The 71,532-nt window shown below is 42.3% G+C and overlaps 4 protein-coding genes across 6 annotated transcripts; 2 read left to right on the top strand and 2 right to left on the bottom strand.

Moving 5' to 3' along the window:
• The first annotated feature begins 19,086 nt into the window (after positions 1 to 19,086).
• SFRP2 (secreted frizzled related protein 2) lies at positions 19,087 to 22,980 on the top strand. Its single transcript, XM_057419151.1, has 3 exons — positions 19,087 to 19,775; positions 20,388 to 20,468; positions 21,915 to 22,980. Exons 1-3 carry the CDS (start codon positions 19,283 to 19,285, stop codon positions 22,217 to 22,219), a joined length of 879 nt encoding a protein of 292 aa, XP_057275134.1. The 5' UTR covers positions 19,087 to 19,282; the 3' UTR covers positions 22,220 to 22,980.
• An 18,743-nt stretch (positions 22,981 to 41,723) lies between these two features.
• RNF175 (ring finger protein 175) lies at positions 41,724 to 54,015 on the top strand. Its single transcript, XM_057419117.1, is given in 7 exon segments — positions 41,724 to 41,849; positions 48,697 to 48,851; positions 49,691 to 49,784; positions 51,383 to 51,437; positions 51,440 to 51,507; positions 52,152 to 52,285; positions 53,127 to 54,015. Coding segments are annotated over 7 exon segments (762 nt in total). The 3' UTR covers positions 53,257 to 54,015.
• Positions 54,016 to 56,873: 2,858 nt separating this feature from the next.
• Positions 56,874 to 63,924, bottom strand: LOC130604533 (toll-like receptor 2 type-2). Of its 3 annotated transcripts, none has more exons than XM_057419115.1 (3): positions 63,788 to 63,924; positions 62,793 to 62,974; positions 56,874 to 59,303 (listed from the first exon to the last, which is right to left on the bottom strand). In XM_057419115.1, the coding sequence occupies exons 2-3, from the start codon at positions 62,869 to 62,871 to the stop codon at positions 56,944 to 56,946; spliced, it is 2,439 nt and encodes an 812-aa protein (XP_057275098.1). In that variant the 5' UTR covers positions 62,872 to 62,974; positions 63,788 to 63,924; the 3' UTR covers positions 56,874 to 56,943. The 3 variants fall into 3 exon arrangements, with proteins under 3 accessions (XP_057275098.1, XP_057275097.1, XP_057275099.1); XM_057419114.1 differs by lacking the exon at positions 63,788 to 63,924 and adding an exon at positions 63,212 to 63,349; XM_057419116.1 differs by lacking the exon at positions 63,788 to 63,924 and adding an exon at positions 61,253 to 61,320 and having other exon boundaries at positions 62,793 to 62,933.
• Positions 63,925 to 64,483: 559 nt separating this feature from the next.
• On the bottom strand, positions 64,484 to 69,604 carry LOC130604549 (toll-like receptor 2 type-2). The gene is given in 4 exon segments (XM_057419138.1): positions 64,484 to 65,207; positions 65,210 to 67,245; positions 69,005 to 69,081; positions 69,231 to 69,604. Coding segments are annotated over 4 exon segments (2,535 nt in total). The 5' UTR covers positions 69,309 to 69,604; the 3' UTR covers positions 64,484 to 64,863.
• Between the last annotated feature and the right edge of the window lie 1,928 nt (positions 69,605 to 71,532).

The following is a 71,532-nucleotide window of genomic DNA, read 5'->3' as shown; positions in this document are numbered from 1 at the left end:
AATGAATTTGAACTTTATCATAGGAGCACTGATGCCTGATCTTGATATCTACTGGCATCTAAAAACATCTGAGTTCTATGTAAGCTGTGTTTTTGTGCATTGCTGGGGCTCCATTTTTCATTTTCATCAGGTTAAGGTTTTCCTCAGTTAAAATGCTGAGTCCTGGTATTTGTGGCTGCAGAAACATATCCTTAAAGGCATACAATAAGTAAATGATGGAGTTCTGCCATTGTAAACACGCAGCTTAAAATGGTGGCTGAAATGGAAATCTGCTTTTTCAACTAGGCTGACATCTCTGCACTCCATAAATGGGCAAGGAACAAAGAGAAGGTGTGTTATTTTATGCTCAGAAATAGCTAAGGTGCATAACCGTAACCAGCAATTGCCTGAGTAATTAATACTAGAAAAGGTCCAGGGAACAGGTACACCTACACTACCACATCTGCTGTTCAGATGTTTATTAGTCACAACTTGACATTAAAAGGCCTTCTAATTGGCAAGGATTTATTCCCTTTGATCTCAGGAAGTTTGTAATTGTGAGGGTCATAGACACAACACAATGTTGTGATGTCTAAGTCTCCCACCCTTCCTTATGCATTGCAGAAATCATGAACTGCAGTGCAGAAAGCAGGGTGGCAGCAAACAAAAAGCAGGTGAGCTCCCATCTCTGGTCTATAGGGAGAAAAGGACACATACCTCCCCACGTGCCCAGATCAGAGGTGAAAACCTGATTTCTCACATATAGCTTTGATTACCTCTCCAACTTTATGATTCTCTCCAGTGACTGGCAGCCGAGTCCAGAAAGCACAGCTTTCTGCAGCATCACCTTACACACTCCTGCTAGTCACCCCATGTGGGAGCCAGCCAGCACCCTGGTGGTCCTCTTTACACAGTGCAGGGGCCACCACACTGCTAGTGGACAGGGTTAGGGCACAAGTGCCCCAGTAGCATAGTGCTGGGAAGCACACATATAGTGCTGCCCACACACAGAGCTGTGATGGGGACGGCATGGTGGCAAGTTTAGCACTGCCGCTCCATCATGTCCCGTGCTCACCCCAGCATACCAGGTCTGGCCACTGCTGCCCGGGAAGGAAGCACTGTTGCAATGCCAGGGATGTTCTGGCAAGAAACATTTCCAGAGAGCTGCACATTTGAGAAGGCACTTAAAAAGCTCAGACCGCTTTGTTTAAATTCCATTTGAAGACAGACCCATAAGCTCTGTGTATTATTTATTGGTTATTGTCTTATTTAATCCCCTTTGGAAATGCAACAATAGAGGAGTTAGCTCTCCATTATTTTTTTCCAAGCTAGCGATGTTATTCCTTTACTTAGGAACAGAAAGCAGAGCTTACCATGCATTTAACTACCAGCATAGATGGGTTATGTGACCACACTTTCCCAGTTCCTGACTCACCATCAGCCACCATAAGTGATGCATTGGTCACTGGTACACCACTTGGGAACACAGACCTTTGACTAGCTACCTCAGCAGGTGCATCTCTGCCCCCAAGCCAAAGTGCACCTTTCCTGATGACTCCTGAAGAACACCAGAGGTTTGGCCATAGGAAACAAGCTTCCAGGAGACTGTAGGTGTCTTGTCCCACACGCACCACTACACTAGTTTGAAATTCTCACCTCCAGGCTAACCTACAAGGGAAAACCAGGAGTAGAAAAGGGCACTTGCAAAAAGAAGGGAGATTGTCATCACCTAAGAGTGGTCTGCTCACGCTCTCATTGAGGAGCACCGATACTCCCACAGGAGGATCTCTGGTTTTCTCTATAAGCTTTCTTTAAAAAAGCCCAACGCAAAAAACACACGCAAAAGCCCCACATCACCACTGCTCTCTCATGCTACGTAAAAGCCAGTTAAAAAAGCAGGAAGATCCTCAGACTTCCACCTTCACTTTCACACTGAAGCAAGCTGCCCTCAGACACAAATTTCATTTATACACATCTGTTGAGCTTTTTTGCTTTGAAGAGGCATTTGTTTACAGGGAAGACATGCATAAGAGTCAGACTTCACCCTGAAATCAGATTTTACTCCTGTAATGGTGGGCTTGGGCATCTGGAGTGTATATGCACAGCAGCTAGTCTCCAGTTCAGCTTGTAAAATCTTTTTGTGGGGGGTAGTGACTTTCCTAGTATTTTTCATGTTAGAATAAATTAACTTAAGTGTGCATGGAAGGTAGGAATACATATGACTGAAATGAAAAGTTGGGCTAAAAATAGCACTAAACCAATTGCATTGTTCACACTGAGGGAAAGGAAACCTTGGGGGGGGGGGGAGAAATATATTTAACAGCTGTCTCAACATAACGTCAGATTTATTCAAGATTTCTAAAATGGTCTTTGACAAGCATTGACTCATTGTGTAGGGCTGGAAAGGGTATTGAGGGTGGACTATTTCTTGGGATTTATAAGAGACCACTGTGACTAGTCTGAAAAACCTGCATACAAGTGCCGTAAATTAAAACAGAAGCCTACATAAGACATGTACCTTACAGACAAAAGGCTTAAAGCATTCTTCAGTCTGACTCACCAGAGTGTGGTTTGCAAAGGGAAATGGGTTTCAAGAATTTCTGCTAGCCAAAGATGTATTCTCCAAACTCTAGAAGAACTGAATTCTTCCATTAACGCATTTTGGAAATTAAAACCTAAACTCAAGCAGCTATATCATGCTTCCAAAGGCACTGCACTTGGATTCTGGATCAAAAATTCAGTGGCTCATTAACACTGAATCACGTACTAGCCTCATTTGTTGAAAAGCTTGCATGGCACATACAGGAACTTCTACATGAGTACAGCTTCAAAAGCACTAAAATTTGCATGTGTGGAAGAGTGGAAAATAATGAAACCATGTGCATTTGATCAAAGATGGACGTGTTGGACTCCCCCTTAGCTCTGAGACATAATTGCACAAATTTTCACATAAAATTTGAACATTACCCAAATTATCAACAGAACCTTGCACAGGGTGTACTATAAAGAAAACACTCCAGACATCTTCACAGCAAGCAAGGAGGAAGTAAAAACCCCACAGCTAGAGGTGCCCTGCATAAGAAGTGTATTAGTTTCACAGACTGAAGAGAAGTCAGATTGTGATCTTCCTTAAAACCCTGGATTTCCCTTTCCCTCCAGGCTAATACTCGCATTCCCCTGCAGAGTCCAAGAAATTACTAAGCAGAGGTTAAGTCTGACTCCCACAGCTCTCTCCAAGCCCCATGAGTAGCTCCATACGGGCAGCCCCTTTGACTTCTACCAAATGTTTCAGAGGTATGTGATCGACTCCTAATATTGTGGGAAAGGCCTAATACTTCTCCTGTGCAGCTCTGGCATAGATTTGGATGGCCAGCACCACTGTACACTAAGAAAGGTCACTTTTCCTTGGAAGTATGACACAGAACTTGAGATTAGGCCTGAAATCCTTAACTTTACATCATTTAAAAATGTTAGAGTAATAGCTAGTGGTATCCCACTGGAGAACAGATTGGGGGAAAATGGCATCTTATGAATATGTTTTGCTTCCCATTGACTTTTCATGATGCCAGCTGGTGATTTGTATAACAGCCACCTCAAATCACATATGGCAACTCATGAGCCAAAACCTTCCCACCCAGACTACATGATGACCCTACAACTTCTGTGTCACCATGCATATATGGGGAATCAAAACCAAGCGAACCTCCCAGAACCTTCTACACAGAGTCATAATACCCCTTTTCAGGGGTGGGGCTTTGGAGGAATAGTGCTTACAGAGGAATGACTGGAAACAGACCAGCTAATAGTCTTAATGAAGGCTTGACAGCTCTCCTTTTATAACAGTGTTCCTATACTTTATGTAATACAGCCAGGAAGGTATAGGCAAAGGCAGAGGGCTGGAGAACGTAAAAGTCACTCCAAAAGAAAAAAGAAAGTCACAAACAAGAGGAGATGAGACTTCCAGCTCCTTCATAACCTCCATAATAATTACACAACTCAGAACACCATGTCTGGGACATTTCTTGCCCAATGTGAAGGATGCTATAAGGAATCAAGTATTTTTTTGAGTGCATCTACTCCCGTTTGCCTCATACAACCACAGTGAAAAAAAATATTTCTACATGAAACCTTGGGGGAAAAGGTTCCTATCCAATATTAAATAATCCTCCCTTATTCCACAGAAGTTATCCAAGATATCATTCCCAAACTTGAGGAGTTACGAGTGTCTATAGCAACATATTTTGCGTCAGCTAAAATAAAGGATCCAGATTCTGAATTCCCACACATACACATGTAAACCCAAATTCAAGTCAGCACAGCTCTACCAGAGAAGAGCCGCTGTAAGATGCAAATGTCTTTTATCTGCCGGACTTCCTACATGTTGCTCTGAAATGATGGCTCAGTCATCACAGTGCTGTGTTCTGCCTGGGATGAACGAGGATAGTAAGTTGAGATCTCTTTAATCACTCCAGCTCCTATTGCTCCTGCAGAGAGAACTGTTATGGCAACAGAGGCCTGAAACCCAGGTTTACAGTAACTGAACAGATGCATTCCAAAAGTCTGGGATGTTCTTGCAATGGAAAAGCTGATGAATTACAGAACAAAAACATATGCCACTTACTTAACTTTCTGATTTTCTTTGATTCATTGCTAGGACAAGGAAACAAAAAAGGAAACAATGAAAACCTGAGGTAAACTGTAATGAGACTATCACTTCTATATTTCATGCAGTAGTGATTCCTTCCATGCCAGCACAATGGCTGCTCCTTGACTTTCCCCAGCTCAGGGACTCCATATCTATATGAATACTGGCAGCTAAGCAGGGGACAGAAACCCAAAACTGATCCCACAGCTAACAGCAGCTGTGGGAACATCCACACGCAGCCTTACTCCCTGGGCAGAGGGAGGGAAGGGAAGACTAGAAGTGATGTGCAATCTAAGGACCTGAGATTTCTGCAGGGGATGTAGGATTCTTGGTAGGAAAGCTGGTTACACTGCTCAGGAGCAGATCTCTGTGCATCTTTGAACTAAAAATTGAAACGTTTCCCCCCTGAAATAGAAGAGAAATGGTTGTAGAGATGCACTGCGATGAATATGAGTATTCATGACCTGTGGCTGTGTAAAATGGGAAGAAAACAACTTCTGCATTCAACCTTTCCTCTGTGTGCACACAACCAGAATACATACACACACACACAACCAGAGTATACGCACACACAGAGCACACACATATGTGCACACACACACCGGGGTACAGTTAAACACTGGAATTATTGCAAGTATATCTATGCACATGCACACAGACAAAACCTGGGATTTCTAGCAAAGCTCGAGCAATTCAATGTAATAAAAAAGGACTCCTTGCAACAAAACACTTAATGAATGGCAGATTGTGTCCAAAGGGTGTCATTACAAAAGGGAGCCAGGGGGTTTGGCTGCAGTGTGCAGTATGAACAAATGGCCTAAAGATTTGTTAGGGTGAGGACTGAATTCAGCACAATCAGAAGGCTTCATCTCCTCTGAAGCCTTATATATTTCATCCCCAGAGAAGATTAAGCTGCAGTATTTTTCCACACTTTAAAAGTAAATTTTTTGTAAGAGAAATTCAATTTCTGAAAACTGCTGAACCCTCCCAGTATTTTTAGAGTCAAGTTCTCCTCTCAGGCCCACTAGCAAAGAAACATGAAGTAATACATTTCATTATCATTTAATTTCATTATTATCTTCTTGTATACTGACTGGGAAAATTGAAAAATCTAGCAAGAGACAAAAACTTGCTGTTCTAAATGGCCAGTAGAGATAAATGGTGGCTCTAACACTGGATACGTTCTAGAAATCATGTTTTCACTTTCACCTATAACCCATAATTTGAAGTATTTGTAACTCCTCTTGCCCTGAGGAAAATGTATTATTTACAGCATGTTTTCTATTTTAGGAGATCAGAATTCCTCCTTGACTCCAGCTCATACATCACTTTGGTGTCAAACTCTGACCTCATCCCTATTTGCATTTTCTACTCTGATGGAGCAGCTATTTCTGATTACAGACTGGCAAGATAAATCATAGAAAATTGGAATTCCAAGGAAAAAAAACATTTCATGGTTCGTCATGTTGTTGTTATGAGACAGGCAGGCTTTCAGCTTGATTGTTTTATTTTTATCAGGGGATGCTCAGCACTATGTTTTATGTGCTCTCAGAATACAAGCCCATGTAGTCAAAACCCACTGTCGATTATACTCCTAAAGAATTCTGACTCTAGATTCCTGACAATCAGTTTCTCCTGAGGTACTGCTGGCTCCATCTGTCCCACGAAGCCATACTCATCACAGCTTTAAAAATGCACTGACTCACAGGATGGTTGAGGTTTAAAGAGATGCCTGGAGGTTATCTTGTCCAACGCAACCCCTCAAGCAGGGACACTTACTGCCAGTTGCCCAGGACCATGTTCAATCAAGTTTTGAATACCTCCAGAGATGGAGACTTCACCACCTCTTTGGAAAACCTCTGCCAATAGGTTTTCCAAGCTCACCCTCACAGTAAAAGAGATTATTTTTATGTTATCTGAACAGGCTCCTCCTGTGTTCCAGTTTGTGCCCATTGCCTCTTATCCTGTCACTGGGCACCACTGTAAAAAGCCTGTCTTCATCCTCTTTACACCCTCCCTTCAGGTGTTTATAAGCACTGATGAGATACCCCTGAGCCTTTTCTTCACCAGGATGACCAGTCCCAGCTCTCTCAGCCTTTCCTTATAGGAGAGATGCTCAAATCCCTTCATCTTCACTGGATTCTGTCAGGTACACCCACATCTCTCTTGTACTTGGGATTCAAAACTGGACCCAGCACTCTGGGAGTGACCTCACCAGTGCTGAGTAAAGGGGAAGGGTCACCTCCCTCAACCTGCCAGCAACACTCCTAACGCAGCCCAGGGTACTTGTTAGCTTTTCTTGCCACAAGGGTGCAATTGCTGGCTCATAGCCAGCTTGGTCTCTGCCAGGACCGCCAGGTCCTTCTCTGCCAAGCTGCTTTTGAGACAGTCAGCCCCCAGCACGCACTGGTGCTTAGGGTTACTTGTCCTGAGATGCTGGACCTTGCGTTTTTCTTTCCTGAACTTCATGAGAATCCTAGGGCCCATTCCTCCAGCTTATCAGGGACCCTTTGAATGGCAATACAACTGCTTGGTCTATCAGCCACCCCTCTGAGTCTTGTATCGTCTGATGTGATGATACATTTTATTTCAAACTTGCTGAGGGTGCACTCTGTCTTAGTGTGATGAGGTCATTAAGGAACAGGTTAAACAAAATCGGCCCCCAGTGAAAACTGAGATGAAGAAGGCATTTCTGTTTCTACCAGCCTACATCTTCCCAGCCAGCTCTTCCTTCTTTACAAATATGAGGTCCAGCAGAGCACCTCCCCTCATTACCTCCTCAATCACCTGCATCAGGATATTACCATCAATGAACTCCAGAAACTTCCTACATTGCTTGTGTCCCGCTGTGTTGTCCATTCAGAAGCTAACTAGGGTGGTCGAAGCCTCCTATGGGGCCTGTGAACACAAGGCTGTCTGAAAGCCTCACCTTTTTCTTCTTGATCAGTAGGCCACAGTTAAAAATATTATTAAATTCATACTAGTTTGTAGTTTGTGACATTTCCACAGGTGTTTCTGTGCAGTGGTTCTTCACCAGAATATGAGAGAAATAAAATCTAATGCAGGAAATACATCTCTGCGTAGTCAAGCTCATCGCCTTTCTTCCTGTCACTTCATCTGTGGGACTAGCAACTTGCAAATGATAGCCAATAATTAAGAACACACTGTGTTGAAATCAATATGTAGTAAGCCACAGTTTGGGATATCCAGACTTATACTTTCAATACTGCTTAATTTACAGATTCCCAACTTGAAGATGTTTCATGCTTAAGCTCCCAGCTACCGTGTGAAGACTGTAAGGCATAAGGTCCCCTTCTCCAAAGGAATATGTTTGTAAATACTGAATGGCATCACTCACAACGAACCACCAATTTAGGGAAGGGAATAACTTTCAAAAGACAATCCTGATTTGCTACCCACAGATGGGAAAAAGCTGTACCTTGTTAAAGCCATCAAAAGTAGTCAGGCCTTTTTTCTATTTACATAAATTTAAGCCAAAATGTAACACACAGATACACATTTTTATCACCTGCAATTTAAGCATGAACAGAATTGTTAAGTAACTGATGAGTGTCAAGGAAGTAACAGATAGTTTCTTCTCACCATGTGCAATACCAACAGCATGATGTTACCAGTGAGTGACCTTGGTTCAAATATACATTATGGTGTAAATGCTCCTAAAATATTCTTAAAACTAGAGCTGTGTAAAGTTGTTTGTTAGAATTTTTCCCCTCCTTATGAAACATGTTCTTCCTATGAAAAAATATCAGTATGTTTAAAAATAATGAATTGCAAGCAGCAAGGTGCCAATTTTCCCCTTAAGCAGAAGACATATTGTCCTAAAAAGGCACAATGGAGGGGTTTTGCTTTATGTAAGAACACTTCTACAGTCAAATCCAAGCCTTCCTTAGATTGGTAGCAGGGCTGTGCATCCCCATGTGCTAGGCTAAATAATAAGCTAAGTTCCAGAGCTCAGTGCTGAGGCCTTTGTGTGCCATAGGGGGTATTAGTGAATTGACTCTAATAATGTCACTTGACTAGAAAAGAAAACATATACAGAGGGTTGCAATGATTTGTTCAAAATCACACAGAATTAAGCAAAGTTGAGAATAGAAGCCAGGTTTTTCCCAGCCCTTTTCCTCTTTCATAGAGCCACCCCTCTGCTTTCCCAGAACGAAAAAAGTTCAAGAGGGGGCATACGCATACATTGCTGTAAAGGATAGAAAAGTAGCTGCAAACTGACACCATTAAATCAGTGCAATCTCATTTGCTTAATGTATTAGGCAACATAAGAAGGGAAACCTCAAGACACTGCTCAATAGTCATCATTCTCAACAATCAAACAGCCAAAGGAAAATTTTCTGCTCAAGCACAAGTATTCATGGACATATTGCAGATACATTTAAAAATGCTAATAGGTCTCCTACATCTCTAAATAGGCTGGAAATGCCAGATGCTTTTCTCTCTTCTTCACAAAATCAAGAGGTGAGGAAAAAAAAAGACAAAAAACAAATTCAGAAACATATCCCAAAAATAATAGCAGGCATTTCAAGTATATGGCCAGGTCTTATGGCTATAGGCACAGCTGCACATTGCATAGCATTACAGAATTAAAGCTGTTACCTGCACACATTCTAAATGCACAGCCAGCATTAATGACACAGGCCATCTAGGAAGGATTAAGGATTAGTTATCATTTCAGCTCAATGAAAGAAGACCTATATTTCTCTTTTAGACACGTAATTCACAGGAGAATCGTTCTTGCCAACACTCTGAAAAAATAATCTTTCAGAATTCTTGCAAACCCACTGTGTTATGATTTCATCTCATGAAATACAACACCTTTACATTAAACCTCATAAAACTAAATCCTGCTGGATCTCTTCCAGGCTCAGAGAATAAACAGCTATATCAGTGATGCTTAGAACAGTAAAATCTGGCCCACTGTCATATGGCATGCTCCCATTTACAGAGGGGAGCAGGTCTGCAAACAGCTAATTCACATTGCTATTACAAAATCTTCACATATAATGAATTTCTCACATAATTGGTCTAAGAAATACTTCAGGGGGGAAAAGAATGCTTTGAACACCATAATACATATTTATTTCTACTTTTTTTTTTTCTTTTTAACCTATTCCCTGCCTTCCCCTTAATGAAATATGTGCTGCAGAGATGCTCTGTTTTTTAGCAAGCAGGAGTGAGTTTAGTTGCATCTGCAACTCTGGCAGATAGCAAAGGGGGGAAAATTGTTGTCAAAACAGTTCAAAAGTGCAGACGAATATATCCAATGAGATTACTTTGTAAAGCCAGATTATTTTCCCTTTGCAGTCAGAAGGCCTACAGATTCCTTTTAGTCTTGCCGATCCCACCCAAAGCATGAGTAAGAAGGACGTTAAAATAACCAAGTACAATTACACCGTAGATATGGAGACCAGCGTATGGCCAAAGAACAAAAGTGATTTCCTGTGTGAATTAGACTCTTCCTTGAACCCTGTGTAGAGCTACGCCTTAATCCCCAGATCTGGGCAGAGGCTGGCAAGTCTTCATGCAGAAACTGCAATCACAGACCCAGATACACACATGTCACACATTCCTTCCTATCACTTAGCAGGCTAATTACATCTCAGGCAGACTGCACCCAGGTCATCCTCAGTACCAAAGCTCACTTGGTGCAAGCACAGCAGCCAAGGCTGACACTAACTGTTACCACACCTCACCAGGGCCTGAATTCCCCTAAGGCTCCCCTCCTCATTTTTAACATTTTGACCATGGCACTCTGGATTTTAGTAGCCACTGCTAGAAGATGGTATTGCTATAGCAAAAAGGGGAGGTTAACTGTACTGCAAACCGCCAGTGACAGAAAGCAGAGGGAGTAACCCTAAAGTGTACAGGGAGGCAAGCTACTGAGGCTTCAGCGGGAGGGATCTGATGGAGAAGGGGCAAAGGTTCCCAGAGAACTGTCAATGTCCCTTTTGAACTAGGCAGAAGAGAAACGTCCCTGTTAAGATGGTTGGTAACGGCAGGGCAAGGTCACTGACCCTGCACTGGAAACAATTAGGACAGGATGTGCACTTGGAAAGCAGTAGATTGAGCCTGCAAGAGGATGGTGCAGGACACCTTCACTACCCTGGGGTCATCGTGCCCATCCTTTTCCTGCGAGTGGGGAAGGCTGATGCGCTAGGATGGCTCTCTGTGGATTTGGGGCTATCCCAAACAGTGAGTGACTTCTGTCAGAAAACTGTAGACATAGGTTCTCAGCGTGTACAAACACCTGAGGCTGGGATGAGGGAGTGGCAATTGTTTGCACAACTTGTCCACATAAGATGCTCTAACTCTCAAACTGGCTAATGATCCTACCCCAGAATTAGCTGCTCTTATTCAGGGCATGCCCGAGCTGACTGCAACACATCACCAGGTGAAATCCCAGTATCCACAGAGGCCTATAATCCTTAGGGAAAGAAAGTTAAAAAAGAGCAAGAGAGAGGTGATAGAATACCAAGCTAAAGTGAAACTGATCTGACCTAGTATTAACATTCTTAAGGCTTTATTCTGATATTTCAAGCATTGTTTTCAACGCAGTTTTTGCCAAAGCAGGTGAAGATAACAGAACTTGGTTTCAGCTTTGTTTGTCTTTTTCAGTGTGAACACTTTCAAGATTCAAATGTTTAACTCTACACATTATTAAGTAGCAAAGGACACGTGTCTGTAAACCATGGTACCTTTACTTTCAGTGTTTATAGAACTACTCAAAACAACATAATTTCACCATTTACTCACAGATGTAAATATTAATTCTAAGTTGACCCTAACACACTTTCTGCCACAACTTTGCTTACAGGGACTAAACAAACCTTCTTCACCCTGAAACCTTACGGGGAAAAAAAAAATATTATGCAAGTAAACCATTCTCACCTTTTTTTCCAGACATGAATTTAAGTTTTCCCTGCAGGGGGTCAATCCAGCCAGCTACATGTCAGTTGGGAACATGGCTTGCAGGACACTGTCATCCCTTAAAACTAGCAGCTTCAACCAGACCAGAAGGCCAAGCATTGACTTGGATCCCAAGGTCAGATCTGTTGGCTACGTTTAATTCACTGTCAATTTCAGCCTGCAGCATTTCCATATCACATACAAACAGTGCAAGAGTATGTGAATAAAGGGGCACAATAAAAGTGACAAGCAAGCATTCCGCTTAGCAAAGCTCCTGCTCTAGCACAATGCAATCTCTCAAGAAGGAAATTAAGATAACAAGGTAGGAGAAAAGCACAACAATTCTTTTTCCTGACATGTCTCCCTCGCTATAGTACAAATGCCATGTGTGAAGAGCCCTATTAACTCACACTGAAGCACCCCTTTGGTCAGGAGCAGAATTTCTACTGCTGCAATGCCACGATGAGCTTTGGGGTGGGACAGCATCTCACGTTTTGCAAACAAAGAAGTCCAGCTGATGCATGGCAAGGAATTGCAGTCTTCCTCAGCATACTGGTAGCCTGCCTTACCCACATACCCTTCCAGCTACAGTCTTGGCCACAGTGCTTCACGGTTCATCTCACAAACTATTTGGCCAGAGTCATTACAGCTAGCAGAGTCCTTCAGCTCTGACCCAACAGGCTTGCAGAATTGAAATGTTAACTACTAGACCGAGCACTACTAGGTGCGGTTGGAACTTGATTAAACCAAGCTGGGGTTGGGAAAAATGTCATGAGGAGATGTGCATTTGGGTAAATGGAGGATGAAATGGATTATTCACAGCAACAAAGGAGAACTGAGAATATTGGAATTAATAGAAACAAATCAATAATTAAAGGTATGTAAAAAAAACCCAAATAATAAATAAATGTACTGGGTGGTTCTTAAACTTATGTCAGCCTATGTTACGTGTAAGTATTTGCACATACTGAGAAAGTAAAAATACACATGGAGAAGATAACAATGTTTAAAATGTACATTAACAGGTTTGTTTTATTTGAATGAGCTTCTTCAGCTTTACTTTTCTGTGTCAAGTTTATGAAGGTAGAACTGTAAATTTCTAGTTTTAAAGCAAAATAGTAGAGGAAAGAAGAAATTGGAGATGAGGACCAAAAGTTTGAATATATTCTTTGTTGAATGCATGTTAAGTGAACATTGCTGCTGCCTTTTCCAATCATTTCTGAACTTCATGAAAACTGAAGATGTAATACTAAGATGCCATGAGCCATGTCACCCAAACTGCTTCTGGTTCAGCTTCTTCACACATCTGGATTATTTTTTATATATTTGGAAATAGCAACTTTATACTTTAATTACTGATTATGTGCCTACTAGTTTGATTACTTAAATCACTTTGTAATTGAACCCAAATCCAGTGTAGAGACTAATTTGCTGATTAGATCAATCTGTCATCATGAGCAGATTGTTTCACTGCTTTATTTTAAGTCAGGCTTAATAATATTTGAAGCAGCATAGCTTTGGGCAAGAAGTTCCCTTGATTTTGTTTTTTGAAGATGATTTACTACAAATTATTATTTAATAATAATTTCTCAGCAAATAACAGGTGCCCGACCCTTGAAGCCATTAGAATTGCTCTCTACCTGCAAATCTGTCCATTTCCTTACAGGTAGAATTTAGTTCTGAAAATTACTTTCTGTGCTTGCATCTCTCATGCATTTACAGTCATTTCCTCCATTAAGCACTGCAAAAGCATCTACAGAACTGTATGACCCCACCGCATGTAGACCCAATCCAAAACTCACTGATATCCACAGCTTTGGCCATTCATCAGGGGAGCTACTACAGCAACCTTGAATGCAAATGGTCAAAACCCACCCAAGTACTGATTTGAAGAGCAAAATTTGGAGCTGGACCCTTCATGACCAGCAACAACACAGCAAACTGTTGCTGTGGCCAATGATGGTAGCATTTCTGCCCCATGCCACCCTGCCCAGAGGCAGCAGTTCTCCTTTTTTTCCTTTCTGCAGCATCTGTGCCCTAGCCAGAGCCCAAGCATTTTGACATAAACACCTGGGCTTTCTGTATGGCTCACATAGCAAGGTCCTGCTCTCTGTTCAAGGTGCTAGCTACTAACAGGCTGCAGACAACGGGGAGGAAAAAGGGGGAGGAGGAAGATTTGTTACATCATAGCTTTTTAAATAAAATACACTAGAAACACCAGGTACCATGCAATTGTAGTCCTCTAGGGCATGGTCTCTGCTATCTTTGTCATCCAGCACTTAGATTAGATACATAATAAAGGGAGTGGTAATCGCAAACAGACACTCTGCATGAACAAAAATGCTCACTATGACAAAAACTGTAGCCAAATATAGATGCATGTGAGATAAATTTGAAGAATCATAACTTGCTAAAGCACTAGCACACAAATAAATCTAATTTATATACATATATATGTTTGTATGTGCATAATACAGCAACCAAGCACCTATATTTATCATTTAACATAAACAGAGGAAAGTACAATGCAACTTTGAAAAACAGAGGCTTGCAATAATATTTAATAACGTTCCTATGGAAAAAGTTCCAAATCAGAAAAATTTGCCTGAAAATTTTAAGCTACTAGATACAGGAAAACTATTGAGGGAACAGCCACTAAAACAAATATAAAACAGAAAAGCAACTAGAAAACCCCTTGTGACTCGCTTTCGTTTCCACGTGAAAGTAATCAGACCTGGTTTGATCTTTCCCCTCATGACACGACACCCTGATTAAAGATGGTCTAGAGTTTTGGTCCCCGAGCACATCGATTCTGAAGCAGGACGGCAGCAAGCAGAAATACAGAGCGTTAGAAGAGCGGTACCCGGTGTCCCTGCGCAAATTAAGAAACGACGTGGTGTGCACAAGCGCCACCAAGAGGATTTTCTTCCCAAATAGGATTTTTTCCCCACCCCCAGAGCAGCACCCTGGGTTGCTCAGGCACTCGCTCAGCGCCCTTCGAGCATGAGCCGCTCACTGCTGCATTCTCAGTGAGCACTGCAAATGGAGAGGGAAGCATAAACGACTTTTTTAGGGTTCCTTTCAGAACACCGGGGGGGAGGGGGGAAGGAAGATGCATCTGCAGCACATGCAGTTTTTGACAAAGGAGCTTTTAAATGCTGTGGTAACAGAAAACAAGACCGCTGCCCAGTCCTGGATCTGGAAAATGTTAAATTCCACCTTATCAGCCACCAAAACAGTCAGGAGGGATCTGTTGCTGAGCTGCCTCCCCCCAAAACCTGTGCAATTTTGCTTTTTTCCTATTGAATGTAATTGTGAGGTTCAAATACTCTTTTGGTAGTGTGATGCTGGAGCCCGTTTTTAAAGGTAAGCAGACATTCTCATCAGATTTTTTTTTCATTATGGGGAAAAAGCCAGTTTTGTCTTCACCACTGCCATTTTACGGGATGAAAAGAACAAGCTAAAAAGCCACAGCTTTTTCATTCCTTTACACTGTTACTAACCAGAGGGTAATACCTCAACCCCAAATTCATGCTCAGAGAGACTCTGAGGTCAGTATCTCCCTAATCTGCCTGGCCTGGCTACACGCACCAGTGAGTGGCCAGTGGGTCTGGGCCTCCTCTGAGGGTGAAAGCAGCACCTAGCTGCTTGGGAAAGGTGGGTGCTTTGTGTTGGGTAAGGCTTGGCTGCCCTCCAGGTGTGTGTGCCTCCTGCAAATCACTGCTCTCAGTGTGGCTGATAACACAGCCTGGTCTTGCCATCTTCCACGGTGGGAAAACAACCTGTGAGATGCTCAGGGACTGAAAGCTCAGTTTTGTCCAGGAAGCAGAGGGGAGGGAGGTTGTAACAGAAGCTTGAATCAAGCCTCCCAGGTGCCAGGTAAGTGTTAGCAAGCAAGGGCTCAGCTGGATAAGGCTGCAAACCACCTAGACAAACTCTGAACTTGGAGCATGGGTAGGACTAAATGGTCTTCTGAGGTCCCTGCCACAGTTAGCCTATGATTCTGCAACTGAAAAGGTGATGTTGCCTGCAGGTTGGTGACAAGCAACTAAGAGGCTTAGACTGGGGGAGCCATCAGTGATGGCAGTTTCCATCCCAAGCTCATCACATCAGCAAAAGCACCTGAATGCGTCATAGGGTCTGGGGTGCAAAGAGGCTCCCACATACAGTACATACCCAGGTAAGGGATTAAGCGATCTCAAGACAGTGGATTTGGAAAAATATGCAAGGCAGTTTAACAGTGGTGGTATTTATTGCTGCCTGAGTTGAGGCAAGTCTTGCCCACCCTTTTGCAGACAGACGTTTATTCTCTTTTTTCCACTTCTCAGCTTCTAGGTCTGGCCAGGAAAAGGTACAAAAGGTCCGAATTCACACCAAGGCTTGAGAGCAAGAGGAAGCAGCATTATGGCTGTAACACAGCACAGACAACACAGTGCTACTTTTAACTCCCTACAAGCACTCAGGAGTCAAGTCATTTTCCCCATAGTTCGTTCATTTTCACCACCATCCATCAGTTAACATTTACTGAGAGGTTGGGGGGGTGGGGCGGGGAAAGAACTGGGGTTAGGGTCTTTTTTCCAGGCAGCTCATTCTCTCACCTAACTCCTAAGACTTAAGGTGATTTAAGCACTTAAGGATTAAAGGCGTTTTAACAGCTTATATTGCTTTAAGCATCTAAGGTAGCTTAAACGCTTATGCTACTTTCAGGGGTTTATAGCGGCTTAACTGTCCCTGCCACTTGATGAATTTACGGGTGCTCAAAAGCCTATGCTCCCTTTAAAACATTAAAAACCTACCTTAAAACATCATTGTTTCTTAAGCATGTCGTCCTACTTGGCTCCCCCAGGTTGGGAGAGGGTGGTACCCCAACCCCTCAGCTTTTCTTGGGGTGACAGCGCCCTTACCTGATGGCAGCAAGCTCCAGGGAGACTGGGACTCCCATAAGCTCGGGTCCGAGTCCACGGTTAAAGGGTCGGGCCGGTTCAGAGCAGCGGCCTCTGCCGGGCAGGGCCCTGGCGGGGGGTTAAACCGCTCTGGGGCTGCGCCAGCCAGCGACAGTAAGGAGCTCATTAGTTTCATTCCCAATTAACCGTGAGGCAGCGTCTGTTTATTGAGCACATGCAGAGGGACACCCCCTCACCCCATCCCAGTCCCAGCTCCTGACTGAGTCCCCCCGGTCCCGATGTGTCCCCTAAAGCCGGGGAAGGCAACGGCACCAGGGGCAGCCCGAAACGCCACCCGAAGGCTGCCCGCACCAGCCTGTCAGGGCTGCAGGCTGGGAACGCCGTGCCCGGTTTGCCCCCAAGGAGCACGGATGGCAGCCACCTCCCTCTCCGGCACTTTCCCCTGCAAGGGATCAGAGCGAGGGCAGCAGCGGTTGCCCCGGTCTTCAGGCTTGGGCTGGTTTTGTTTACGTGATCTCGGATCGTTTCAATTTTATAGTAAATGAGTTCGCCAAGGGTGATTAAAAGTGGAAACAGTAAGGTCTCATAAAGCCTCGTTTCAAATCAAAGCTTAACCCTGGGAAAACTGTGTGTTTTTCCTTCTTATTTCCTGTGGGCTGGAAACAAACAAGCAAACCGTTCTCGTGAAAAAAAAAAAAAAAAAAAGAGCCGATTTCTGCTGGATATGTCTCACCCTCCATCCCAGAAAATAAATGGTTATTATCTCCAACCTAAACAAAGTCTGTTCAGGTTTGGGTCCTTGCTTTCACACAGCCCAGCTGACTGGATCTGCAGAAAGCAGTGTACGGGGCCACCAGAAGTTATGGAGCGGCACATTGTATTCTGATCATACTGAGATCCACCTGAAGGAACATCAGTTACTCCAAGCAATGAGAAGCAGTGAAAAATAAGGAGGAGGCAGACACCCCAGCTACAAACCTGTCCATTTTATAAAGACCTGATGAATAGCCCAGCTGTTCGGGGTAAGACCATACATGCTGGTAGGTCCTCTTCCACAGAAGAGGAGTTTGAGGACAGAGGAAGGGGCATCTTCTGCAAGTGGCAACAGCTACAACCTCTGGCAATCCTCAGGACTTGGCAAAACAAGCTCGAAATGGGCACCATAAATCACCAGCGGGGCTCAGAGCCATGGAAGCCAACTGAGGCCGAGAGTTTGCAGATTTATTGTTTAAAGGAATGAGTTGAACAAAGAAAATAAATGGTAAGAATATGTGGAGCTGTAAGAAATAAACTACTTTTACGCTCTTCCACAAGTGATATTAGACATTCAGGGTGTTTGTTTTCCAGGTATGAAACAACTTCAAGAAGAGAGAAGCTAGCCTTACAGGGAGATGACACCAACCAGCATGGCTTGATGGAAAGGATCTTGAAACCTCCTCTGAAGGAGCTGGCACTGGCTTCAGTGTGTGACAGCCACTTGCCTGGGGCAGCACTGCACTCCAGCAGGGCAGCCCTATGCTTTCCTAGTGGGAATGCTGCAAGTCCCATCTCTTTCCTGCCCAAGCAGCAACCCAAACCTCTGGGAAGCCCAGCCTGGAAACTGGACATAGAGGAATCCTGTAGTTTACAGAAGTCATCACAGTTAAGCTTAGCTTCCCATAAAACATGTCTATAAGGAGATATATTCAGTAGCTGATTAATGAATGTGGCTTACCACAAAATGATACTACACAGGCCTACTCTTTTCAATAATAATCCCATAAATAATATTACTAAAATTCCAAGAAATCCAAATCCCACTGAAGCTGCGTCATGATCCCAGTGCCCTGTCTGTTGTCTTCCCTTTTGTGGTAAATCAACGCAATCATAATTCTTTAAGGGAGCTTCTAGGTGAAGACAGGATCGAAGGCAGAGGGACATGCCTGTGCTGCGCAGAGTCAGGGCCACACTTCTTGCCTCAGAGAAACGTGCCAGGTGACCGTATTGCAAAAGTACTCGGATCCTCCCGCTCGGGGAACCCCCCTTTTGGCGGTCGGGGGCCATCCAGGGGCTGTGGGGCCGGGGTCCACTGCAGCCCCCAGCTCCTCGTGGGGGCAGGAGGGCAGGAGGAGCCCTACCGGCAGACCCTGCCTAGCCGGGGGCGAGGAGAACCGGCAGCCCCCAGCCGCTGCCTGCGGCTCCAGCGCCTGGCCGAGCCCTGCCAGCATCGCGGGGAGGTGCAGAAGTGCCGGACACCCCCCGGGGGATGGGGCAGCAGCAGCTTCGCTCCCCGCTTGAGGAACCGCTGGCAGCGAAAGCACCGAACGTGGGCGGGGGGGGCGGAGGGGCGAGGGCGGTCCCGCCGCTCCTCAGTAACTGCGTTGGCGGCGGAGCTCACCTCCAGCTACCCCAGGCTGGAGCGGCCCCTCTCGCCCTGCTCGCCCCAGGATCTTCTCCGGCTTTCGTGGCTCTTTGTTCGCGGGGACCTCTCCCCCCTTCCCCGTGCTCGCACGGTAACGTTTCTCGCAAGGATTTCCTGCCAAAAGACAATCCCCCTGAGCTAAAGCAGACCGAGAAAGTAGTGACCAATCCTTTCTGGATGGCTGTCACCAGGCTCCTCCCAGCCCCCACTCCCCCTGCCATTTGCATACAAAAAAATCCAGAAAACTCCCGTTTGCCCCCACATCTCGCTCAGACCCTCAGTCCCCGTCTGGCAGCAGGAGCCCGAGCGGGGGACGCTGCCTGCGGCTGAGGGCAGCGGCGCGCCGCCCGCTCCGCGCCCCGCCACCCCGACCCCTTCGAGCCCCTCGCCAACCCCCCACCTCCTCCTCCGCGCCCCAAAATGCAGCGCCGCCTCTGCGCCCTGCTCCTTCTGGCGTCCCAGTGCATGGGCTCGGCCGCCGGGCTCTTCCCCTTCGGGGAGCCCGACTTCTCCTACAAGCGCTCCAACTGCAAGCCCATCCCCGCCCCGATGCTGCTGTGCCGGGGCATCGAGTACCAGAGCATGCGGCTGCCCAACCTGCTGGGGCATGAGACGGTACAGGAGGTGCTGGAGCAGGCCTCCACTTGGATCCCGCTGGTGCAGAAGCAATGCCACCCCGATACGAGGAAGTTCCTCTGCTCCCTCTTTGCCCCCGTCTGCATCGACGACCTGGACGAGATCATTCAGCCCTGCCACTCGCTCTGCGAGGAGGTGAAGGAGAGCTGCGCCCCTGTGATGTCTGCCTTCGGCTTCCCCTGGCCCGACATGCTGGACTGCAGTCGCTTCCCCAAGGACAACGACCTCTGCATCCCGCTGGCCAGCAGCGACCACATCCTCCCCGTCACCAGGGAAGGTAAGAGGAGCCGCTTCTGCCCTCATGAGCAGCCCCGGCGGCGGGGTCGTCCACCCCCCGGCTTTCCCTGGGGAGCGGAGGTCGTTCCTTCCCGTTACAGCACGCCCGGTGCTCCGGGATGGGGCGCCGCGGAGGGAGCCACAGGTCAGCCTCAGGGAGGCTTTCCCGAGGGGATGGGGAAAAACCTCAGGCACAGTCGGGGAACTGGTATCAGCCCGCACCCCACGCCCGCGGCCCGTCTCCGTGCCCAAAGCAAAGGTCCGGGCCGCTGGACTCTAGCCGCCCGGCTTCCAGAGGGGCAATCCCCATATGCGAAGGTCGCGGCGCTGGGCTGTTTTGTGTGCCCCTCTCTCTTTATCCTTTCCCCCGGATTAAAAAAGCCCCAAACAAAACCTCAATAACTTTTGGTTGAGGCGTGACCTGAAAAGCACACCGCGCCCCCGCCAGAGGGGCTGCAGCAAGGTAAGGCGCCTCTAAGTGTCCCCGAGCCGCGGGGAAAAGGCAGGGGCTGGTGTGGAGGGATGGGAGCCTGGTGTTTCCCGAAGGGCTCCCAACGCCACCTGCTGTTCCTTTCTCCCCGGACTTGACGGGGGCTGTCCCTTGCACTTCCAGCACCCAAGGTCTGCGACGCCTGCAAAAACAGAAATGAAGACGATAATGACATCGTGGAAAACCTCTGCAAAAACGACTTTGGTAAGTGGAAGCGGAACTCCCCTCGGTTGAAACTTGAGAGTTGAGGATCAGGTAGAACTCCCAGTGGAGTCAGAGATGTGCCTGGATAAAGGTAGGGCTTTGTCTTATCTGCAGATTAACCCATCTGACCATTGGGTCATGAAACATAGAATTCCACCTTGGAGTAGAAAGTGGTCCCTTTTATAGTCCTTTTCTGTTTGCTGTTTTGAAGTAGTGCTCCTTTATGTGGATGTTGCTGGCAAGCCAAGTAGAAAGTAAAATGGAAAAAAAAAAGAAAGGATCTTTCATCCAGACTATTGCCTGGGGAGAAGTAGAGCAAAGCTTCATTTAGACGTATGAGAAAAAGCCGCATGACCAATCTCACGTATCGCAAGAAAGACTCTCCCCACAGATTAAGAATGAAGCTCTATATATCATTTGACAGAGAAGGTAATGCACAGACAATTGGGGATATAAACTTAATAGGAAGATCTGGGGTTAGAAGAGGACAAGAAAGCCCCTTCGACACAGACAACTGAACGGCACATTATCCGCACATTAGCATTTCAAGAGAAAAAGGGAATAAGGAGGGGAATCCTTTTATAATAGGTCAATGTTTATACCTGGAAACAGATTTGTAGTATAAATATCTGCAACAATTCAAAAGTCTTTCTTAAGAAAGAAAAACCAAAATCCAACAAAAAAACCCACCACCCCAAATCCGAAACCATGACTGTGGGACATAATTGCTAAAACAACCAATAGCTTTGGCCTGGCAAATTGCACTCAGATAAATCCTCCTAAAACTAAACATGCCCCACAGATTCTTACAGAGCCCTGTATCCCCCTCCTAGTTGTTTTACCAAATCAAATGCAGCTGTTGGACCAATTTGCCCTCCATGGGATCTATTCTTTCAAAAAAACAATGCATGTGAAATATTATTTCCTTACAGGTTTGCCTAAAATCCTGTCCAGCCTAATAAATTAAGTTTAGAAGTTTTCAGCTGCAGAAGAGATCAGGTTTCAGATTAGGTCTAGGTACTAGCCTCCCCACCTCCCTTTCAAACTCTAGTTTCAGGAAGACTGACCTCTCCCAGAAAAAAAAAAAAAACAACAAAAACAACCAGAGTTCTGCTTAATGTAGTGATCCTGCCTGCTCCCTGTTTGCAAACAGGAGAAAGGCTGGAGAAAATATTAATTTAGAAAGGAAGGAAAAAGAGGGGGAGGGGGTAGAGGAGAAAAGAAACTCAAAAAACCCCTCAGCCCTAAGGTTGATTCAAACTGAAATGACTTGCATGCCCTTTGTGGCTTTAGAAATGGAGCCACCTGCTGCCTCTTCTGTCAGCCCTGACAGTTTAATTAGCAATAGAGCACCTCCCTCCCCAGGTCCTCTTTATGTGCACTAATGGGAAAAAGCCTCTCAATCTCTCTCCCTCTTCCCGCTTCCCCCTCCTCTCGCTCTATTAGCCTTGAAGATAAAAGTGAAGGAGATTGCCTACATCAATGGGGATACCAAGATCACCCCCGAAACAAAGAGCAAAACCATCTACAAGCTGAATGGGCTGACGGAAAGGGATCTGAGGAAGATCGTGCTCTGGCTCAAAGGTGGCCTTCAGTGTACCTGCGATGAGATGAATGACATCAATGTCCCCTACTTGGTGATGGGGCAGAAGCAAGCTGGGGAACTGGTGATCACGTCTCTGAAACGGTGGCAGAAAGGGCAGCGGGCTTTCAAGCGGTTTTCCCGCAGCATCCGCAAACTGCAGTGTTAGTGGCTTTGGCTCTGGCTGCCTCCACCAGCCGCCTCTGTCCTGAGCTCTCTGGGCCTCCAGCACCTTCTTGCTTCGGCCCCTCTGAGCCTTGAGATGCCACGGGCATGAGACACGGTGACCGCTCTCCAAGGGGGGAGGGAGCCCCCCACTCCTGTACATAGGTTAAAATGTAATAAACAAAAAAATATCATGATGATTTTGGGGAAGCATTAAAGTATCTTGCTTAAAGCTTGGGTTATTTTATGGTTGCAAATGTGACTTTGGTCTGAGGTTCTTCCCTCTTCATTTTTTGGTAATGCTGGTTCATTTATGTTGCTGCTTCTCTGTATACATGCATGTTTGTTGTGCAAAAGTAGGAGATACAGAGAAAGACAGCCACACGTGTGACTGGCTTGTCACAGTGGGTACGACTCTTTCACTGAGATGAAATGGCTTGCCATCTATATTAACACTATAAAGGTCACATTACGACTCTTGCATGTGATACATAGGCACCAGTAAGAGTATATTAACCATTCTCACATTTTATTTTCCACAAGTCTGAGCCCTTCTCTCAGAAAAAATGTACAAGTTTTGGAGCTGGTTGATCTGAATGCAACTTTTTTTTATTCTTATTGTTTTGCAAATTAAACCATCTGTAGCCTAACTGTAATATACCTAGTGGTTAACCTGAAAGAGTTGTAAAATATTGCTTTAATTAACCTTGTAAATACTCCAGATAAATGTTATATTCTTGTACATAAACTTTACATCATAGATTACCCATTGTCTCAGTCTGCATTCGCTTTAATCTGGTTTGGGAGAGCTGGGGAAAACTGTCCAACTGGGTTTTGCCATGACAAAGCAAAATTTGGCCTTCCACCCAAGTGGCGAGTAGAGAAGCAAGAGGAAGTATCTAGTGCTGCAATCAGCAAAAACATAGTGGACCTCATTTCCCCAAAGATGAAACCACAAGATACAGGACTGGGGCTCAACCACCTTATTTTTACATGTGTCTGTTAAGCACTTTGAGATGAAGAGTTTTCTGTGGCTCCTTTGTTGGACAGCCAATGTTTTAATCTCATCTTCTCAGAAGACTCTGCTGACGTGGAATTGAAATAAGGCCACTTGCTTAAAAAACAAACCCATTTATCAATTTCTTACACTGGAAAAATACATATTAAGGAGTGTAAGAGTAGACAGAAAAAAAAAATCATTTGCAACTAGCAATTCAGATTAATGGCAGAGCAAGGCATGTTTTGTGTGTGTGTATGTATACTCACTACTCTTACTGAAAGAAAATAAACCATACATAATAGTGTAACTGGAGGACTGTTTTTCAGCATTTTTCTTACAAATGTTCTTTTGATGAAGAGCATTACCTGAAAGAATTTTATTGTCCTAATCCTGAAAAACAGCCTTGCTTCCCAGTGCTGTCACACACAAAAAATTTCTCTCAGCTTCACTGAGAGGATGAGCAGTCCAATGTTCCCAAGGACAAAGTGCAATTGTAACCATTCACAGACGGAATACAAATCCAACACTAGATTTTTCTTTGAAGTAAAAAATAATGTTAATTTCATATATTTAATGCTGTTTTTTTTTTCACCATTAGGATAAAAAGCTAAAATCTAAAGATCTGTCCTGTCAAGTTTGTTTTAGTAAAATTAATTGTTTGCCCTCTCCCAGAGTCTTAATGTGCTCACTACACCTGGTACAAGCAATGGTAAGGCTCTGACCAAGCAAGATATCCTCACAAATGCCCTCAAAAGTATAACAATTAATACAACAAACAAAAAAAAGCAACAAACCACCAAAAAGAAAAGAAAAAAAAGCCCTATTGCAAACTGCCCAAATGTAATTCTTTTGTGAAACAGTATCTTTATTTAAAGGCCAATACACTGCTGAAATGGCATTAAAGCTGTTCTTCTGAATAGACCTGGCTTCCCAGGAAACAGATTTTGGGTCTTTTCATGCCCTGGTATAATTATTTTAATACCAGCACTATGACCATCATTTTACAGAGCCATCAGCATTCAGCTCTACCTGTCTTATTCAGTGTATAATGTAATACCTGTCCCTGAACAGCCTTGGGTTTAGAGGGAACAAACTCACAGATAAAGAGGAGCTGGCAGAAGATGAGCCTGCAAAAATGGGCTTGTGCTGCATGGTGGAGGAAAGCACTTCAAAGAGGCAATGCAGTTGTTGCAATGTAGTCTCTGGGGATAGAAAATAAACAGGCAGGAGTGCTCAACTCAGCCTGCCTTACAGATATATGAAGTCCTCCTACAGCAACCATAAAATTATCTTAATTGGGCTGCCCTAGACAGCAGCAGTACTGATGGTGATGAGGACAGACAGGTCACAAGTTACTCACTCTGAGGTCATGCTAAGGCCAAGACTACATGACAGAGTTTTGCCAAATCACTTAAACCTATAAAGACACATTACCTGTGACCAACATTGCTCTGCCTCAAAAAAAAAAAACCTCCTCTTCCTCCATCACAAAATAAACACCATTACACCAGCAAAATCCTGTTCCTGTCAAGACAAATTCAGGAAAAGAAGAATAAACTAGATTGGCAAACATTCAGTTTTACTAATATAATCAGTGTCCTGGATTAAGAGCATCCTGCCATACAGCATACCCCTACTGACAAAGCCTTCTGCATGTGGCCCTGGGCTGAACCACTAGGACTATCCACCTTCAGGGTGAATTGGCAAAGGCAGGATTACCTTTCAGGTAAGCAGGATTTAGCAAATATGAAGAGTAATGGGACTCATGTTTTCCCAGCTAACAGTGCTGTATTAAAAGACTGGTCATATTCACCTCACCAAGGAGAGGGAGTGTCAGTGGTTGTTACACTATCTGTTTTCGAAGGTGTATAAGGCAAACATTGAAAACTATTCATCTGAAAATCAGGATTTTAAAGTCACAGCCTGAGGAAACTTCATCTCTCACATGCTGGTAAAGAAGTAAACACATACATTTTTCACATTTTTACCCTTACTCTTACTTGCTCAACAATAACTGAAAATCTTCAGCTGTGCCAGGCAAACAGTGAAGCAAACACATAACGAAAAATGGTCAAAGCCTGTTACTTTTGATCATTGTGCCACATACACTTCAGAGTAACTTTATTACCTGGTATGGTATGGTTCAGTTGCAGCAATTTATTTATTTATTTGGTTTGCAGTTGATGAAAAAAAGCAACCACTGTTGCATTTTTCAGACACTTTTTGTCTTCTCCTAATTGAAACAACATTGTTAGGCAGCCAATTATGTAGCTCCCATTGTATTTGCTTTCATAAAAACTATAAAAGCAGTTGACTAGAATGGATTAGTTTAAGAACAATAATAATGATACTTGACATTTATACAGAAGTTTCCATTTAAGTTTCTCAGACTGCCTTCACAAAAATAGGCATTAATATCCCTCTTTTGTAGATCAAGAAAATGAGGCACAGTGAAGTGAAATATTTCATTCAAAACCACCCAGCAAGTCCTTTACAGTCATGAAAAGCAGCATATTTTTTGTCTCCGAGTTTTATGCTCTAATCACTAGGCCACATGTCGTGGTTTAACCCCAGCTGGCAACTAAATACCATGCAGCCACTCACTCATCCCCTGGAGTGTGGGATGAGGAGGAGAACCAGAAAAAAAGGTAAAACCTGCAGGTTGAGGTAAGAGCAGTTTAATAGTTTAAATAAAGTAAAATTTTATAGTAATAAAATACTATTATTATTATTAATAATAATAATAGGAAAAAGGGAAGTAATAAACCCCAAGAAATACAAGTGGTGCATAATACAATCGCTCATCACCTGCCAACCAATACCCATCCTGACCCAAACAGCAATCTGCTCTTCCGGGTAACTCCCTCTTGTTTCTATACCAAGTATGATGTGCTGTGGTATGGAATACCCCTTTGCCTAATTTGGGTCAGGTGTCCCGTCTCTGCTCCCTCCTGACTCCTTGTTCTGGCAGAACATGAGAGACTGAAAAGTCCTCAATCAGGGTAAACTACTTAGCAACAAGTAAAACATCAGTGTGTTATCAGTATTGTTCTCAGACTAAAGCCAAAACACAGCACCATACAGCTGCTAGGAAGAAAACTGACTTTATCACAGTCAAAACCAGGACAGCGTCGCAATTAGAGTTGTGTATAATCAAAGCAGCACTTAGATTTTAATTTGAAAGCAAAGCAGCAACCAAGGCTCCCTCCAGCTTCTTCCCTATGAATGTGTAAAAAAAAAATGCCCAAATTCAAACTTAAAACTCATCAGCAATATTCCTCACAGCCTTTTCCTTTCTTCTTTATTTATCATTCTCTCTATCCTTTAATTACTTCTTAATCCTTTCTTTTCTCCCTCACTTCTCATTCATTTCAGACACTCACAGAGAAGCCACTCAGCTTTTCTCAGCCCTCTCACAAGACACTTTCACCCTCACTATGGTTTATTAAAGAATTCATGCAGTATAACGACACACAAGCCACAAAAATCCTAATGACCAGCTGAAGACATAAAAAGATCCGTGCAGGAAATTCAGCAAGAGGCATTTAAATTTCATTAATGATTTTCTGTGAGGACAGGATGGTGGTTAGATGCCACAAGGAACACCGCAGACACATGCTGGTTGCCCCAGGCACGGCCACTACTCTTTTTCTGCAGCAGGAGAATGTAAAGAATATAGTGAGCATGAGGAACACACAGATAAAGTACACTTCCCCTTGCATGGCCTTGTCTCCCGCACATCTCAGCCCCATTGTAACAACCCTGTCTCCCTCCACTGGGGCCATGGTGCACCTCTGTCAGCCTTCTTCCAGATGTCTTACTACCCCTCTTCAGCCATCAAGGGCATCAGCCAAGAGAAGAACCATTGTGTCTCGAGAACAGACTACCTCATCATCCCCTGGGTACCTTCTGGGGCATGAGCAACCCCTGTGAAGTTTGCAGGGCAGCTCCTTTCTTACTGCTTCTGTGGCTTGCTGCCAACCTCACCAAACCCACCAGTCCTATAAGACCTCACATTATGTCCGCAGTTGGCAATGCCAGGGGAAGTGCGATGGATTGATTGCTATTAGAGCAGTAGGCTGCCCAACCTTCCTTAGGTTGGGCAGCCCAGGCTTTTGTTACTGGAGCCAGAAGTTCTTATTTCTAGGCCTCAGAGACATTCCTGTAAGATTTATCTAGAAGCTGCTTTCTTATCAGCAGATGTAGGTTCTGTACAGCCTGAGTATCTGATGAAACAACCACAGGAATGGATCTTATTTGCCTCTGTACAAAGAGAAGAGTGCAAGATATTCACAGTACAGGAATCCAAGATCCCAGGCTGTCTTACAAACATAAATTAGCCCATGATATATCCCTTTGGGGTGAGTGTAATAGGGTAACATTTTCCAAATGCATCAACCCCCTTCAGGGTGAGCCATGGGCTCCTAAATCACCCAGATGCCTTGGAAAATATTAGCCGCTATCCCCCTCTGGAGTTAAAGCCAGTTGGCCGAGGTCAGCCAGCAAGCCTGTCACCCAGCCAGGAGGAACACCTCAGCAATCAGCCAGCCAGGTCATCGCTCTCACGACTGATCAAAATAGCCAACCAAGGCAAAAAGCTGCGTCGCCAAGCAGCTGATGGAGCAAACTTCAAAACCAATTACTGCACACACAGAGAAGCTGTCCGGCAAGGAAGAGCAGCACGAGTCAGGAGGTATGCTCAGTGTCTTACAGAACAGACGCAAAAAAGAGCATATAGGCCTTCTAAGACCCACAATAAGGTGATACTATTAATGCAGCCCTTTCAAAACCCAGATGCTGCGGATCATCTTTTTTAGTCTGCAAAGGTGATGATAAAATAATTGAGAATTTTCTGTTTGCACAAAGCAGATTATCAAAACTAGCAACCCCCAGATTTAGGAGTGATATGAAAAGGTAGCAGAAATGCTAATTTAAGCATGCTTTCAGATTTCCAGGTCTTTGTTTTCAGAGCTTAACCCTGGCAGTCTTTATTAGGTATTAAACTTTCCATATGGATCCACTATAGAAAGACAATTTAAGAGTTTTCCATTGATACCTGCCTTTATCAGGCAAGAGATAACTAATCCTTTCCTGCAATTTCCCTGCATTGTTCCTTTGCTTCAAATCCCTAACGTTGTCTAATTGTCTTTTTTGTTATGTGAATCTCCATCGATGCACAATAGTGAACCCTGGCTGGTTACACACTGAGACAGGTGCCTTAGTGGCTGGAGGTCTCACATCATTAGGCACACACAGAGCTATTAATCATTTCAGTTTACTCTGAGGCACAAACCTGAATTAAGCTGGGCCACTTTCCTAAGCAAAATAATAGCTTAATTGTAAAAGCTAAGGCAAAAAAGCTTTGAGAGGCAGTTTCAGAAACTAGAGCAACCCCCTCACCCCCCAAACAATCAGGCAAGACAAGAAAATGCACCATCATTTAAAAATTAGGAGTTTTAATACATTTTTTTTCAACAAGAGAAGGAAATAATTTTGAAGACAACATTATAGCCTCACACAGCCTTTCCTTTAGATGCTGCGTTCGTCAATATGGGAAAACATTGCAGTACTCTCATTTACATTCTGTGATTTGTAGCACTGCAATCATTCCTGTGATAAGAATGGTGGGTTTTTTTTCACACAATATGGATTTTTAAATAGGGTTTTCAAAGGACTCTATGAAGCTAAAGCATCATCTCAATTTTCAAAGTATTATTACCTTTTGATTTTTAAGTAAGTTATAAAAAGAAAGAAAAATAAGATGTTAGAAGCAATGTATTCAGAATCCTGTTAGATTTTTTACAGGTTTACAGGTGTTTATCTGCTGCTTGAGGTGCCCACATATATTTAAAATTTGGCTGCAGCACATGTATGTTTAGAGAGTTTAATGTACTTGGCACCCAAGGATTTTGGAAATGGAATCTAGACTATTTAAATATTAGCAAGTAGTGTAAATATTAACAGATATCATAATCTGTCCCACATGCATGAAAGGTTAAAATTGCCTTAACCTTTTTGTTTCATCATTGGACTAGAATATGTGATTTACTGGGAGAGCACAAATAAGATGCCCCTCCTTTCCCACAGAAACAAACTTCATACCTTCATAAGGTATCTCTGGAATTCTAAAGCTCGCTCTACCTTAATGAGGAAACACTGCATAAAAATCAGCTCATCAATCCAGAACTAAACTTCAGAAGTCTTAGTGGAAGGATTAGTATCCTTTGCAACTTGTACTGCTACATTAAGTAAGTGAATAAGAAAAGGCATTTATAAAACACTACTTTCTACAGCACAGTGTAACAGGAAACTACATTAACTGTTAAGATTTGCCTTGCAACTAACTAGCACATAGCAAGGAGTAATATAAAAGTCAGCAATATAGGGTACATGCAAAACTTAAAAGGACCACTGGAGACATCTAGAACATGGATTGCAATACAGCAGATCTCCTATGCTAGTAGTGTCATAACCTAACTTTGGGTGAATTTCACCCAGCAATAACTACAATAAACTTGTGCATATTGTATCTAAATGTGAGCTGCCCCATAGAGGCTCCATTTTCTCTATAATACCACCCCCACCCCACCCCCTACCCCCTGAGCTGTGTGCTCCCACCACCTTCTTCAATCACAGAAGGCAGACAGTGCATTAGTCCAGCTCTTTTACTCAACCCTAAATGAGCCCTGAATCATAGAATCATAGGGTGGTTTGGATTGGAAGGGACCTCAAAGCTCATCCGGTTCCAAACCCATGCCATGGGCAGGGACACCTTCCATTAGACCAGGTTGCCCAAAGCCCCGTCCAGTCTGGCCTTGAACACTGTCAGGGATGGAGCAGTCACAGCTTCTCTGGGCAATCTGTGCCAGGGCCTCATCACCCTGACAGTAAAGAACTGCTTCCTTATACCTAATCTTGATCTGACCTCTTTCAATTTAAAGCCACTTGACCTTGTCCTGTCACTATATACCCTTGGAAAAAGAATGAAAACAACTGAGTACAATGAGTGATTTGTGGTGAGCTCAGCATCTGAGCAGAAGACCTTCCCAGCCCATGGCTGCACCATCTGACGCATGGGGAGCAGGTGATGCAGGTGCCAGGTAGGTCACACAAAGAACATCCTAAAAATGGGCTCTCAGCCCAGATATTTGCAAATAAACAAGTATATTACAGCAGGCTGAGTCTCAGTTTGCTGCTATGGCTTTCCCAGGACTGAGGGAAGTTTGCAAGGACTATTAAGGAGCTTCCAGTATAAACTTTTCTTGATTTAGCTTGTCCCTGCAGCACATGAAAGGATCCCCTAGGGACATACCCCTCGGGGTATAGGAGGGTAGGAGCAAGGGCTGGGGTGCTGCTCCAGCCCTTTGAGCTCCCACAGGGCAGGAAAGCAGCCGGCTGGATCCCTTCAGATGGCAGGCTAATGACCATCCACAGGGCAAGGCTCAGCACACTTGTATCTCAGATATGAAAAATACACCTTTTCTGCACCACGCTAATCTTGGTAAGGCTCTGCACCTGAGGCCCAGGCTTGCTGCATTTGCAAACTGGGCTCTCCTCCTGCTTGCCTGTCTGCCACACTCATTCTATCTTTGATCCTCTCAAAGAGAAAAAGGATCTAGAAGAGCTTGTGGAAAACTTTGCACACAGCAGCACTCGAAAAAGAGATAAGAAGAAGGTGCTGGTGAATACTGTAATGGCATAATCTACTTCAGTGAGAGAGTCTCATCTGGCTGATGCATTCCATTTCTGATACACTACTGAAAGGGTGGTGTATAAACAGGGATTTAAAAGGAAAAGAGAACAAGATTTGCCAGGGAATCTGGTACCAACACACATTCTAGGAAGACTTTATGAAGCGTGAAATGATGGCCTAGAGCTGGTCCCAGGGAAATCAATGGTAAAATTCCAGATACATTAACAGAAGCAGAGTAAATCCAGTATCGACCACTTTTGAAGCATCTGACTGTTAACAGTGAGAGTATTTCTTCTCTAAATGTCATGCTATGTATAAGTTAAGGACACCAAGAATTCAAAAGAGGCACACCTGCTCAAGCTCCAGTTAGAAGAGAATCATTTTGAATGGATTTAATGGAGCCCTACTGAAGTCACTGCTCTAAAATAGTATTAATACAAGTGACTAAGTCTGAATAAGATGTGAACTTATATGTAAATGGAGTAGCAGAAGCTATCTGGAAGAAAAAACAGCAACCCTGATTGTCACTGGTTCAGCACATAAACAGGCAGACAAGTGACTGTGGTCAGGATGAAGTCATTCTCACCATATAGCATCAGGCAACTGGCTGAGCACAAAGCTGCCTGAGGTTCAGTGGAGTCAGCCTGGTGACATGTGGAGCAGATGCTGAAAGTCTGACAGCAGGAAATGTTGGAAGCACTTGTCATCAGGAGGTGGCAGGAAGCTTATGTCAGCTGGAAAAGAGCCTGGATGCTTCTTGCTAGGGCAGCAGAGAAGGTTTTGACAGATAAAAGTGTTGGTGAGCCACGACAGAGATAAGAGTGCAGATCCCTGGGAAGGCAGAGGAGGGCTGGTTCTTCAAGTTTATCTTTAGAGATAGGGATACAACAGGTCACAGCCAACCCCCAGTTTGGGGCAGAGGCTTGCATAGTTCTCAAAATCATCTGCCGGTAGCTTAACCCCAGAAGGGAATTGTTAGTTTGACATTTCATGCTCATTCTCAGTGTTATGGTATAAATGCTACAGCTAGCAGGGAGGTTGCAGATGAGGAAGAAAGCAAGGGGTGGGGAGAAGAAAATGCTCATCTTTGATTAGATTCCCTAAACTTGACCTTGAGAATATGAATGACAAAAGTTTACATACACTTAGGTCTGTGCCTTGCAAAACACCTTCTTTTTGTATTTTTCTTTCCTCTGGAGGCATTCAGAGTAAAGCACCAAAGACCCGCATATGTGCCTTTGAGTAAATCTTAGTTGGTCCTGAAAAACAAAAATAGAGGGGAGAAAATATCCAAGAGGTTCCCAGGTGAGATTGGTAAAATATAAGTATGTTAAAGAACAGGAAGGAAACCTGAAGACTATGAAAAATGCATAGTCCTCAGAAAGACAGAAATAAGACCTTGTTAGTAGCTAGTACCACAGATAAAGACACTAGAAAAAAAAATATAGAAAGCCTTTTTCAAGTTTTGTGGTTTTTTTTTTTAATAAACTTTCCCAAAAGTACAATATTGCTCAGAGATTTTCCAGAGCAAGAGCTTCTTCAGAAAGTGTTATAAAAGTTACAGTATTGATAGCAATTTCAGATACATGGAAAACCCAAGGTCTTTATCAGTTCTCACACTATGGTATGTTCTTTTAACTAAGTACAGCTGGCTGAGCTTTATTTCACTAAATGGCTTATTGGTTTGGGTGACTCTAATAAATTGGGGAAATTCACCTAGTGCTGTTTCTTTTGTATTTCCAAGGTGGTGAGTGGACATTTCTCAAATGAAATATTCCAGGTTTGGCAGCAGACTAGCACAGTCACAGGCATTATCTATACTCACTGATGCGCACTCAAATAGATACATGAGACAAGATGGCAAACACTTGTCTAGGCTGTGGGAGATCCAGGTTTAAATCTGTCCTATCTTCTTGCCCATGTCCCAGTTCAAATCAAGATGGGGAGTATGCCAGGTGTTCCACTCTCAACTTGGTTACTGAAGCTCTTCCAAATTATAAAAAATCATAGACTAAATTGGATAAAGAATAAGCTTATGCCTGATAACTGGTTACTCGCTTTGCAAATCAGCAGGAGTAGATGGGTCAGAGCCTATCTCTGATCCTTATCCTCTCTCTTGCCCTTGTAGATGTGTGCCATGGCCCTATGTCAGACTTGTAAACAAAGAAACCTTACTCACAGCACAAGAAACCTTACCCACAAGTTCTAATTTTGCTTGCTTGATCCATTGGGGTTATTTTTTAATCCAGGCATCCTAGGAAAGAAAGACAGCTCCATCCCAGAATGCTTCATTTCCAGTGTTAAAACTTTCATCTGGATGTTAGGTGAACCTTACTAAAAGCTTGAATCAGTTTGGTGTCTTGAATGTAAGTTGTTAACGTCCCAGGTAAATGGCCCTACTCACTCAAGCAGTAGATAAAACGGGAGAGCTGGGACTACTTCCCTCTCATGTTTATGATCCAATCATTTGCTTTTATTAAATGTACCTGAAAACCAAATGAAACAGTTTGCCAGGTGTTAAAAAATGTTTCTATAACCTCAAATCAATCCTTGTTTCTGTGCAGACAATTCTAAAGAAATGGAGTTTCCATTCAGTCCATAACTTTTTTTTTTTTCAGTTCAGCTGCCAAAATACTTTAAACCCACCAACTATTTGCACAGCCCTATAAATTAGGTTTACTAAAGGAAACAATTAGCAAGCTTGTAGCCTACAGGAATTTCAATTGGTGCTGCTACAGTGCATTGTTTAAGTAATTAGAAAATGATTCCAACTATTATAGGTATTTGCAACACAAATGCAGAGCACATAGATGCTGTCCTATTAATAATGGGAGCTATAAAAAGATTGAAAAGCTAGTCTGCAGAGGAGGTCACATGCTTATTAGTCTAACCAGTATATGCTTTTCATTGTCACTGAATAGCAATATTAAAATAAAATAGGACTGTGCAAGGAAATGTGCTCCTGCACTGCTAAATTAGCGAGAAATGAAAAGTTACAGATGTGTCACTTACTCCATTTGAGTTTAAACAGATAAGCATCTTGATAAAGACATGAATATAATCATTAGCGAAGTGAAGGTGTACCACCAGGCTAGAATTCTGTATGAGACGCTGAGCAGAGCTATAAAATCAGCAGCAAGATGTCATGAAACCAAAATGAGTTTCCAAATGAGGGTCTCTTTCCAAATGGAAATAGCTTCAATCATAAATGTTGATCTTGTGGAAACTAATTTAAAGGGAAAACTCAGTAGAGATGCTCAAACCACAATTTAATACACTCTACAATCCTCAAATGCAATTAATCTGCTTAAGACGGTAATACTTTCAAGTAATAATTTGCAGCCTTAAGAAATTCTGCACCTCAGATTTAGCTATTAAGCTTTCGAGATGGGCTAGCAGCCAGATGTTTATAAACTCTTTTCAGGTTACAATTTAGTTACGGTTACAGGGTTAGACAATGTACTCTCATTTAGCCCTTCAACTGACTAGCTTAACCATTATTTGCCACTACACTAGGCATATGCACCCTGCTGGCTGCTACTGTCCAATGCCAAGTCATCTATTTCCCTGCTACTGCTAGGCTGAGGCTGCTCCATTCATCCCCTAGACAGCCTCCTTTCAGGGGAGCATTACAGGCTCAACAGACCTCTTTGTTGGAGCTCTATTTACACCACCATTTTTTTGTTACTCAGATTGTGAAAGGAAACAACAGGAGATGGAGAGGAGACGGACTGCTAACACACTGGACTAGAAGTCATCAACCTCAGTTCTTTGAAGTGATGTGCACAGTAAACATGGAAACTATTCCGATATGTGAAATAACCTGGTGGTCTAAGTGCAGTTCCAATAGACGTGTGGATCTATATCTACAAAAAGTCAGCATCATAATCAACAATAACTGGCAACCTTCCCGTCATTTACAAAGAATTGCAGTGTAATTATTCACCCGGCTACCATTGATTATAATGGGATTTGGCTGTACAAATCCCCATGTAAGTCTTTGAAAATTTGGGAGCTTTGCTGCAGTCGCTGCTCAGAGGTGCAAACCACATTCAGCTGGAATGTGCTCCCTTCTCAATACAGCTAAAATACAGCAGCAAGTACTGTGAGCCTTTGACTCGACCGCTGCTGTCTCAGAGCTGTTGTGAGACAGAAATGCACCTCCCTGCAGCAGGACAGCACAATGACACAGGAGTGCTGGAGCGCACACTGAACTTTGAAGACGTGTTTAATTCCCTTTGACTTCAGCAAGACTAAAGCACGCACACGACTGCTTTGTGGCATGGATTTCGGCATGTGACCCAGGACATAAGGCATATGGCAGTGGTCCAGAGGCCTCGCAGTGGCTTCAGTTGTCAGATTTTAGCTGGGGAGCCTACTTTACATACACACCATGCTGCTCAGCAGCTGCCTCCCCAGCACACCACGGGCTGGCGTGCTCCTTGCCCACACCACAAAGGCTTTTGCAGGCAAATCGCATCGCTCCCATGATTCACCCTGTCGGCTTCAGTGGGAGCAACACTCTGAATTTCAGTGAGCAATAGCAAGACCAGGGCTTTACACGATGAGGTGAAAGACACAGTATGTTGAACCACAAGCTGAGCAGGCATAAAGGGATTGGGTTCGGTGAGCTCTGCACCATTCAGATAGGCTTCCTACACCAGATAGCAACTCCAGCAACAGAACATGTGTATTGCTCACCTCTTTGCTATGCTTTGGCTGGACTACATCTGTTATCCCCCAGCCATCTTATCTTCTTTACTTAGTACAGCATGCTGTCACCCAACTTCAGCTTTCTCTGCAGTTCTCAGCTATACTGCTCCTTTCTGAGCTTCCCTGAAAGGCAGCTCCACATTACTTCAGTTATTAAATTTTAAGCTTGCAAATGCATAGCATCCTGCTCCCATGCCCATGCTGCCCATCGGCCTTTCCACCACTTGCCCACTCTCTGATACTATTTATCCTCTGCAATAGGATGCATTAGAAAGCGATGCCCTAGACAACATAAGCACTACTGGAGGCAAAAGTCATGCTGCTTCTGTATGAGAACTATACAATGGGAGAGATGGCAGAGCGAGTGCTGTTCTGTAAGACAGGTCTGCATATGGTGCCTTTACCAGAACGGCACCACCAGTCTCAAAACGTTTTACTGGTGACCATATTCTGGGATCCTGGGATGATAGAGACCTCACTGCTTTCATTTTATGAAATGCACATTTTTAATTTTTTCAGAAAAGAAAAAAGAGAACCCTAATAGCTAAAATTTAAAAGTGATTAAGAGGAATTGTATTGTTATTGTTGAAAACTTTCTATTCCTAAACCAGTCACACCACTGGGGGAACAATGAGTTTTCTTTATTTAAAGTAGAGAGGATTTCTTCACTAACTTTTGCAGATATGAGGAGAAGCACATTTTCATGTCCTGTTTTATGGCAGATTAACTTACTATTTCTCCCTTGCCTGGTGTGCTTTGCTGCTTTTTAAGAGCACCTCCTTCACAAAATAAAAATGTTCTTCTTTTATCTGACGATAACCAGAGGCTGGACATAAAATAGACAATGCACAGAGCACAGCGTGAGCATGCATATTTCAGTGCATAGAAATTTGCACATTTAATTTTAACCAGTGCAAATGACAATTAAAAGCAATAGCCTTTTAACTTTTGCAAGAGGTCCCATTTTTTGCATTTTACAGGGTAGTTACAAAACCAAAATTTTATTGCCTGTGTCAGGGAACAATTTTCAGTGATTTAAGCTTACAGTGAAACTAGCTGATGTCCATCTTGCTTTATCCCCACTGCTTTATTCTTTGATCATAAATATATCCAATGAATAATTTTATGTTACTTTATTTTCTTGGTGAATTTTGTGCACCATGAGAGAGAGAAAGAAGTATGGCAGTTAGTATTATTTTCCTAATGGGTTCTCCTTTCCAGTAAAGTACAGTACTGTAGTTATCACATTGAGAATTTGCCAAAATTATCTGACAGACCTGCTCTGGAGATTCTGCAATTCAGACATTCCCACAAAAGTTCAAGGAGAAAAAAGAAAACCCATTATTTTTTGCTTCCCAGGAGCCCCAGAATCCAGCCTAGTCAGCCAGAAAGCATGTTCCCTTGTAAGGCCAAAGCAAGCCTTTGAAGCCTATCAAGTTTATGAAAACACAGATGAACATAGTAAGGCAGTCTTCTGGGGGGAGATCAAGGAATAAAATTTAAAGTGTTTGTTATGTTCTGTTGAATGGTGGGGTAAAGCCAACAACTGACAAGGCTGCTTGGTCATCAAGAGGTTGAGATGGAAAAACAGCCCCCCAGATGTTAATTGCATGTGTCATTTAAATTGCTGTGATTAGGTTTACACTATCTTACACAGCTCCTTGCCTTTGATTAGATTTCTGCCAAGAGCTCTGAGACTCTTCTTTGATAAGTGTTATAAAGGTACAGTATGTGTGTTCTGAACATGAGAACTATTAGTTTATCCAGAAACAGTCCTCTATGCCCTAGTCTCATTTTGGCTGCTTAGCCCTATTTACTGAAACACCGAAGAAAGAAGTGGCAAAGGTAGGATAACAACATGTACAAATTTTGCCTTGAATACTCCTGCTTGTCAGAGGTAAATGGTCTTTAGCCTTCTGACTTTCAAATAAAGAAATCTGCTGCTGTTTTATATACAAATATAAAACTACTACTTTTATAACAAACATTTAGTGACTTCGGCTTATTGTGAAGGTTTTGATAAATATTCTGGGTTAAATGGCAAGGATGGAAGCCCTACAATGAGACTGCATAACATTATGACATGCAACCCACTGTCTAATTTTGTGTTCACTTTTTAACCACTTCTACATCGAAATTCCAGCACAGATAGGCTACTATTTGAAGAAAATGTGTCATTATCGGTATGTGTTGGGGAGGAAAAACAACGACAGCAAAAATCAGTATTTTGTACAAGTTCTTCACTTTAATAGTTGGAAAGAAGTATTCTAATGGAATATGATGAAATACTACCAAATGGTCTGCTGTCTTTGAAATAAAACCCATTTTAGCTGTAAGGCCCAGTAGGCTTCCTTTTAACTGGTCCCTAGCTTGCTACAGAGCCAAAATGTTACCATGTACAATGTCGAGAAAAGTGGGCTCTAAGCTATCCCAGGAGTATTTCCAGTTTTATTGCATAGTAACAACAGAAATCAGGTCCAATTAGCAAGATATGAATGTATTTTCAGAATCTGCAAGTTCTGTCACTTGCTAGCTGGTAAACAAATCATGCAGTGTGAATTGAAATTCATCCCTAAGCTATATAATGTAATTGTTGAAATTTAATTCAGATGTAATGAGATTAGAGTTTGCAGATGTGTAGTCAAGTGTTTTTGTAAAGGTACATTACCATAAATTTCAACTACAAAAGCAAGTCTCCATTTACAATATTTGCTGACTGAGACTAGACTGTCAACAGTTACCTGACTCTGCAAAACTGAAGTGAATACTTGTTTTTTGCTTCTTGGTTATGGGTGGGGTTTTTTTCCATTATTCACTCAGTTTGGTCTTCATGACCTCCAAAGATCAGGAGCCACTTGCCTCATACTTTTTCTGACAGAAACAGCAAATGGAGCTGGGAAAGCAGAGAATGGCAGCTGGGCATCCAGATGCGTTTGAAGTTTCTGCTAGGTGCAGCTGTATCTCTTGGTACTTTACATCTTAGAATCATAGAATAGTGAGGGTTGGAAAGGACCTTAAGACCATCAAGTTCCAACCCCCCTGACATGGGTAGGACACCTCACACTAAACCATGCCACCCAAGGCTCTGTCCAACCTGGCCTTGAACACCACCAGGGATGGAGCATTCACAGCCTCCTTGGGCAACCCATTTCAAGTCTTCTCAAAGTGTTCATCTTTCCCAAGTGAATGGTGACTTTCATTCGCTGTTTCTCCCTTAGACAGGTACAGAGTGCCACACAGTTAATTAAGGCAGGTGGTGAAACTGCAGCATAACCCTCAATATACAGAGCAAAATGCAAGGACACATCACCCACAGGGCTAAGATGAATATGGCAAAACCAGATATGAAGTGGCACCTTGCCACCTCAAGTTATAGTATTGGCAACCACCACAACCAAACATGAACATTTCAACTGAAAAATAGCAAACATTCATAAAAGTTGGGAAAATTTATACCCTTGAGTTTTAGACTTCTTATAAACATTTTAAAGACTTATTTACAGAATTGGCAGACTTTGAAGGAAAACCAAAAACTAAACACTGTCTCTAATAATCTTTTCTGATGGAACCCAGTTTGGAACCAGAAGTACTACCTTTAGACTTCATTGTATACTCTTTAAGTCCCCTTTTTTAGCCTTTTTTGTGTGAGCTATACCGCAGGCTATATGGTGTAACTGTACAGCTGCCTAATTAGAGCAGCCGAAAGATCAGACCTGGACCTTTTTGATTAAATCTGAGGGACATTTTGATTAAACCTCAGCTCGCTAATTTTGTTGCAGTGATTTTGTCTCCATGTACAGAGGAAAAAAAAAACAACCCAGAATTCACTGGCACAGGAGATGCAGAGAGGCAGCAAAATATCTATCTGTGGAGATATTAATGACTCAGCTGGACTCAGCCCTGATCAATCTGATGTCCTTCACTCCGTTTTGCACTGAGAGGTTCCTCCTGACAACTGCCAAGCTCCCTTCTGGCTGAAGTTACACTATAACTGTGGGTATGTAGAGTATGCGGTGGTCCCCATTGGTCAGTCACCCTAAGGGAATTTGTTAGCAGCATCCATTGTACATCGCAGCCATTGAAATTGTGTGGCCACCACCCTCAGCATAGCTGCAAGATTCTAAGCAGCTTCCAGACAAAAGGGGCAGAGAGAACTTGTTAACATGTCCAGCGACCCACAGGATGGAAGGGGTAGTGAGGGTTAAGAGAAGAAAACCCATCTGGCTGTGTTTGCCGTGAAGTTATAATACTTGTTTTGAATGCGTTTCAGGAAAACGATTTACTATCAACAGAGGAACAATGGAAGTAAGTTAATTTACATATAGCTTGCAAATATTTTCTTAAATGAATTGTACATTTATAGCGACACCAGAAACCTTTAACATTTTGTTCACATAAGTGTATTTAGTAAAGAATTTTCTTTTCTTGAGAAGATTTACTGTAACTTTTTATTCTGTCAGTTTAATTGGCTCCTCAGCAAAACAAAATACGGAACAGCTTTACAGCAATCATTACGGAGATTGCTGTTAAGTACATTGTTTTCCTTTCGGTACAATAAATATAACACTTCCTGCCCTTGAAAATCTAATTAAAAAAATGGTCCTTTAACCATCTTTTAAGTGCCTGCTTCGGGGGGAGCAGGAAGTGTGAGGAGAAGAAAAGCTTATTATGTCATTGTTACCGTCTCCCCTTTCCTTAGAATGCATATTAAGTATGCTATCTCCAGCTATAGTTTTGCTCCCATAAGGGGGCACCCTTGATTGCGGCCTCAGGGACATAAGGTGCATCACACTGGCGAGCTGCTTCAAAATGCTTAACACAAGCACACTGCCAGCAAAGATGTGATGCTCTATGGTACTTGCATAAAGCTGGGAAGATGTTTGGCACTGGTATTGGCCCCCACTTTGGTGCTATGGCATTTGAGTGTACTGTCCATCAGGTAGCCATTTCTTTTTAAAAGGATAAAAGTGTGGCTGCTCTTGCACTTTTGCTTCTGAAGAAGGGATAGGGAAGAACCACGTATTTTAAACTTATACCTAGATTTCTGCAAAGTCGAAAGTTTTAATTGGATTCAAATTTTGGCTAACACGGGATAGCAAGCAATAGTAGCAAAGAATGGCTTCGGGCTTTTGTGTAGTTCCTTGCTCAAATCTGGATCCCAAGTGATTTAACACTGACTGCGTCCAAACAGAGTAGCTGATGCCCATCAGCCACAGGGACACAGAGTCTTGATCTGTGAATCAGCCAGGGCAGGTGTCAATCAGAGCATGCTGCAGCAGCCTTCCAGCCCATGAGAATGGTGTTTCTCTGCACAGGGTCCAGAGCATAGAAGGGGAGGAGAGACAGTGCATGTATGTCTCGTTAGCTTCGTTTCAGAGAGCAGTTGGGCTGGACACAGTGCATACACAGAACTAGAAGCCAGGAGGTGCTGTTGAGTTCTGAAATGAAGTCCCAGAAAGCTCCAGGTAAGGAAAAACTGACATCCAGGTTAATTTGAGTTAAGTTCAGATGAAGATCAAGATTCTTACTACAAGAGTGTGAGGCTCCAATCTAACACAGAAGCTCACTCAGCTTTAGTTATGAAGGAGGTTGATTTACACAGCTCCAAAAGATTCTTAAGGGCTTAAGGAAACATTAACTCTAGAAAGAAGATAAATACCAGCTACAATTCTCACTTGATAGAGAAGGGAGCTGAAACAGGGGTTTAAGTCCTCCTCTGAGTTTACATTTGCATAACTTTGGCCTAAAGATTATGTGGACTCAGATCTGCAATTACAAAATGTCTGCTTAAACTTCATAGGCAGTATGTATTTGTGGCTATATTTATGTTCAGGACTGAGTTACTAGAAAAAGAAAAAAAAAGACAACTCTGCCCATTACTTTACATTTCCTTTTTCAGGATAATAGTTCTGGCTACAAAGACCAAGTATTCTCATCTAGTTGGTCACCTTATATCTTCATGTATAACAACAGTAATCTATTTCTTCGTAAGGTAACTCATACATAAGCTTACTGTCACCTCCAGGTATAACAAATCAATTTATTAATTTTCATTTTTTTCTTTCCTTTTTTTTTAATAGCAACCTTTTCACACATTGGAAGATGCATGCAAAGCACAATGGCTGTGAATCAATGTATATCAAGATGGTTCCTGTTCTTATTGCAGCCTTAGCTGTCACCCAGATTGTGCTTTCTCAGTGACAGCAAAGACACTGTCGATCATACAGCGTGAATAGCTTGTCAGGAAGACAGCGATTTTGGACCCCTAGTGGTTAAGACATGATCTTTCTCAGGTAAGACTTGGGAGTCATGACATGTTCTTAAGAGTTTACATCTAACAAGACAGCTGAGCCACTGTGGAAAGCACCAAGCCATGGCTTTTGGTCAGATGGAGAATAGCTTTTATGTAGGAACTAAAAACAACTTGTATTTTATTTTCTGTGGATGCATACTGATGCTGTGGTCAGTCTTTAGTAGGTAAAAGCTTTCAAGGAAAAAGCTTTGAGTCTGCAAACTGTCTAAGCAGAGCAAGGTCACTATCCTTATCTAGATGAAGTAATGTTACCGAGGGTTTACTGAAAGAATTCAAGGCCGGTATTCATCAATTTATTCATGCACATGCCTAATTAGAGGGAAAGTTTGTCTTGTGGTTAACGTGCTAAAAACTGGGGCTTATGGTGCTTCACATCACTTCCTTTCCCCTACCACAGACTTCTCTGCAAACCTGAGGAAACAAGAGTGACATGACCTCCACCCCTGACCTCTCTATCCAATAGTTCTTTTAAAAAACAGACTTCTCAGAAAGGGCCATTCCTTAAAAAGCAATGCGAGTTTTAAGTAAATGTTAAACAAATATTGGGGATTACAAACATATTTTGAACAGGCAGAATTTTAAGAAGACAAACAGCTTCTTAGCTTTTCCATCTGCCCTAAATCATCTGCAGATTGAAATCTGGTCTTTGGTAACTGAATTTCTTAATAGCAGGGACATCGATAACTGTCATGATCAATACTTTATCTCTTGGCAATTGCTCCTCAGACTCTAAAGCATCATAACCCCTGATTTGACAAGTCTGTTAAACACTGAAGAATGAAATCTTGATAAAATTTACAGAAATTGTTTTGGTACAGGATATATACAGTAGCATAAAATTGCAATACAGAGATTGCAAAACAGGCTTTTCAGCTGTACCTAGAAACAGGTCATCATGACAACATATATGCAGGTGAAGTATCTAATGAAGTCACAGGTAGCACAGGCCACTGAGGTTTTTAGCTTCATATCCTTTGCAAATACACACCCAACCCTGAGCGCACACATAACCTGAGCATGAATAGTATAATCATATACAGTGTTACTTTAATCACTATGTTCTCTTTAACTTCTCTTCTAGACCAGTTCTGCTGTATAATTCAATTGTTTTTTGCTCTTGTTAGCATCTCAGTTCAGAGATTTTCAAGTATTTATTTCCCATCCATTTTGTGTTACTGATTTCAACAGACATTTAGAATAAAGAGCACAGCACTGAAGTGACTGAAGTCACTCAGACTGCCCACGTCTTTGTTTTCTATCAAAAGTATTTTGCATGAGACTGGTATTGAATCAGTGTTGAGACATACTTGAATTCTGAGTACGCATACAGTGATGAGCAGCTGTGAAGGTCCCTATCTGCCTGGGAAAGCCTGTAGGAATCTAAAAAACATGCACCCTGGGTTGCATTGGCATTATACTCCTTAGCAGTATTTAAAGTTAGTTAATGTGCACTACGTAGACTTAACTTCTGTCAAAAAATACTAACAGCCAACACTTATCACAGTTCTATTACTTGGGTAACTTAGCCTTCAGCAATTGAAGCTTCATTCCCAACTATTAATTTACAGGAGCCAGTCACATCTACAGAGTGACATAACCGATATAGAAAAATATACATTGAAATAGAAATGAAATTTAGTCTAATATAGGGAGGCTCTAATACAATTGCAACCATCACAACCCTTTAATAAAACTTTTTGATGGGTTTTGTGTGTTTGCAGTACTTTTTAAAATAAAAAAAGCATCTGCACCAGAAATGTGTTGGGGCCTCAATTTCAGTACATAGCTGTGTGGCAGCAGCAAGGCCTCCTCCAGTAAAAGAGGAACTGAAACAGAGCTTCTTTCAGTAAAAATAGCAGCACCAGAAGCTGAAGTTCACTTTGTACTGCATTTTGGCAGTTCTGCTTCATGCTCTGTTTATCTGGGAGAGTAATATATTCTCACACCTATCACCTATGTCTGAAGCTACTTCATAATAGCAAACATCACTCACAGTGGGTCTCTGCCAATGGTTTATTGCATTTATTCCATGTTAGGTAACTTAAGAGTGTTTGTCACCAAAATAACTTAAAAGTTTGTCTGTTAAGTTATAATTGCCCTCATGTTTCATATCCAGATACTTTTGTATAGTTATCAAACACACCGTTGATCTTTAACAGCACATCATTCAAGTCACAAATTTCTACCAGTATAATAACTGCAAAAATATGATCCACTGTACTTTGAAAACTAACAAATAGGACAAGCATTAAGACATAAACTTGACTGATGACACAGATGAAAAATAGCTAGTATATATTGTTGCATCAAGTAAGGAACCTGATTTAAGAGCAGAAACTGTAAAGATGGTGGCATTTAGGATTTAAGCAACTTGGTTAATGTATACAGGAAATTGTTCATTTGCCATAAAAATAAGCAACAAAAAAATACATCTACTGCTCCCCTAAGTACAGGCAGGTCTAGATTTCTGCATTACAGTTCTTCCAGGAGGCAGTTATTATGCTTGTGTTCATGTGCATATCATTTTTGTTTGATTTGGTAGGAAACATTTTAATAAGTCAAATTTGAAAAACAACCACATGCTCACTAAAGAGAAAACAGCCCTCTCCTTTTGCTGGCTTACGCATTTCTCTTACTTGCCATCCACCTTTTGACTGCTTGGTTTATGCCTGTATAGTTCACATACAGGTTAGACACAACAGTGGCTAATACTGAAGAAAGCAAACACTTTCACCTGCCTATGACAATATGCTTACATCCTTAGGAGCAAAAGAGGAAGTAAATTAGACGTAGAGGTAGAACATGTTGTTTTCAATTCGAGGGGGTAAACTTAAGCTCTTTTTTTCTGATCAAAACCTGCTCTTTTTCTTACATGCAAACATGTGGAAAAAAAAAAAAAAAACAGAAGCTTGGTTTCTTTTTGAAAGAAAAGGAAATGAAGGTCAAAGGGAGCATAAAATCAGTCCACAATGGAAAGGCCGTTCATAAAGGCTTAAAAATAAAACCCAAAATAAAAAGCAGTGACTACTTACTAGATACAAAAGAAACAGCACCAGCCTGTACCTTCCAAAAGAGCTTTATCCAGGCTTCTTGAGAATGTAAAAAGTCCTCCTGAAAAAAACCAACTCGCTCAAAAAGGCTCCTATTTCAAAGAGGAAAGAGCAAAAAGTTGCAGCAAAGCAACAGAGGCTCAGCTGTGGGTAATTTTGGCAAGAGGGAAGAGTTTGCCCTTTACCAGGTGGCTACATCTAAAGTACCATGTCGTGACCTTGGCATGGGAGGGAAACAAAAAATAAGGGAGGGGTTTTTCTAGTAAGTCTTGGACTGAAATAAAATGCAGGCCACTTTTTCTTCTAGATGGTAGGTGGCAGTTTGGGGTTAATGTCTGTATGATGAGGAAGTAGTTAGAGAAAACGATCTTTCCTCAGCTATTTTTGAAAATTCTCTATTGTTATTTGAGATTTTCAGAAATAAATATGGAGCCTGTGTTCTGCTAATTCACATTGTACAAACCCGGTTTCTCAATAGGTTTTCATCTGTGCTCACATAATGCTCTCATTTCTCCATTTTGCTCACAAATTTTGCACTCCTCTAATGCAGTGAGATGCAGGCAATTATATATTTGCAACTGCGTTATGTGCTCTAGGATGGCAACAAAGAGAGCTAGTCAGAGAATTATCATCCTTGAAAAAAACATTCTGTCCTGTCCAAGACTATTCTATCAATTTTTCTCAACATAAAGGCCGGAGTCTGGCATATCAAATGGGGAAGGAAGGAAAAAGCTTATTAGTGTTCTGAATCTGTGTTCTCCCAAAGGAAATTCTAACTACCAGGTACTCATCTGATTCTTATAATGCAATTTGCTTGCTGATGAAAGCTGTCCATTAATGAAAAATAAATATACGTGGACAATGTTGTTCTCCCCTGGTACAATAGAAATCCTGAAATATCTGAGATACGCAGATTTGTAATGGTCTCAGAACAATTTCAAACACAAAAGCCTTACTTCTTGTCCCATATGCAGTTGCCTAGTTGCCCATTTTACTGATTATGTATCTTGTATCATGTGGCAGCCATGTAATCATCTGGCAGTAATGAGAACTTACTGTGGAATATAATTGAAAGATGAAGCAGCATATTTATGACAGCATTGATTTCTATACCTAACTAATGAGGCAAATCTTGAAAATAAGGTTGGTTGATTTACTTAATATTGAAATCCTTGCCAATTTCCAATGTACTATCATGTATAAGCATATTAATTTAAACCTTAAAGAAACCCAAATAGCTGATTTATTATTTCTTCCATGCATATGTTTTTGAGTATTTGAATATCTCTACATCAAAATAAACTAGATTTTTAGAGAGCTAGGTAGCTTGCGCTGCCAAGTTAACAAGTTCTAGTAAGGTCAGTCTCCCACAATAAATCTAATTATTACGCAGCTATTTTCTTTATGTATGCAGTTTTCACCGTATGCTGTAAGATGGAAAAGGTAGTGGAAGCATGCTCTTCTGCTGCATTTGTTGGTGATAGGCATTCTTATTCTCTCAGTTTGGGGGGGAGGGGTTGTGAGGCAAGCAGAGGACAGATGGATGTTTTTCAGTCGGTGCTTGTATGACCTATTTAATCTGCATAATTAGAAATGGGAAAGTTGTTTATGACGCTGATGCTGACTTCATTTCTAGGTCTTTTTGAGCTCATTTAAAGTACGCTAATGAGAAAAACATTTTACCTTTGGGCAGCAATCTGATTTGTCAGGAAATTCCTCTTGCTATGATGGGTGGATGAGGAAAATTTGGAATAACACGATCCAGATGTTAAAGCTCCCATTTAGCAGCAATGCAGATGCATTATTTTATGGAATTGTCCAGATGGTGACCTTCCAGTATTAATAATAAATCAACACTGTGGGTTTCATCTATATGACTGGATTCCTACCCTTGTCCTCATTTACATGACAAAATATTCATGCATTTCATAGAGGCTAATAGTATTAAAATTAACAATCTGGAAAACATAAAAATCAATAAAGAAGTCTGAAACAATTACTGCAAACAATATACACCAATTGATGTGATAACAGCATCACCTGAGGGAAGGTCGTGATACCGTTTTTTAAATCAATTAGCATTTCATTTTGCAGCTAACATGATAGCAAAGTTCTATTACAGATTTGTATTGGAAAGTATCTACTTTACTGAAGATGTATGCCCCTTTCAATTTTGGCTTTGACACTTACATTCAGGCTTTCAGTCTACTGAGAAAAAACAGCCCACAGTCCATATAGACTGTGGAGTCTATGGAGAGGCATCACATTGGATGACAGGAGCAAGACAGGCTGTCAGGCAGGCAACTTGGAGCCTTTGATGGCCTCCAGTGAAAGCCAAGAGACATCAGGCTCCACGAACAGGGATATGTAGGGACCACTGACCTGCGGCATGCCAGAAGAGCACTGATGGAGCTCTTTCACATTTATGGTAACAGGCAGTGTACTCTGGTACTGCAAAGGAAGGGCTGCAGGGTGGAGAAATGCATTATAGCTATGTGATCTGATAATGCCGTGTTATTATCTTTTGCAGTTGTTTCTATCTGTTAACATATAAACTTACTTTGTGAAATATCAGTTTCCTCAATAGTTTCATTCTTTCTGAGGTTTAGGGGATGTTTTTTTTATGAGTTTCTCCTTTTTCTGAGAAGAAGAAGAATCCAGTCCTGCTTCCCTTTAAATCTGTTGCAACACTGTCTTAGGTTTTGCAGCAAGGAACACATTCCTTCAGAATTCTATTTATTGGATTAAGGAAGGTGATTCATCTTCCATAGAAATAGCTTTTTACTCTAGATAGATTGTGCTTTTTGTTTGCATTTACAAATCCCCTCACCCCAGACCAAATGTAAATTTGAAAACCATTTCCCCTCAGATTTTTTTTTTATATATTTTTGGTAAACTTTCTGCAAGGATGCAGGAGCTAACTCTGCAAACACATATCAAAGCCAGTTTTGCTTTATCTTTGTCATCATCAGGTTTCCACAATCCCAAATCCATGGTTTATTAATGTGATCATGGAGAGAACCGAATTTTGACTCTTCAGTTGGTTTCAAATATTTGCTTATTGGAAAAGATGTTGAATATTTCATCACTGTGGGCACTTCAAGCAAATATACATATTAAATTTGATATAATTTCATTTAGGAAAAAGGTTTAAAAGTTTAAGCCACAGCATTTTGTTGTGCTGAGAAAAAGCTTTCGAGAAAAAGCTTTCAAGAGAAACCTTCAGTAGTCAGGTCATGTAACTGAGCAGCATCCCAAATTAATGCAGTCCAATGTACCCTTCTGAAAGTTTCTGAGAGTTGTTCTAAGGTTTAAAGGCCAAATTGCCTCCACTTATTTCAGAAAACTTGCTCCCAAATCTTTACTCTGGCAGTCATCATAAATTGAGTTAGAAAACAAACCTGATTTTTTCTTTTTTCAGTAGCATTAATTCTATCAATAGTTTAGCTTTTGGAGGATAGGATGTGGGGGTCTGATGAGTTGTATCCTAGTGTTATAACTACTTGCTGCAGTGGGATTACTATTTAGTAGCAAGGTACAAGGCAGGATAATGTTATTCTAGGGTCAAAGGCCCTCCTGTGTCAGATGCTGTGCAAGTCACATTTTTTACATGAGTTTTACAGTTTAGCAATCTTTTAAGCAAACCTAACCATGCAAAATGGAGCTGTAGGAAGTCATTACTTTGAAATGCCTGTCTCAAATTTGTCAACAGCTAGTCACGCTGCTGCAGATGTGGGTTGTTCCTTTTTATTTCACCATCAGACTCTACTGGTGTAGATCCCTGTCCATCTGTGGAATGTTCTCAGTTATCCCAGTTTACATCACTTTCAGAGCAACCTGCAAGCCTTTCTTGGGAAGATCACAACAGTACATCCTTTTTTTATTGTTTTTGCCTTCGTTTTGGGTGGGGGTTTTTTGATATTGTTTTTAAAGGAAAGCTGTAGGAGAAGAGCAAATAAGAATCTCCCTGGAACAAATCTTCATAGATTACAAAAAGGGCCATTAGCAATTATCAAACATGACATGCAAATGAAAAGGACTTAAACAAGAATTAAAATTAAATTCATTCCATCAGTTCTATTTCAGTTTTTCATTCTTCAGACTCTTACCACCAGCAGTCATTCCAGGTGTTATTTAGCCTGATAGCTCAATTTGGTATACATACCAAATAGTCTGAATTTATTTATTAGATCCCCCTTTACTCCCCTAAAGAGAGGTCTCCTTCTTATTTCTCCAGTCTTCTGAAATTCTGCCTCTCTACCCTGGACTCACAAAGACAATTATTAATGCTTCAGATGCTGTTTCTGCTAACTTTTAAGTATTTTAAATAAAATTCATTGGTGGTATACTGACTTGACTATATCTAAATTATCTCAGTTTCTTTTCACCTGCTCTTATTCTGCTCTGTCCTACATCTTCCTCCTTCAGAATTCCCAACTGTTAGTTTTAATTATGTTAGCAATCTGTTCACAATTACCTTTTCTTGTGAAGCCTTAGGGGGGAAAAAAAAAAAAAAGGTTTTGGTTGTTTCTCTTTTCCCTGAACTTTTTCATTTTTATTCATGTTTAAGTAAGCAAGAAATAGAGAAGTGTAAAACTTGCATTATATTTATATGAATACTTCAGCAGAAGCTATATATGTGGCATTTTATGTCACTCTAGAAAATACTTACGGTCTTGAGCAGTCTTTTTTTATCTTATCCACAGGTTGGTCTACAAATGTTTCCTCCTGATCTATAAACTGATTTATGCATTTGGAATTCTGGATTATCTAGCCATAATGTTTGGATTTCAACACAATGTTTGGATTTATTTTCTAGGTTGGTATTTTCACATAAAATTGGGATTTGCAACTGTTATAATTTCCTATTCAATAGATTTTTCTTCTTCTGCTCCAGGTGGATCTCTTCACCACCCACTTCAACATCTGAAATCCCTTTTACGTTGTGTAGCTGTAGATTCTCTTACTTCTTGATTTTTATAGCCACATAGTTGTTCTGAAGTCTGATATTTAGTCATTTTACAACTTGTGCTTCTGGTGTGAAGAGAGGAGGGGAAAAACTTAAAAATTCGTACATGCGTTCACTCATTTAATCCCCTAATTTAACTAAACTAATCCTCACTTCTTCATTTATGTACCTGGAGGAGATGAGACATAAAAACGCTTGACATAAACAACAAAAATAGATGAGCGCATTCATACCAAAACCACATTCTAATTCTTTTTGAAAATTATGATTTCCCACTCTACTAGGCTATAATGTTGCTAGGGGGTTCTCCTCTTTTTATTTTGACTATTGCCAAAGACAATGCTGTACTCTTGATCCCGCTGGAATTTTTGCCTGGGTAGAATTTGGATTTTCTTTATGTTTGTCCAGAATTCCTGTCTGACAAATAGCCCAGCCAGAGCTACTGTGCTGGACCCTGTTTGAGGTACAGTCTGACCAGAAGTTCCAGGAATTCATCAACAGTGTGTTGATCAACTACATAATACATCTGCTATAAGTCCAACACATCTTGGAGCTATTGGAGATATTGCACATAAATGAATCAGTTGTTCCATTAAGTGTCAGATTTATTGCCTGTATGTTGTATAGTTGATTAACTCAAAAGTATGTAGCTCTGATGGAAAATTCCGGGCAGAAACAACAGTTTTGTGTTACCGATACCATTAAGCTTTATTCAGCTGAGGTATTTTATTTAACCAGCTAAATGCCCCCACCAGTGTATTTCAAAAATATCGCTATAAAATTTGTTAGCTCTATTTTAAAGGTTTTCAGTTAGTGTCCTATTGCAGCAGAAATGATGAGTCTTTCTTAATGCTTAGAAGCTCTATTTTTATGAGTATTTGGTAGCCAGATTTCAATCTTCCAAGACCTGTAACACATATAATCTCGGAGAGGTGGCAAGAGATGTTTGTTAACATTTTTGCAGACTCTATTGAATTGGGGTTTTGAGGGGATAGTGGGTTAAACACAGCTTGCTGAAATTTAGCAAAGATTTTATTCAGGAGAACAGTGGGCTCTTTCAGATACTGCCTTATTTAGATTTGGCTGATCTCATTACTTCTGCAAAACTATTACATCTATCTAATTGTTCTGTATAATAAGACTCTAAGAAAAGTCCCTTTCTGTAAGAAAATGTGTCAGTTTGGCCTTCCTATAAACAGAGCTAAGTAGTCATGACTCCAAAAGCAGTTCATAGCCTACTTTCAATGTTGCTTACCATGAAGCATATTGATGCTTCCAAGTATGAGTGTGTCTGCTGCTGCAAGAGAAAACGAAACTAAACCTGCAGTTTGAAGGAAGCAGGAGCTACCTGGAGTAAAAAAAAAACATTGTTGATATTTTATTCTGACAATTTGGACAAGAACAGACCCACCTGAGTACTCTTTTGTAGATTTATGAATGAATCAAGTCTGATGGCTCCATGGATTTTGCTGTGTCACTGTTTCTTGTGGGCTGTACTATGGAGTGATGGAAAGAGACTTGGCAGAGATTTGTTCTGACTACATGGCTTACACCGTTTCTCTAAGTGCTGAGGGTCACCATCCTGAAAACCACTTGGAAGGTCTGGAAGTGAGCTGTTGAATCTCTTGTGCCCCTAGGTTCATGAGACTGAGTTCTACTGGATACTTTTGCAGTAGATTAACCTCACTTTTCATGAGGAGAGCTGTTTTTGTACCACAGACAAACTGCTGAGCTCCTTCATCAGTCTTATGATTAGAAGAATAGTCTTAATGAAGTAGTAACCAGTGACATATGCCAGTGTCTGATTTGGGGTTTTCAATAGGTGGGCCCCTATGTACAAGAGACTACATAATTTTCCATAGGATACAAGCTTCTTCCCCAAAGTTTGTGAAAGACTCTTCTTGCGCTTTCCTTTTTATAGCTCCTATCTTCCCTTTCCAAATAAAGCGATTATCTCAGCACAAATCTCCTATGTCGCAGTTACTTAAAATCAAGCAGACTGTTGCTGAATTTTTTTGCATCAGCACTAAGATTTTATTTTGTGTGCATCCTGGCAGTAGTAAACTGAGACAACTGTAGCCATTTCTGTGTTGCCCTTATCTCTGGCAGCATTTAAAATGTATTTATGCACCCTTGACTTTAAGCAAATATTCTGTTGTTCTTTGGCTTCTTTTTTCCTGTAAATTTGATCTTGACAGTTTTACATCATCAGTGGCATACCAACAAGGAATTTGTCCAGTGACATCTGTGCAGTCTGTGGGCAGAAAATTCTTGTGGGTATAAATGAAGAAGGGATTATTGAAAATACCTACCAGCTGTCCTGTAATCATGTGTATCTTTTCCATGTAATTATGGAACACTTGTTTTCTCCTCTTTTATACTGCATTAAAAAAATAGTAAGAGCAGCAATAAATACTAAGAAAAAAAAAAAGGAACCAAAACCACATTCAGAAACAACGTAGCAGAAAAATAAAAATAGGAGCATGAAATATATTTCAGTTCTGTGACACAAGTTGAGTCCATGCAGCTTTTTGACAGATGAACTGATTCAAAAGTGTCCGTAAGACCAAAGTTTGTATCCTACGTCTGCCTTTCAGGTACTTTGTGTGCAGCCGGTGTGGGTGTGCTTGGCAGTATGTTAGATTAGGCACGCTGACCCAGTGGTCAGGTCTGCTAACCCAGACTCCCCCATACAGCAGAGGATTCCCCCCAGCTGCACCTGGGGCTGTGTTTGCTGGGTAAATTTTAAGGCAGATGTGGAACCTTTCTCAAACATGGCATGTACATACCCTACGGGTGGACAGAAGATGCAGTGTCTCATACCTGGGGATACCAAACAGCTCCTCACTTTGCATTCCAGAAATTAAAGTGAAAGGTATCACATATATGTTGGAACAATATTACTAATAACCCCCTTTTGCAGTTCATAAAAGTATCCTGGCTTCTTGCAAGCTGGAAAATATGAATACCAGTCTAGATGTTCAGGACATTGGATTTAACTTCAAAATAATTCCAAATGTTTTAAGTAAGTTGAAATTGCTCGGTTATAAAATAAAGCAGTATCCATAATCAGGCATTAAAATAGTCTGTTGACGGTTTGACTAGGTTTGCAGATGTAAGCACTGGACCTTCTTTATATTTGAAAGAACTTTTAACTATACACCTGATCTCAGGTTTCATGAATCCTACATCCATGGCTGGTGCCTTGTTGGCAAGGACCAGGCTTGCCCATACTGCCTTAAGAAAGTTAATTCAAAGAGAATGTTAAGTAACCCATACGATCTCCCTAGCAAGTGCTTTTGATTTTGATTTTCTAAACTGTAGCCTGATTATTTACTAATTCTTGTTTTGATCTGCAGTGAAAGGATGAGATGGCCACATTAAATAGGTCAAAACCCAATTATTATTAAGGAACAATTACATTTAGGGAAGATGATAGTTATGTTTGGCTTTCTCTTATCTAAGACCCCAAGCAAGCTAGGAAAAGTCCATATATTTCTTCCTTCTTGATTTTAAGACATCCGGAAATCATTTTTATAATGAGAGGAACATTTTAAAGAATGTAAATCACAATTCTAGAAAGACCATGCAGTGGATTTTGCTCTTTAATGAAATAACAAAATTGATATAATCCCCTTTCAGAACAAGTGCTGGTTTCCCTGTCTTCTCTTAGTAGTTAGTAAACAACATTTTTTTCTTTAGTAAATGAAATCATAGTTGAAGATCTGCTGCTGCCGCTGAAGATACCTGCTCAAGTAGAAGCAAAGTTTGGCTTGCTTTTTTGAAGCTTATTTTAACCATTTATAGGGAGGATATTTAATTCCAACCTGACCCCTAGTAAAAAAAAAAAAAAAAGTAAATTAGAAATGTTGAAGGCATTTCAAAATTTTAATCCTTTTTCTTTGATTCTGGCTAAGAAAAAGACTAAGATTTACCTATTGCTGCATTTTTTCTGCAGACTGCTTAACAAAAGAGTAGGTGGGAACACATATATATTGTATAGACAACTTTTGGACTGGCTCTGCTACCTGGTGGCTTGGCAACCAGATGTTATAAGCCTCATCCAAGACATTAGTTACTCGTTGGATCTAGAATAGGACTCAGATTATTAATCAGAATGCAAAGTGTTGGATATTTACTGGTCTATAATGATATGTATATTCTGTACGTAATTTTAAAAGACTAGAAAAAATAGCAGTTGGTTGAACTCTAGTGTGCTATACACCCTTTTGCAAGACAGTGCCTCTTTTTGTATTACAGCAAGACTGTTCAGCATGCTACTAAAGCATTTCTTTAATTTACTCAAAATAAGAATTAAAAGAAATTTCTGCCAAAAGGCCCAACTCTTAATAAACAGCTTCTCAAACACAAACAAAAAGAACAACCAGATCAAAATGGACGCGTACGTCTTGCCGCTTAGCAGCTGAATGATTGACATCTATACTACTCTGGGCACACTGTGGGGAACTGAAATGCATGATGTTTATCCAAGAATGGTGAGTTCTTCTTAGGAAGTAGAGAAGCTGGTCTTAAAAGGTAATTAGCCTAGCTGAAGTAGCTTTGGAACTCAAATGAAATATGGTCAATATACCAACAATCTTTACATTGTTATTAGAAATAAGAGATAAAGATTTAATTTACACTTCAATATACAGATGAGAATAAAGCAGAGACCACACAAAGCCATCTACTGATGAAGGTAAGTTTTGGATACTAGAAGTAGAAAACGCTGCAACTAAAAATGTTAATTAAATGAAATAAAGAGCAGAACTAAAGTATATCGAAAGCAGATGGCTTTGTTTATTCAGATGAAGTAGCAAACTTAATAATTCTTACAATGTGTCATGCTTGTAGTCATATATGCAAAAATTCACATAAATAAATCATTTGTGTTACACAGACAGAGTTGCCCAGCTGTGGGTGTAATGGAAGAATATTTGTCCTCAGCTTTCTCAATGGCGAGCAAGGACAGGGGGACTTCAGCTCTCACTGACATGATGGCTCTGAGGAGAATTTCCAAAAAGCATTAATACAATAGGTAATTAGCTGTGAGATGAGACTTTCAATGCACCGATTCAACTACAAGTATTGAGGTGTTTAAACAGAGATTTTATATGCATTAGATGCCCAAGACCAAACACAACAATAAAACACTAACTTCGATGCTATCTTATCATGGATATAACCAAACGCTGTAGGCAATTGCATGTGAAGGGTTTTAAGGTCTGCTTCTCTATATGCCTGGAAATTCCCTACACTTTGTGTAAGCGCTGTACTGATCTGGAAGTTAGTTGTCCCTCTGGCCTACTAGACTCAAGATGTTAGGATTCTTCTGAAATTTCCTCTGGCTGCAAGGCAGCATCACCTAAGATACTCCTTTCTTTCTAAATCACCTCTGAAGGAAGAGCTTAATGCCAGTGTTTCCCATTTGTTCCACTTTTCCAGCAGTTAGAGGCCTTGTCCCAGTAATCTAGAGAAAACATGGGTCCACCAGACAGCAAACATGATATCTGCTCTTTAACTTCCTCACTATGTCCTCTCTTCATTTATAGAGACAAGAGGTAGGAAACACCATATTCGTGCCTGTGCTAAGGCTGCTGATCAGAGAAAGGAATAACGGTGTTAAATTGAAAGACTACATACATATTAGTGTTTCCCATATTCTAGATGAGAATAGCTTAAACTCCATTCGAAAAAGTCAAAAGAGTATTTGGACAATACTCTGAAACACCTATTACCACATATGGCACAGTGGAACTAGAGAGAAATCATCCTCCGTAGGCATCTTTCATCAAGAAAGTCGTCTGCCATGGAACATATATGCTACAACAGCCAAACCCACAGTGTGAAAGTGTGTTTTTACAATAAGACTTGCAGACGTGATGCTCTGGAGATCTGGACATTTAACTCACGGCGATTGTGAAATGCTTCTGAGAATCAGTCCTTAGATCCACAAACTGGTATAGCTAGGACAAAAACCTGTGCTGCATAAACTGACATTTATTGCATTTGATTATAAGTGGTTTGCACAAAGAATGCAGAAAACCCCTTGGTTAGGCAGGCTCTCTTCAAAAGCTTTTACAAAGATAGAGATATATAAACTACATAGCTGGATACATAAATGACTTTTCATCATTAAATATTTAAATGAAACAGCTTTTGCTAACACTGTTGATTAACATGTGTAAACAACTGTCATGCTTTAACCCCAGACAGTATCTGAGCACTACACAACTGCTTCCTCACTTACCCCACAGTGGAATGGGGCAGAGAAATAAGTAGGGTAAAAGTGAGAAAATTCATAGGTTGAGATAAAGACCGTTCAATTGGTAAGATAAAAGCTGCATGCATGAAAAGCAAACCAAGGAATTTGTTCACCAGTTCCTGTTAGCAGGTAGACGTTTAGCCATTTCCAAGAAAGCAGGGCTCCATCAAACTTAACAGTTACTTGGGAAGACAAACACCTTAACTCCAAATGTCCTCCCTTCCTCCTTTTTTCTCACAACTTTTACTGCCAAGCACGACATTATATGGGATCAGACATCCTTTTGGTTGCCTGGGATCTGAGGTCCCACCTGTGTCCCCTCCCAGCATCTTGCACTCCCAGCCAACTCACTAGCAGGACAGAGTGAGAAACAGAAAAGGCCTTGATGCCGTGCAACATCTCTTCAGCAATAACTAAAACATCCCTGCATAATCATCACTGATTTTGTCACAAATCCAAACCACAGCAACAAAAGAGAAACTACGATGAATATTAACTCTATTCCAGACTGGATCAGCAAAACAATCCATGACCACAGCTATAATAAAAAAGTAATGTACATGGATACAAAAAGAAAGTAATAGAATTTATAGTATTATATATTATATATATTATATATATTAGAAGCTCAGCCTTCTAATCTCAACATACAGATAGGTGATAAGATGAAACAGGAAACAAATCCAAAGTATACTTGGTATCTAAGTATTCCTTAATGTCCCTCTCTAGGATTTTAGAGCTATTTTCAAATTAAACCAAAACATCGCCTGTTGCTCTTCTTCAAGAGGCCACTCCAGGTAGGTCTTGGTGTTCATGATCTTCCGCAGCTTGCAGAACCTCTTGGGAATTGCTTGACTCTGGATGGGCTCCAGAAGGATGAGAATCGCTGCGTCGTTGTTCTCATCAAAGAGGCGGAAGTGCGAGAAGTCCAGCTCATATTTGCACCACTCGCTCTGCACAAAGTGCTCGGACAGCACAAAGAGCGTTTTGTGGCTCTTCTCGATGGAGTCAATGATGTTGTCCACAATCCACTTCCCGGGCACAAAGTCCCGCTTGTGAAGGCAGAGCCGAAAGGGGGGACAGGCCTGCTCCAGCTCCCGCACCATGATGTTTTCCACCCAGTCCGAGTCATTCTCGCTGTAGGAGACAAAAGCATCATAGCAGAGGTCCTTTGGGGGAGCTCGCCTGGGCTTCCGCTTGGCTCGCAGCCATGCCCAGGTCATTCTCAGGTACCAGACCGCGTGGTACTTGTAGCCGACAGCCACGAGGGAGAGGATGGCCAGGAACACCAGGGTGCAGATCAACGACACCATGAGGGACTGGTGGCACTCCATCAGCGAGAGGTGCACGGCTCCAACCTGAGCCCCTCTCACTGCCAGGGGAGAGTCACACACGTAGCTCTCCGGCCACCCCACCAGCACCTGCGCTAGTCCTGCCTGGTGGTGGATGAAGGAGAGGAACTCACAGGAGCAGATGAAGTTGTTGTCGCCGGCGTCCAGCAGCTCCATGTGCTCGAAGGACTCGAGCTCCGCCTTGGAGAAACTGTTGAGCTTGTTTCCTCTGACTGACATGGCCACTAAGTTAGGGACGGGTGCTGCATCAGGCAAGGTCTTCAGCTGGTTTCTGGTGAGGTACAGCTCTTTCAGAAATGGCAGTCTCAGCCCAAACTGCTTCAGGTTGTTCACGCTAACATCCAATACTTCCAGCGTTGGGGGAATGCAAGTCGTTACCTTAGGAATTTGAGTTCGGGAGAGGTTTAAATATTTCAGGGTCTTTGGCCATTCACACACATCTGGAATATCACCAAAATTATTTTGGCTAATGTCTAAGAGAATTAGGTGTCTCAGATGAGACAAACTTTTACCCGTCATCCCTAAGTCACTCAGTGAGTTCTGACTTAAATTTAGAATTTGCAGTGAGGGCCAACCACCCCGACACGCTGAGTGCTCCAAACTCTGGTCTCCAAGCAAATTCGAACTAAGGTCAAGATACTCTAATGATCTAAGGTGCTGTGAAACCCTGCATGGTACCAAAAAGACCTTGGTGTTTTCAACTGTGACTTTGGTAAGAAGACTTAGTAGACCTTCCACATCCTGAAGGTCTGTAAACAAATAGAATTGCTCTATAGACAATTTATCTATTGTTATAATTTTAATAGTCTGTGACTGATTTACATGAATTTGCATTTTCCATCGTCCGGTTCCCATGAGTCTACAGTCTATAAACTCAACCTCCTCTAACTTTGGCATGTCTGCTATAATGCTGACAGACTCAGGAACAGTGGCATCTGTTATTAAGGTCTCTTTGAAAGAAATTTTGCTTGCAAAGGAGTTAGACATGACTCTCAATAGTTGTGTTTCAGCAGGTTCATTGAGGTCAATTTCTCTCACTTCTAACCAAGTGACAGAGTGCAGAAGGTCCCTGACAATCGCTGAGACTATGCTAATGTTTCTTACGTTTATGATCATGTGATTTATCTTCCTAATCAGCTCCAAACTTCCTGGCTCATAATGACTGAGGTTGCCCCCGTCAATCCACAGCTTGTCAAGAAGCACAACGCCCTCAAAGTTCCCTTGCCTTATTGTGGAGAACCATGGGTTGCCCAGGTGGAGAGAGCTCAGGTTCCTCAGCTTAGAAAACAGGGAGCTTTGCCCCAGGTCTCTGTAGGAGCTGCCTTGCAGGTGGAGGTGCTGGAGTGAAAAGAGGCGCTCAAACCACGCAGGGGACAAGTGAGCCAAGCTGTTATTTGACAAGTCCAAGAGCTCCAGTTTCCCAAGGGAGCGGAACGAATCCTCATCTATTGAGCTGATTTTGTTGGCCTGCAGCAGCAGGGCTCTCAGGTTCACAGCCTGCCGCAGGTCCTGGGAGTGGATGTGCTTTATCCTGTTGTGGGCCAGGTTTAACACTGTGGTTTTGGCTGTGAGCCCAGGTGGAATGAATTCCAAGCCCATGGAAGAGCAGTTGCAAATCTCAGTAGTATCACAGGAAGGACAAGTCTGCTTCATCTCTTGCTCTCTGGAGAGATTTACAGCTAAGACCATGTACATGGCCCACACTTGCCAGGTGTGTGTATTCATTATTTTGCCTTAAAATATAAAATACAGTCAGAGCAAATATAAGATGAATAGTTAGGTTTGGAGAATGTATGTTTTGGATTTATCTAATCCATAGCCTTTACTGTTCTCTCCAGTTGATTCTACTATAAATATATTTAACACTGTTCAGAGATTAAAGAGATTAGTCGAAACCAGGCATACTATACACAAATATTCCAGAATTATTTATCAAAAGCTACACTCCTTGGATTTACTTTTTTTCCCCTGCGATTTCTAATTCCATGAGAACTACCAAATAAATTAACAGCTGCACAAATCTTTACCTGATTCACCTCAACATCTGAATAATCACAACATTACTACTAACCTGATCCTTTGCCTGTTTAGGGTATAGTCCTCATACATCCCTCTTCAGCCCTGTCTTAGGCATTTTTCTTCTGAATTTGCAAGTATTATTTTGTGCATATAATTTTTTACTAATTCTAATCCTGGATATGTTAAGAAGAGTCAGCATCTTGCAAGAGACGGTGACATTCGCATTTAATATTCATATCAGGTAAATGTCTAATCTCTATTCTGACAATAAGGAGAAGAATATGCTTCAGTCCCCTTCCTCATTTTATCTGCCTTAGGCTATTCTGTTTGTAAATGTGCTAGGAGCAGGGAGAGAAATATTTGCCTGGATGTCTGTGTGGGCCATTATTATCATGTTGACAACAGTGCAATACTTGCTAATGAAACATAAGCTGGGAAAGCTGACCATTGCAGCTTACTGACTCTTAGCTCTTCCTTTTTACTGACAGACTTCTCTGCCAGTGGCTTTTTCTGCTTTGGGTATCTGTGGCAGGGAGGAAGTCAGGCCAAGTCATGAGAAAGAGCCAGGGGCTTTTGGAGCCTCCTGCAGATCAGATCAGCTGGACTAGATCAGCTTTTTCCAGGCCCCCAGCCTGTTCCTCGTCTGGACTGAAATTATTCAAGAGAAGCTGCACAGCTGTGGATCCTGTGTCACTTCTCTTTCCCCTCAGAGCCAGGCCTTTCATAGTACTGATTTGCCATGGCATTTTGTGTTACAGAGCTTGCTGCATATCCAGTCTGTCCTTACTCCTGGCGAGGTGACTTTAGTTCTTCTGTCTCTCTGAGGAGTTGGAAAAACAATTCTTGAAGCCTGAATCCCCTTCAAAACCCTTATTACATATTGAATTATAACCCTTTTTTGTTTATGCTTTCCTGACATGGATCAAGGAGCACTTTTGAAACTTTACTTTTTCCAGCATGTCACAAATCCCTCTATTTCTGTAGGTATCTTACTTAAGAAGGTGAAGAGTGAGCTGACCGCAAAGAGGACAATGAACAGGTTCCCAAAGATCACAGTGGGCTCTGTATAATCAGGTTAGATTGATTGAGAAGTACTTTCTCTCTCAGTCGCCACACTAACACTCTGTGCAAAGACCTACTGTCCTTTGAATTCATGCTCTAATTTGCTGTACAATAGCTGACCCATGCAGACAAGTTCATGCAGACAAGTTCTTCTAGTTACATTATTTTTAGCCAGAGTTGCTTAAAATCATTCATGAGGGGCAGAATTAGCTGAGATTGTTCAGGCATATGGGAGAGGAGGAAAACTTGTGGATAATTTTTCCAATCATTCCATATCTTCTCACCTGCAGGACTATAAACATTTTGACCTCTTGTGTTATTTTCCTTTAATCTCTGTCTCTCCCTGATGTAGAGCTTTGTGTCTTGAAGGACACAATCCTGTCATCCATCTTTAGATGCCCACAGCTGAGCTAGTCAACCACCGTGTCCTCCAACTTTTAGGGGCAATTCACATCATGTCTCTTGGACACCCACACTAAGATGGGATGACCCCAAGAGAAATTACTCTAATAACTTAAAATGGAGCACCAAAGTTTAGATACATAGATATTTGTCGATGTGAATCCCACCAAAACAAACTGTGGTCTGTATTTACACTCACCTCTTGTACGGCTGAGACTTTTCTATGGGGCTTTTCTGGTCTTGCAGGTCTGGCTGGTTAATACAGTGCTGTAGGCCATAGGAACAAAGCTGTGAGTAAGATGAGTTTCAAACGCGACAAATTTAAGTGGCATTTTTGAAGTTGCCATCTAAAAGATTACTGTTTGGAAAAGAAACAACCAGGCAACGTGGTCAATCAAAATCTATCTATAGGCAGGTTATTTACAGATGGAAAATTAGCAGCACAGAAGGAAACTGGGCAGGTACCGAGAGGGAAGTATTCTCTTTCCCTTCTCATGAATGTCTAATAGTTCATCTTAAGACCCTGATTTAGAGAGTTTTTCAGGCTTCTCTGCACCCACTCAGAAATATAGTCCCAATCCACAATATCATTGCCCTACCAAGAAATCATTTTTCCCTGTTGCACTGGGAGGAAAAAAAGCCACATAGGAGCTGAAATGCAGCTAAAAATATGGAAACTTGCATAGATGCCTTTATGCCATAAGGCACTGTGATGAACTACACATTCAAATTGTGTCTGGATTATGGACAAATCGTCTGAGCCACCAGATTATCTTCCCTGGCCCAGGCGAGTAGAAGTATTTGAGGAAATATGCACATATACTTAAACAGAACCATGAGTGCCAACAAAATGAGGTTGTATAAATGCTAACAAATGCTAAAAGCTAGTGTAACTGCTAAAATTAAGCATGCCAACAGTGTGCAAATTGATTCTAGCTTGGCAAACGCTAGCAAGCTAAATGAGAGGTGATAAATTTGAGCAATGCTATGGATTCTGCAGTGTCAGTAGTTGGTGAAGGGATTGATTCGCAGGCAGACTTGGGAAAGATGCTGCTTTCCACTTGACTGTGTGTGGATTTCACATATCCTAGCTATCACCCACAGCATTGCCTTAATCATGTGTCTGTGTATACACACACACACATATATATAAGCATGCCTCTTCTTGTTTCTGATATAGAGGGTATGCAACAGGGCAGTTAGGTGGGGAGACAGTTGATTCCACTGTCCTGAAGCCATTGCTCAATGAGCCCTTTTCTGGTTGAATTCCTAAAACAAACACAGCCCATCTTCACACCCAGCCTTCCCAGGGCAGCCGGTATCGACACACAAGTGGGACAGCACCCTAAGCACATACAAGGCACCCTCCCACAAGGAAACTGAGCAAGAAAGGGGAGCTATCTCTCCCCTTTCCCAAAGAACATTGCTCCCATCAGCATGTCTCAGCTCTCCTGGCTCTCCTTCCTTTTGCTACCTGCCTGCCACGCAGCCATGCCAGCTGCCTGCAATTGCATGTGCCAGCTCCACTTCTGCTGGCAGCCAGAAATCCCTCCCTCCCCTGCACTCCTGCAGGTGCTGGCCCCTGCCTGGCAGCCCCAGATACCCTGAATCTCCCATGTAGAAGAAGATGACTCAGGGGCAGAGATTATATAGCCTCTTCCCAGTGCTCCCTCCTTGTTTCTGCTCTAGCTCCACTCTCTTTCTGTGCGTCTCCAGCTTCCACCCACCTGCAAACTCACCTCTGTGCAGAAAAGATTCCCAAAGATGCCAGATCCAGCTCCAGTGCCTGCATGCTGGTGAACCTATGTCACATTTCATCTCTCTCTTGCTCTTCACCCGGCTTCCTCCCACGCTGGTGTTTCCTTCCCACTTCACTGATCAGCCTTGGCAATGCAAGCAAGGGAATTCCCACATGGGGGCTCTGATTGACAGAAGAACAGTAACACTATCAGTCCTTTTAAATGTGCCAACTCATAACAATGAACTTATAGTAAGGGCATACTGTGTGAAAGCCAAGGCTTCTCTTACCTCTCTCTCTGACCCTCTCTTTGAAACGACTAGCAAGTCGTGTTTTCCTCCTTACCTCTAGGCACTCAGACTCCTAATCTGTTTTATCACTGCTCAGTGTTTGCTGTTATACCATTTGATCATCACTTACCTGAAGTTCAGCCTGGATTAGCCCATGAGCTATTCTTCTCCAAGAGAGTGTACAGATCAATTCTTTTGTACCAGACTTTGGACTAACCCTACAAATATCATTATAACAGGAAAGCAGAACTGAAAGTGGTGCTTGGAGCCTACACCCAGAGAAACCACCGTCTCATGTGTGTATTTGCGTATAACATACACAGAGAAGTGGGAATATATACATATGCATTAGCACATACACAGATACACATATATATGAGCATGTACAACTTTTAGACATGTGTGTATAAGCAAATTTCCCCATTTTTCCAAATACTCATCCTATACAGCAATGGTTTAGTATTTCAGTACAAAATAATTGTGTGTATAAAGTTTAATCAAGACTCATTTAGGCTCTCCTGCACTTAAACTCTAGCAACACAAGCAAAGGGGAGCATGGAAGAGCCAAGTTAAAGAAACCCACACGTAACTTTATCCCCTGAGAGACAAGTTTCCACAAAAACCTCTAAAACGCAAGAAACGCACAACTGTGACTCATGGCACACAGGGTGACATCAGCTATCTTAATATAAACATCTGTATCTACCTGCTTGTAATTGGTGAAGAGCAATACAGTAGTTCCAGGACATACCTCATACTGAAGTAGAAAGATAAACTATCTCTTATCAGTGTGATTTTCTTTCCTGGTTATAAAGAAAGCTAAGTAGAGCTGTAAGGGGTGCTTGGCCCAATGATTACTCAAATGTGCTGTGCAAAGTAGAAGAGCAGAAAGAAGAAGTGAGACAGTCTGCAACGCCATCTAGCCCACCCATTTAAGCACAGCCTTGAGGCCCACAGAAAGAGGGCTTCAGCTATTTCTGTGGGTAGGTAGAAGGGAACAACCTGGTCACCGTGAAAGGAGAAACAAGCATTCACAGGGAGAAAGAACCCTATGGAAAAACAAAACAACAGAAAAAAAAACCCACCAACAAACCCCAGTGATTTTATGCCTATGGATTTCACCAGTCATGCAAGGTGCCAGGATGGTTCCTTCCCTCGTACTGAGCAAACCCCAACCTGTGCATGGCGGTACAGATGCTGGTGTAACTAGCCAGAATAACAGACGTGTGAATGGAATTACATAATCAAAACTGTCTTTTATAGTGTTGCACAGCAATGGTAGTGCTTGAGAGAGCTTATTTTGATGTAAGTCCTCAGGGTTTTTTCAGAATTTAATTTTAATTGCTGTGCTATGCATGATGGCACTGAAAATAAACCAGAGGAGAAGAACAGACATGGAGAGTATTGAAACACTTGGCTTTTATTTTAATTTGTAAATTACAATAGTATTGTTAGGAACTAGTCAGGAATGCGGTAACAGGAGGAAAAAGTACAGAAATACCCTATATTCATCTAAATGTATTTGTATACATTTAAGTATATGAAGTCCAACAGGGCTTCCAAATATCATAGTCATTGGCAGGCATTTTGACAGATCAGAGTACTAAATCACTGTAAAGCCGAAATTGGGTCTTTCTCATTTAGAAAGATGATTATTATTTCTATATCCAACAAAGCAAGTTCTCCATAGGCAGGAAACAGGAAGGAAAAATTTCTTACCAGGAAGAAACCCTGACATACACATTATGTGAAATATGCCGAAATAGGGGCTCTTCACTTGTCCTACATCTTCAAGGCTCTTTTCAAATTTTCCCAAAACATCTCCTGCTGCTCCTCACCAGAAGGCCACTCCAGGTAGGTCTTGGTGTTCATGATCTTCCGCAGCTTGCAGAACCTCTTGGGAATCGCTTGACTCTGGATGGGCTCCAGAAGGATGAGAATCGCTGCGTCATTGTTCTCATCAAAGAGGCGGAAGTGCGAGAAGTCCAGCTCATATTTGCACCACTCGCTCTGCACAAAGTGCTCGGACAGCACAAAGAGCGTTTTGTGGCTCTTCTCGATGGAGTCAATGATGTTGTCCACAATCCACTTCCCGGGCACAAAGTCCCGCTTGTGAAGGCAGAGCCGAAAGGGGGACAGGCCTGCTCCAGCTCCCGCACCATGATGTTTTCCACCCAGTCCGAGTCATTCTCGCTGTAGGAGACAAAAGCATCATAGCAGAGGTCCTTTGGGGGAGCTCGCCTGGGCTTCCGCTTGGCTCGCAGCCATGCCCAGGTCATTCTCAGGTACCAGACCGCGTGGTACTTGTAGCCGACAGCCACGAGGGAGAGGATGGCCAGGAACACCAGGGTGCAGATCAACGACACCATGAGGGACTGGTGGCACTCCATCAGCGAGAGGTGCACGGCTCCAACCTGAGCCCCTCTCACTGCCAGGGGAGAGTCACACACGTAGCTCTCCGGCCACCCCACCAGCACTTGCGCTAGTCCTGCCTGGTGGTGGATGAAGGAGAGGAACTCACAGGAGCAGATGAAGTTGTTGTCGCCGGCGTCCAGCAGCTCCATGTGCTCAAAGGACTCGAGCTCCGCCTTGGAGAAACTGTTGAGCTTGTTTCCTCTGACCGACATGGCCACTAAGTTAGGGACGGGTGCTGCATCAGGCAAGGTCTTCAGCTGGTTTCTGGTGAGGTACAGCTCTTTCAGAAATGGCAGTCTCAGCCCAAACTGCTTCAGGTTGTTCACGCTAACATCCAATACTTCCAGCGTTGGGGGAATGCAAGTCGTTACCTTAGGAATTTGAGTTCGGGAGAGGTTTAAATATTTCAGGGTCTTTGGCCATTCACACACATCTGGAATATCACCAAAATTATTTTGGCTAATGTCTAAGAGAATTAGGTGTCTCAGATGAGACAAACTTTTACCCGTCATCCCTAAGTCACTCAGTGAGTTCTGACTTAAATTTAGAATTTGCAGTGAGGGCCAACCACCCCGACACGCTGAGTGCTCCAAACTCTGGTCTCCAAGCAAATTCGAACTAAGGTCAAGATACTCTAATGATCTAAGGTGCTGTGAAACCCTGCATGGTACCAAAAAGACCTTGGTGTTTTCAACTGTGACTTTGGTAAGAAGACTTAGTAGACCTTCCACATCCTGAAGGTCTGTAAACAAATAGAATTGCTCTATAGACAATTTATCTATTGTTATAATTTTAATAGTCTGTGACTGATTTACATGAATTTGCATTTTCCATCGTCCGGTTCCCATGAGTCTACAGTCTATAAACTCAACCTCCTCTAACTTTGGCATGTCTGCTATAATGCTGACAGACTCAGGAACAGTGGCATCTGTTATTAAGGTCTCTTTGAAAGAAATTTTGCTTGCAAAGGAGTTAGACATGACTCTCAATAGTTGTGTTTCAGCAGGTTCATTGAGGTCAATTTCTCTCACTTCTAACCAAGTGACAGAGTGCAGAAGGTCCCTGACAATTGCTGAGACTATGCTAATGTTTCTTACGTTTATGATCATGTGATTTATCTTCCTAATCAGCTCCAAACTTCCTGGCTCATAATGACTGAGGTTGCCCCCGTCAATCCACAGCTTGTCAAGAAGCACAACGCCCTCAAAGTTCCCTTGCCTTATTGTGGAGAACCATGGGTTGCCCAGGTGGAGAGAGCTCAGGTTCCTCAGCTTAGAAAACAGGGAGCTTTGCCCCAGGTCTCTGTAGGAGCTGCCTTGCAGGTGGAGGTGCTGGAGTGAAAAGAGGCGCTCAAACCACGCAGGGGACAAGTGAGCCAAGCTGTTATTTGACAAGTCCAAGAGCTCCAGTTTCCCAAGGGAGCGGAACGAATCCTCATCTATTGAGCTGATTTTGTTGGCCTGCAGCAGCAGGGCTCTCAGGTTCACAGCCTGCCGCAGGTCCTGGGAGTGGATGTGCTTTATCCTGTTGTGGGCCAGGTTTAACACTGTGGTTTTGGCTGTGAGCCCAGGTGGAATGAATTCCAAGCCCATGGAAGAGCAGTTGCAAATCTCAGTAGTATCACAGGAAGGACAAGTCTGCTTCATCTCTTGCTCTCTGGAGAGATTTACAGCTAAGACCATGTACATGGCCCACACTTGCCAGGTGTGTATAGTTCTTGATTTGTGTTTTGTTTGTCTGAACATTTCGCTGTAGGAAACACAAAGGAGACAAGGTAGTGTCAGGTTTTATTTTTGAACAGGAACTGAAACAATTGAAAACTTGACATCTGTCTGACTCTCCTGCTTCAGCCATTCAGCTCTGCAGACATGGTGTGCTACTCGTCTTTGGACTCCAGGCATATCATGTCTCAGCAATCATCAAGGACCATTATTAATGTTCTGCCTTTTCATATGTGCATTGGCTATGGCTCTCACCTCTTACATCTCTTGCATTGTGCTTCCCCTCAAGAATGAAGCTATGGCTGTATCTTTCAACTCTAACAGGAGTTTAAATGTCCCCTAGTCCAGATCTGGGCTAAGGAATCATGTGCACCTTCAGTAAGCTTGCAGAAGACACTAAGTTGGACAGGAGTGTTGATCTGCGAGAGTGTAGGAAAGCTCTGCAGAGGGATCTGGACAGGCTGGATCGATGAGCTATGGCAAACTGCATATGGGTTGACAAGGCTCAGTGTCAGGTCGTGTACCTGGGTCACAACAACCCGTGCAACGCTATAGGCTTGGGGAAGATTGGCTAGAAATCTGCCTGGTGGAAAAGGAGAGGGCAGTATAGTTCAACGGCTGGCTGAACATGAGCCAGCAGTGTGCCCAGGTGGCCAAGAAGGCCAACAGCATCCTGGCCTGTATGAGAAATAGAGTGGCCAGCCTGTATTTGGCATTTGTGAAGACCCTTGCTACAAGAGAGATGTTGAGGTGCTGGAGTGGGTCCAGAGAAGGGCAATGAAGCTATTGAAGCATCTGGGGCAGAAGACCTGTGAGGAGCGGCTGAAGGAAATGGGGTTCTTTAGTCTGGAGAAAAGGAGGCTCAGGGGAGACTTTACTGCTCTCTATAACTACCTGAAAGGAGGTTGTAGTGAGGTGGGTGTTGGTCTTGGTCTCATCTCCCAAGCAGCAAGTGATGGGATGAGAGGAAATGACCTCAAATTGCACCAGGGGAGGTTTAGACTGGGTATTAAGAAAAAACTGTATTCACCGAAAGAGTGGTCAGGCATTGGAACAGGCTGCCCAGGGAGGTGGTGGAATCGCTGTCCCTGGAGGTATTTAAAAGACATGTAGACATGGCATTTAGGGACATGCTCTAGCAGCGGACTTGGCAGTGTTAGCTTAATGGTGGGACTTGATAATCTTAAGGATCTTTTTCAGCCTAAATGATTCTGTGACTATGATTCTAAATGCTCATAGCTTTTGTAGCATCAGCCTGCCTGTATAGTATGGCTACCTGCTAGGGAGAAGCTCAGACAGGAGCATGTTCTTCCTTCTTGCCCCAAGTGTGCTGTGGCTTCCAACACTGCAGACTTCCCCAGAAGAGATTTTGAGGTCTTCTGCATAAAGTCTCACCAGCCTCAGGGTTTTCAAAAAGCAAAGTTGCGTTTGCTCCTGGCACACCCTTTTAGACACTGTGTAAGCAATTTACATTCTTTACTGGAAAGGCAGAACATGCTGATACGCAACCAAACAAGTCTATCACCCTTTTCTGAATACCAACGCTGGTAATAGATGGGAATTGGATGTTGCTGTCAACATATAAACAGTGAATGTAATTAGAAAAATACTGATTTTGATTTACAGAAGGGCTGTGTTTCCTGCCATGGGTGCCAAAGTTCATTTTTGCATTGGCTACACCAGAAAGTAAGTCACTTATTAAAGTTCACAAGCTGCTCTTAAACAGTTCCAGTACTGCAGACAAACAATACCCCCAAATCCTGAATAACCCTCCAGTAAATACTTACCTTGTGTACTGCATGCTGTGTTTCAGTTTCCTTGTGTGAGAATCACGTATTCTGGGATCCAAGTGATCGCCTCGCACCTGCGAGAACAACAAAAGCTGTAAACCCTTTGGCAGGTCTGATGTGATAACAGTCCTGGAGTAAGAAAATATTTCAGTGTGCTTCTGAAACAAAACTTTATGTTAACTATTTCCCAACATCCTCTAACTATTCAGCCTGTGAAGCATACCTGTCTACACAGCTTTTGTTCAATGATTGCTCTTCTAAGGAATCCATGGCTTCTGAAGAGCTCGTCACTGTCCGGCATACATGACGCGGCCCTTCAAACTCACATTTCAACTTCTTCTATCACTTCTGCTGACATGAAAATAAGCATAGATTGTGTTTGCGCTCTCTTCTTCTCGAGCTGAAATTCAGTGGCAGATCGCTCTCCTTTTGTCGGTCATCACCCATCACTGGAAAGGCTGATGCAACCATTTTGCGTAAGTCATTCTTTCACAATCACTTCCTCCAGCATTAAGTGCAGAAATAGTTCCTAGGCAGAACTGCATTCACCTCCCTGTATCTCTGCTTTTGAGACTTATTGTTTGGTATGCACTGGGAGGTTATTAACTATACTGAGCAACAGAACATTTGAGAACAGCAAAGTTGTTTTTTTGTGTAGGTTCCATAAAATGTTATCAATAAATAAATTGATATATGTATTAATTTGATAAAAAATTGGAGTCAAATTGTTCAAAGTCAGTGCTAGAAAAACATGTAACATCATTTCATTTTCTAGGACACAAGCAGACCTATGTTATCAAGGAATAGAAAATGTGTAAGAGTGGGAATGATATTCTGCCTGAAAAAGAAGACAGTTTGAAGGAAAGTATCCACCTGTAAGCATCCAAATCGATTCTGAGAGGGGAGGTTTGATAATATTTTAGCCTGACTGAATGGAAACACATGGTTGGTCAAATGACCATAAAGGTGTAGGGAGTCTTCCTAACAGCTCTGAAAGGTAAACCCATTAAATTCTCAAGGGTGCACAGAAGCTTGAGTACATCTCATAGCAACCTTCAGTCCCACTGAGTTGAAATTAGCATTGCACATTAGGTTAAGAACTTGACACTTTCCAAACAAAAAAGGAATTGAAAAACTGAAACACCTTTGTATTTTCTGTCTGCTACAGAGGATAGATGATAATCAAAACATTTTAAAATAGAGACAGAGCAGCTGTGGGACACAGCAGAGAAGGGAAATGGTCTTTTAGTGAAGGGTTAACACCAATTTCCCCAAAGCTACCTCTTCCCTACAGCACCTCTCAGTTCCTGGTCTGAAACAGGGAAGACTTTCAGCTTTCAAAATGTATAAAAATGTTAATTCTGAGTTTTATGTGACTCATTCCTATATGCTTTTGTCATTAAAACTGCAACTCCTTGATACAGTTAAGTATATTTATGAAAACTTTTGAAGAAGACCACATATGAGGCCACATACTTCCCTGAATGCGAAATGGGCATGATGTTCTATTTGTTGCAGCTTTGCAACCATGCATTCGTGGATATTTGAGGTAGGTGCCAGCTGTTTCGTCATAAGTACCCACTTTCTCCTAGCATCCAAACTCAACCCACTCTCATCATTCTTCTAAACTCGGCTGGGCTTCTGGTTTCTCTCAGGAAGAGAAGACTGGAGCAACCCTACCCAAACTCCCATGCTGAAGTTCAGAAACCAAGCAGTTCATTTCAGTAAGCTGCTTCAAAAGCCAAGAAACCTGGGTGGGTCTTCTGCTGGTTTCCATCAGTAGGGAAAAAAGTCTACAAGCAACATATCTCTCTCTCGTTCCAGGTCAATTTGTCAGGATTCATAAGGTTATCCAGAGACAAGAAGGTTTGAGGATGTTCAAGGTGGCCAGAAATGCCATCCACAAGCTGCCCCACACACAGAAGAAACACCTGCCTCCCAGAGCATCAGCTGTTAGCATGGACTTCTTTTGAAATCAGAGTCTAAAGTAGGAGAAAGCTGCTGTCTTTTAAGGTGAGAATATCATCCTTTTTCCCTTTCTCCAGAGTAAACATGTTCAGCATTGAACAAAGTTGCACCTTGTGGGTGCTTTCTCACAACCTTCAAGTTTAAGCTATGGTTATCCTTCCTCCTTTGTTTAAAAAGAGGGCATGTGCCTTCACCTGTGCCAGTACATTCCTTTTTCCCACCTAGAGGGGCACAGAGCTGCAAAAAGCCTGTGTTTTTGTAACTTCAGGTGTTCCAAGCAGAGACAACGCACAAGCCTTTGCCAACAGATAGGCAGGGCTGAGGCAGAACTCTGGCCATCATTTTTGAAGGTCTCTTGTTTCCTGTTTATTTGACTCCCTTTATTTGATTCCCTCTGCCAGCTCTTCCCTGATCCCCAGCTACAGCCTGCTCAGCATCCCTGGCTCCGACAGCTCTGTGCCAGCTCCCTGAGTGCTGGCTGAGGGACAGGCTCCTGCCACAACCCTCTTCCACTGGTAAGCTGCTGCTGCTAGACAGGGCAGCGACCAGTGATGGAG

Source organism: Pezoporus wallicus, unplaced genomic scaffold (assembly GCF_028554395.1).
Source record: "Pezoporus wallicus isolate ANWC-B61680 ecotype Strahan unplaced genomic scaffold, APGP_CSIRO_Pwel_v1 contig_2384, whole genome shotgun sequence".
Taxonomy (NCBI): Eukaryota; Metazoa; Chordata; class Aves; order Psittaciformes; family Psittacidae; genus Pezoporus; species Pezoporus wallicus.
Note: the sequence above shows the minus strand (reverse complement) of the source record. Positions and strands in the feature narration are given on the sequence as shown.

Excerpts from the sequence above, each read along its gene's own strand:
- LOC130604533 (XM_057419115.1), bottom strand. The coding sequence starts at position 62,871 with ATGAAATGTGACATAGGTTCACCAGCATGCAGGCACTGGAGCTGGATC. Across the intron at positions 59,304-62,792 it reads GGAATCTTTTCTGCACAGAG|GCAAAATAATGAATACACAC; the intron begins GTGAGTTTGCAG and ends TTATATTTTAAG.
- SFRP2 (XM_057419151.1), top strand. The coding sequence starts at position 19,283 with ATGCAGCGCCGCCTCTGCGCCCTGCTCCTTCTGGCGTCCCAGTGCATG. Across the intron at positions 19,776-20,387 it reads CCTCCCCGTCACCAGGGAAG|CACCCAAGGTCTGCGACGCC; the intron begins GTAAGAGGAGCC and ends TTGCACTTCCAG. Across the intron at positions 20,469-21,914 it reads CCTCTGCAAAAACGACTTTG|CCTTGAAGATAAAAGTGAAG; the intron begins GTAAGTGGAAGC and ends TCGCTCTATTAG.